The sequence below is a fragment of the Oratosquilla oratoria genome, chromosome 41 (assembly GCF_046742065.1).
Source record: "Oratosquilla oratoria isolate Oo_2021 chromosome 41, ASM4674206v1, whole genome shotgun sequence".
NCBI lineage: Eukaryota > Metazoa > Arthropoda > Malacostraca > Stomatopoda > Squillidae > Oratosquilla > Oratosquilla oratoria.
The window spans coordinates 34,626,640-34,698,728 of NC_134817.1; the positions used below are offsets into that span (position 1 = coordinate 34,626,640).

The 72,089-nt window shown below is 39.3% G+C and overlaps 2 protein-coding genes across 6 annotated transcripts; both read left to right on the plus strand.

The window, feature by feature from the left end:
- The first annotated feature begins 3,051 nt into the window (after nucleotides 1-3,051).
- Ctps (CTP synthase) lies at nucleotides 3,052-47,890 on the plus strand. 4 transcript variants are annotated; one of them, XM_076178573.1, is made up of 12 exons: nucleotides 13,951-14,035; nucleotides 16,730-16,822; nucleotides 25,822-26,009; nucleotides 26,282-26,451; nucleotides 26,632-26,808; nucleotides 27,166-27,527; nucleotides 27,927-28,148; nucleotides 28,942-29,079; nucleotides 30,231-30,440; nucleotides 39,574-39,726; nucleotides 41,062-41,177; nucleotides 41,980-47,890. In XM_076178573.1, the coding sequence occupies exons 2-12, from the start codon at nucleotides 16,812-16,814 to the stop codon at nucleotides 42,129-42,131; spliced, it is 1,899 nt and encodes a 632-aa protein (XP_076034688.1). In that variant the 5' UTR covers nucleotides 13,951-14,035; nucleotides 16,730-16,811; the 3' UTR covers nucleotides 42,132-47,890. The 4 variants fall into 4 exon arrangements, with proteins under 4 accessions (XP_076034690.1, XP_076034689.1, XP_076034688.1 ...); XM_076178572.1 differs by having other exon boundaries at nucleotides 13,962-14,035; nucleotides 16,727-16,822; XM_076178575.1 differs by lacking the exons at nucleotides 13,951-14,035; nucleotides 16,730-16,822 and adding an exon at nucleotides 3,052-3,124.
- A 12,743-nt stretch (nucleotides 47,891-60,633) lies between these two features.
- Xxylt (Xyloside xylosyltransferase) lies at nucleotides 60,634-71,983 on the plus strand. Of its 2 annotated transcripts, XR_012965976.1 has the most exons (5): nucleotides 60,634-61,146; nucleotides 62,095-62,277; nucleotides 62,453-62,684; nucleotides 67,655-67,853; nucleotides 69,615-69,805. XR_012965976.1 is itself a non-coding variant. In XM_076178576.1 (4 exons), exons 1-4 carry the CDS (start codon nucleotides 60,724-60,726, stop codon nucleotides 69,881-69,883), a joined length of 1,107 nt encoding a protein of 368 aa, XP_076034691.1. In that variant the 5' UTR covers nucleotides 60,634-60,723; the 3' UTR covers nucleotides 69,884-71,983. The 2 variants fall into 2 exon arrangements, 1 of the variants encoding a protein (XP_076034691.1); XM_076178576.1 differs by lacking the exon at nucleotides 67,655-67,853 and having other exon boundaries at nucleotides 69,615-71,983.
- Nucleotides 71,984-72,089: the final 106 nt, after the last annotated feature.

The following is a 72,089-nucleotide window of genomic DNA, read 5'->3' on the forward strand; positions in this document are numbered from 1 at the left end:
GGCTAGATAGAGTGAGAAATGAGGAGGTGAGGAGGAGAACAGGGGTGAAAAAGGATTTGGGAGATAGGGTTGATGAAAGAATATTAGGATGGTTTGGACACATGGAAAGAATGAGTGAAGAAAGACTAGTAAAAGAGGTATGGAAGGCAGATGTGGAGGGAGTGAACATGAGGGGACGTCCTAGGATGAGGTGGATGGATGGGGTGAAGGGGGCTTTGGGGAAGAGGGGAATGTCTGTTGAGGAAGGAAGGGAGAGGACGGAAGACAGAGGTGAGTGGAGAATGGTTGTATATGGATGATGTTGTGACTGCATGAGGAGGAATGGGGGGGGGAAGTGGGGGGTGGGGTAGTATGTGTGAGTAAATTTTGACGCAGCCCGAAGGGATTTCTCCTCGTCCTCGCCTTATATGCAAAGGGGGACGGAGAGGGGGGTCGCCGATTAAATGAAGCGGCCTCGCTGTGGATGTACTGTGTCTTGCGACACTGCTTCTGACCCAGGGCGGTGGGCAGGGTGCAGGGATGACCCGTCATCCAGGAGGTGCTCAGATGAGAGGAAGGGTGGGAGGGGTGTGGAGTGTATTTAGGGATGAAATGGGTGGGAGTGTTTTTTATGCCTTTCCCTTTTTGGCTACCTCCCTTGGAAGGGGGAAAAAGCCTTGGTATATGTATGTACTTATGTCCTTAACTCGTCTACATGTTTTATGCGTCGTCTTCTTCTTGCCCTCTTTCCTTCTATTTTTCCCGTTAGGCACGTATGTTTTAATTGTTGTTTTCTCACGACGTATCTTAAAAAGTGTAACTGCCTTTTCCTGATAGTTGCTATCATTTCCCTCGTGTTCCTATTTGCTGCAGTATTTCTTCGTTTGTTTTAAATTCTGTCCATGAAATTTTCAGCATCTTTCTCCAAATCCACATTTCTACTGTTTTCATCCTGTCCTGCATTTGTTTACTAATTGTCCAAGTTTCACAGAAACGAGAAATGCATGTGTGCTGAAGATCGGTCGAGTTATAAATTTTGGGGATCAAATCTGTCGCTGTACTCATAGACCTTCTGTCGTGCGAGGCCTCTTGACAATAATGTCAGTCATTAGCAAACTCACCCTATCAGGAGGCTAGGACGGTCCCCCTTACAGAGGATTTTGTAGCGTGGAATTTCATGAACTTAATACAAATCGCTAGTGGCAGGGTTCGAACTGTCGTCGTCTCGACCTCCGCCGCAATTAGTGACGCTCTAAACCGTTTGGCCAGCGAGCATCTTAGTATCAACATATGAATATATATATATATATATATATATATATATATATGTATATATACATATATACATATATATATATGTATATATATATATGTATATATACATATATATATATACATATATATATATATATATATATATATTATTCATTCATATATAATATTAATACTAGGATTAAATGGCCTTCTGTTCATAAAAAATTGAGATTAACTGTTTGATAACTGAACAGGGTCACCAATGTGCCACTTGTTCACGTGACTCGTTCCAGTGGATACTGACGCGACTGGGATGGTGGGGAGGGGGAGAGCGGGGAGAGCGGGGAGAGCGGGGAGAGCGGGGAGCTTAGTTGCATTAATCAGTATCCTGGTCGGGTTTGGCCGCGATTTCGAAATATTCGCTGGAGATGAAAAAAGGAAGAAGAAAGGAAGAAAAAATTGACTTAAGGACAAACAGGACACGAACGAAAAAAAAGAAGATGGGGGAAGAGAAATAACAAAAACACGAAAAACTGAATTGAAGATGGAGAAGAAGAGGAAGAGGGAGAGAGAGAAAGAAAATTTAGAAGAAAAAGAAGAAGAGGAACATGGGGAATCACAAGAACAAGACCACAAGGAACAGAGTTAAAGATGATGAAGAAAAATTAAGGAGGAGAATAACGAGAGAAACAAAGAAAATATAAAAGAAGATGAAGAAAAAAAAGAAGAGGAGGAAGAGGACGATTGAGAAAAAGAACAACAAGAACACGAAAAATAAAATGAAAACAAAAATTAATAAAAATCATAAGAGGAAAGGAAGAGAAGGATAGGGAAGAGCAAAATAAAATGAGAAAAATGAAATGAAAAAAATGAAGAAGAAAAAAGAGAAGGAAGAAGAGAAAGAAGGAAATAAAGAAGAACAGGAAGAAGAAGAGAAAGAATAAGATAGAGATGAAGAAAAAGAGAAAGTAGACGAGAGAAAAATAAGAGAAAAGAAATGAAGAGAAAGAAGGTGAAGAGAAAGAAGGAAAAGAAGAAACAACAATAACAACAACGTCAACAAAAATAAGAGGGAGAAAAGGGAGAAGAAGAAGAAGAAGAAGAAGAAGAAGAAGAAGAAGAAGAGGAAGAAGAAGAAGAAAACAGCAACAACAATAACATCAACAAAAAGAAAAAGAAAAGAAAAAAAAGAAGAAAATGAAGAAAAGGTAGAAGAAGAAGAAAAGAAGAAGACCAAGAAAAAAAAAAGAATATAGAGGAGGTGGAGGAAGAGATGGAGGAGGAGAGGTGGAGGAGGAGGAGGCGGACGAGGAGGAGGAGAAAGACGACAAGGACGATGGGGAGAATTAAGAGGAGGAGGACGAGGACATCGAGGAGGAGAAGGAAGAGAAAGAGGAGGAGGAGGAGGAGGAGGAGGAGGACATCGAAGGGAAGGAGGAAGAGGAGGAGGAGGAGGAGGACGAGGACATCGAAGGGAAGGAGGAAGAGGAGGAGGAGGAGGAGGAGGAGGAGGAGGCGCTCCAATGCTTTTCCTGGGGAACTCCGCTTGTTTTGCGATTTATTCCTCGAAGTCTGTTCGAACCACCCAGCTTTGCAACTTGTGAACAATACAAATGTCACAACATGAAGTGTCGTCACGACTTTCCAAAAATGTTCACTCGCGAGTACCTATTTCTCGTATGCCTCGAACGAAACACTTTGAAACAGTGTGACCATAATTTTTGGGTGACTGTGCCCTTCGTTCAAAGTAATCTACTTTTTTCCACTCTCCACCTCCAGTTCCACCTCCACCTCCTTCCTGATCCGCTGTTGTGGATGAATGTATCGGCCGGCATTGAGTCTTCTAGTGGAGGCCAAGAGATCAACTTCATCACAACGCTCTGAAACTAAGGTAACGTGCGTGCACGCCTGTATACACACTTCATCGTGTATACTTGTAATTATAGTTATGTTTATATTTATTTACATGCATGCGCTCCCGCGCGCGCGCGCGCGCACACACACACACACACACACACACACACACACACACACACACACACACACACACACACACACACACACACACACACACACATACACACACACATACACACACACACACACATGCCCGCGCGGCTCGACTATACAGTGGTATTGTTCTCGACCGCTAATTCAGCGATCCGAGTTCGAGTCTTCCCCAGCCCCAGGGCTGAGGGAATTTAACATCGTTCCACTGCGAACCGGCACTCCAACTCTAGTGGGCAAGGAACTAGGGGTGCATGGGTGTAAGGTCACAGCATTACCCATAGATTGGGCTATAGATGAGCTCTGAGCTCTCACCCAGGAGGATAATAGCTGTCGATCGCAAGCCCAGCACGTGATCAAAGTCCATGGTGAATATAACACACACACACACGTATATATACACATACACACACATATGCGCGCGCATGGAGGAGTGACCCTTTTGGAATGTTTCCATTTTTTCTCATGGGCTCAAAGTTGACCACTGTCTTCAGGCGTCTTGTACAATCTGTTTCTTCCACCTGTGTGTTGGATATTTGCCAACATCACAACCCTTCTCAAGGGCTCTCCATCTCCCGATTTGGTTAACTACCGACCCGATATCTATCACTCCGATAACTTCGATGGTTTCCGATCACGAGGTGTCGCCTCGCTCGCCACGCTCGAGTCGCGGAACGCTCGCGCAACTGCCGTCAGTCATTCGAATTGTTTATCTCCAAGGTCTTGTCACCACTGACACTCTCTTGACTACATCTTAATATAGTCGGTAAGGGTTTGATCGTAGTCTGCAGCTTTTGAACGCCTCAACTACGAGGGTCTTGGGTGCAAATTGAAAAAACGTACGTCGATTTTTTGACGCAGTTATTGCTCTGACGCACTCACTATATACGAGTGTCGAGGATTGTTTCAGTGACTAGTAGTTGGACCGCACGGACCTTCTTCAGGGATGCAGTGGCGGATCCAGGATCAAAATATGGGGGTGTGAGGCTATCCTGAATTTTGTAGATGTAGATGAAGCTTAGGTGTGGCTAACCTGAATTTTGTAAATATAGATGACACTTTTAAAGAGATATAGCCTACTCTGTAACACGAATGCAATGACTCTGAATAAAAATTGAAGTATATGTTCTCATTTTAGTTTCTTTCAAAATATTGGGCAAAAGTAATACTTAATCCTATATCTTAAAAAATTTACCCTCAATAACGTGTTGAAAATACTTCCAATTATTCTCAGTGAAGTGTTTTATTAAATGCTGGGAAATTTTCTGTTACTGTATTACTGCTTTCTGTCATGATCCGGTGCACACGAGGCAGGTTTCTCGAACTCCGCAATGAGGCAATGAAAGAACAAATTGTGTGTGTGGGGGGGGGGGGGGGGGGGGGGGGGCGGGGGGGCTTCAGCCTTACCCCCCCCCACCCGAGATCCGCCGCTGCAGGGAAGCGTATAAGAATCGTTGTTGTTCTAAATTTACATGAAAAAAATGTTACAGATGACGAGAGTGTTGACACGGACTGGTGGTGTCGTTTTGATTGCAGTAAGAAATTCTTCCCCGTTGCGTAAGTGGTCCGCGTGTCCGTAAATGGTGATAGTGAGAGTTGGAACTTATCGAAGTGCCTGCCTCAAAGTTTCGAATTCCTTTATTCTTTTTTATTACTTTATAAGTATCATTGTTACTATTATTATTATAATTCATCATTATTATTATTATTATTATTATTATTATTATTATTATTATTATTATTATTATTATTATTATTATTATTATTATTATTATTATTATTATTATTATTATTATTATTATTATTATTATTATTATTATTATTATTATTATTATCATTATTATTATTATTATTATCATTATCATTATCATCATTATCACTATTATCATCATTATCATTATTATTATTATTACTAATTATTATCATTATCATTATCATTATTAACGTTGTCATAATCATTATTAGTAGTAGTATTGTCATTGTTGTTTATTTTATCTATTATTATTTTATTATTACTATTATCATTTTAGGGTCTGCCCTTACAAAAAGTAACGAATTAATTATTCTGACACAAATCTCACCTTGGAACGTCATATTCGTTTATTGATAAATTCGGCCAACTTATGATACCCATAGATCAGTGGTTCTTAACCTTTGGTACCTCAGGTACCCCCAAGGGGTATGAAACCTTGAACCTGGGGGTACGAGACATGATACCCAGTGCAACGGTACTGTATATTTACAATGAGAAAGCAAAGCAAGGTTTGTATCACTAATCATTTTCGTGTGTTTGCATTGTATTTGTATTAGATGGGGGTACGAGGAAATTTTTCTGAGATATCAAGGGTACGGGCACTGAAAAAGGTTGAGAACCACTGCCGTAGAGGCTTGCGCAAGCTCACATGATGCGTCAATCCAGGAGCGTTGCTTGAGCTATTTTCAAAGTCCCACAACTCGGGTTGCTTGATTTTCTTCTGGTGCAGCATCCAATCTATCTTTCCTTAGAAAGCCGTGCAACACGTTTCATTCACAGCTTATCTAAAGCTCAGTTCATGGGACTACGTCAGGAGCTTCAGCTTACAGATTGGGAGGGAAAATTAAGCGAAAGACCTGTAGATCAGATGTGGGAAATATATCAAAATACGCTCACTAAGATGATTCATACTTACATTCCTTTTAAGGACAGACGTCCCCCAAATCAGGCTCGCCCAAAGGGGTTCGACAAAGAAACTGAAAAAAGTATTGCTAAAAAGAGACAGGCTTATAAGAAATATAAGTGCTCGGGTGCATCTAATGACCATCAAAGTTATGCATCAATACAGAGAGATTTAAAAAAGACAATAAAAAAAGAAAACGACAATACGAAATGAATATCGCTGATAAACCCAAAGAAAATCCCAAAGAATTCTATAGTTACATTAGAGATAAAAAGGTTGTTAGGAATCACATTGGTCCACTATTATCTGCTGACGGTCAACTTGAATATTCAAATGAAGGAATGTGTAATATTTTAAACAATTATTTTAGCTCGGTATTCGTAAACGAAACACCTCAAAGTGAACTCCAAATTGAAACCTGTGAAAAGTCTAGGGTAAACTTACTCACTACGGTAAATATAACAAAAGAAAAATTAAAAGGTGTATAGAGAAACTCAAAGTTAATAAAACACCAGGGCCTGACGGTTGGCATCCAAGAATCTTAAAGGAAATGAAAAATGAGATTGTTGTTCCATTAGAAATTATTAAAAAAAAAAAATCCATCATATCCGGAGATGTCCCAAGAGAATGGAAGCTAACTAACGTTACTCCCATATTCAAAAAAGGTGACAAAAAGAAACCAAATAACTATAGGCCTATAAGTTTGAATTCAGTCATAGGAAAAATAATGGAAACTATCATCAGATATGCTATCGAAAATCATTTAGAAAGTAACAGTTTGATAAATGATAGCCAGCATGGTTTCAGACGGAAACGTTCTTGTGCGGAATGGCAAATCATCACTTAGACCAATTAGATATTCAAGAAGATTTAGATAAATTACAGCAATGGTCTGAAAAATGGCTAATGAAATTTAACACAAGTAAATGCAAGATAATGCACATAGGTAAAAATAACAGTAAGTACGATTACAACTTATTTGGAAATTCATTAACAAAAGTGAATAGTAAAAAAGATCTCGGCGTAATTATCAGTAACGATCTCAAATCATCCAAGCAGTGTATTTCAGCCTCTGAGAAAGCAAACAAGATTCTAGGACTGATTGCGCGATCTTTTGACTTCAAAAGTCCATCACTCATTAACAAGCTATATAAATCGTTAGTTCTTCCACATTTGGAATATGCTGTTTCCGTATGGTCACCGAATCTCATTAAAGGTATTAACAGACTGGAAAAGGTACAACGGCGAGCCAGAAAACTGATTCCAAATAACAAAAGTAAATCATACGAAAATCGACTAAAACATATGAATCTATTTTCCCTAAAAAAGCGTAGACTCAGAGGTGACTTGATATAGGTCTTTAAAATTCTAAAGGGAATTGACAACATCAAAAATTACCAAATTTTCACATTGAATGAGAATCAGACAAGAAACAATGGTCTCAAACTGTCCAGAAATAGATTCATTTTGGAAGTGGGTAGAAATAACTTTGCCAACCGTGTAGTTAATGAATGGAATAAACTTCCTGCAGAGGCAGTGCAATGTAGTTTAGTTCGAAGCTTTAAGAATCATTTAGATAAACACCTAAGCAAGATGCTGTAATGATTATAATTTATTTTATATCATTTGTTTTTGTTTTGTTATCATTTGTCTGTTTGATTCTCTTTTATTATTAGTTATATGTCAATTCATTATTATTTACTATTTACCTGTTTGTTTATTATTTAACTATACCTATGCATTTATTTATGTATTTTATTTGTTATTTACATTATTATAGTTTTTATTTATTCATTTATCATTATTATGATTTTTTCGCATCCGACCTAGATGTGGACCAAAAGGTCTCAGGTCGGCATGCTCCGCCTTTGTAATCTTTTGTAATCCTTTAGCGTCTGTACGTGCAGTCCAGAAGTCGCTCGTTTTCTTTTGATCCATTCTTCACTCTGCAACCGAATAGGTGCCGTACCGGTCTGTTCAAACGATGAGAAGATTATAAAAAAACATAATCTATAGAAATGTGGCCCCCAAAAACGAAAGTGAAAAATTGTCCCTCACAATCTTCTACAAAAGTAGAAAGACCTCCTCTCTACTTTTAAGGAACAACCCCGCTCCAGAACCTCAGGAGGTTCGTCAATCCCACGTAGTATATAAATACACATGCCCAGAGGAGGACTGCACGCCCCTTTTAGTCTACGTGGGAAGGACGACCACCACATTATCCAGAAGAATCGCCATGCACTTGCAACACGGAGGACCTAAGCAACACCACTGGACCCAGCATCGACGCCACCTCGATAGGGAGACTATGGTCAACAACACCGATGTTGTGGCAAAAGAAGAGGACCCACAGCGCTTGGCTATCTTGGAAGCCATCTGGATAAAGGAGCTGCAACCTGACATTAATAGGCAAGTAAATGATTTCGGAGAAGCCAGATGGACAACCTCAAGAAATCGGAGTCTCCTCCACAGAGGCTTCCCATTTCCCGCCAAAGGGAAGAACGTCCTACCATAAGTCGTTCTCAAAGACTGAGAAACAGGTTGGCGCCGAACCCGGGAGTGATCTCTCCAAGTACCGTTTCCGCCACTCCGTGATCTCTCCCAGTGTTCTGTGTAATACGTGTTACCTCCCCTAGTTACAACACGGTGACTTCTCCCCGTGCTTTTCATTTATTTAAAATATGCTCTCTTTTCTTTTATTTCTTCACTTCAACTGAGGATGCAGAAGGATCTGCGACACTACTTGATATTTAATTTGTTCTGCTTGTATTTTGTTTTTCCTGTATTTTTTGTACTCATTTCTTGTATTTTGTTTACGGTGTGCTGTATTTTGTGTTCATTATAACTTTTGTGCTTCCTATGAGTTTTGGAAATTTGATTTACTCCCTCTCCCCCTACCAGAAATACACTTTTCGCAAGCTTAAGAGCTCACGGAAAAAGTTATTCAATAACTCTTTTGCTATCGTTTTTAACAGAATATGGCTTAGAGAGAATCTCCTGCCACGCTTCACCAATATATATATATATATATATATATATATATATGTGTGTGTGTGTATTGCGTGGAGATACACATGGTGTATATCAGAAATGCAAGCAAATTATATATCAAAGCGTCCTAATGAGCTTATTCTGATAACGCATTAGTCTATTAACGCAACGAGAAGTGACAGCTAAGGAGGGGTTAGGAGATTTCCCGGTGTTGTCACATCTCCACAGATAACACGGCCCGCACGGCTCACACTGAATGCAGTGTGAGGGGAGCGGGGCCAGAGAATAGATGTAGCGGCATCGTCGCTCTCTCTTGCTCATATGCCATGTCTATGACTCGAGGAAACGAAACCTTTGTATAGAAAACATTGCTTTGATTTTTACCTCAGTGGTGGTGTGTGACAATTTTTTTTATATAATTATATGTGGCAACATTATAAAAATATAAAATAAAATTATAAAATTAAATTAAATTATAAAATAATTATATGTGGCAACACGGGGACTCCCAGTGCTCCGCCCTAACGGCCATTTCTCAATGCAACGAGTATAGTCACAGGTTCGAATCCCGCACCACTCCCCGATCCCTAGCAGTGCCTGTTACCTGCCACAACAGTCCCCAAAGCGCATAATAGGGCAAAGGTGACGGCTTCGGCCGCAGCTACTCAGCGCCTCCTGGCATAGGTTCTGGATAAAGGATTATATTTGGTTTCATTTTTTGCACACATGCACGCACACACAAGTCCAGTCGTTGGCTGTTACTTCCTGTTTGATGCAGGGGTTTAGTAAATCGAATCTTAGGGTTACATGAACGTAATACCAGGAACAATTGCAGCCTGGAGCTGTTCTTCTTTACGAATAATATTATCTGGTGCCGGCTTAGAAGGATCTGGTGCATGCATGACATCCAAGCGTGACTGGGGTTCGAACTACATCCGGAACAGATAATAATAATGATAATAAATTAATAATAACAACGGATGTTATTCATTCTCGCGAACACGGCACACGCTGCCCATGTGAACGTCACTTGCATGTACATGTGCACCTCACTTGTGCGTACATGTGCACCTCGCTTGTACGTGCACGTGCATGTGCACATTGCTTGCATGTGCACATCGCTTGCATGTGCACATTGCTTGCATGTGCACATCGCTTGCACGTGTATGTGCACATCGCTTGTATGTATATGTGCACCTCAGTTGCATCTCTATCTCGCACGTACACGTACACTCCATTACATGTACACGTGACCTCACTTGCGCACGTGAATGTGCACCTCACTTTCACGTACATATCCCCCTGCACGTGCACGCCATTGTATGTACACGTGACCTCACTTGCACGTACATGTACACCTTATATATACACACAGTGCATTACACTCACATGTACTCATACATGCAACTGTATCCGTGTAGAAAGGTCCATGGGGTTTAATGTGCAATGTGTACATAATGTACAAATGTACAAAGTTCATATATTCTACATTTATACTAAAAGGACCTTGAGGTCTTAGATTAGTGGACACACGCCTCAGTCTTAGTGAGGAGTTTCAGCGATTACATTATATAATCAGCAACGTCCACCGCTTACACTGTGTATTACTACATTTACGCGAGGCTTCTTTCGTCACATCCTGTCCGAGCGTGGAACGGACCATCACGAACCTCATGATGGGATTGTAAGACACATGGATACACCACGTGACCATCACCTACACGTGCACGTCATTTACACTTGCCCAAGGACGTGCATCCCACCCAAGTCCTCCTCTTAATTATCTTATCGTGTCCAAGTAAGACGAGCGCCCCCCCCCACCCTCACCCGGCTCCCCGCCCCACTTGCGGGGCGAGAGAGGCGGGGCGGGGCTGTCCTCTGACCCCCACGTGTGTTCAACATGTGAGCCTGTGCCACAGCCGCCGCCGCAGGACGGGAAGGACCTCCGTGCGGCTACGGTACGTCTCTGACAGACAAGACAGAGAAGACAGTCAAGGCACAGACATACAAAATAGAGGGAACTTTGCCTCTTTCCCCAGCAAGGAATTAATCTTCTAGCAATTAAGTCTTTATATGCAAAAACCTAGTAAAAGGATGCTAAGAATAGACAGTTAAAGGAAGCGAACTAAACAATTGGCAAACTTTACAGCAAATTACTTAGGTGTTTATCTAAATAAATCTTAAATCTTCGAGATGTACTACATTGCACTGCTTCTGTAGGAAGTTTATTCCATTCATTAACTACACGGTTGGCAAAATTGATCAATCCTATACCGTGGAACCAGGAAAGAGACTTGGAAATCAGGATCTACCAAAATGAGAATAATAGGCAATACGCCTATCATATTCTTTATTTATATAGCCAGGACACAATCATTATCATTATTATCATTATTATTATTATTATTATTATTATTATTATTATTATTATTATTATTATTATTATTATTATTATTATTATTATTATCAATATTATTATTATTAACTGGAGGAGCATCATGGGGACATGATACAAGTTTAGAAAAACAACGAGTATGAAGAATGGGAAGAAATAAAATTTCCATGCATGCATACAAACATATATACATACATCACGCATACATACATGCGTACATACATACATGCATATATACATACATGCATATATACATACAGTATATGTATGCATACATACATATACATGCATACATACATATATAATATTCTAACTGGATAAGGCATAAAACACCAGGAAACTGTAGAACATCCCATCAGCTGTATAAAATCGTTCAGCATTTTGACCATAATCAAATATGTGAAGTGTGCCCACAGTCGACGACCAAACAAGCCGCGGGTTTTCTTGGGGCAGCCGTCAGGCGATTTTATTAAACAGTTAAGTAATTGCCGGCCCCCGAATTGGACGGGGTCGGGGTCTCGGCCGATGTAACCGTCGTTCCGGACTGGGTCCACCCAAAACATCACCAGACTGAACGAGTTGTTAACTGAAGAATGGAGAGGACTGCAAGAGTCCATAAGGCCCGCACTATGTAGTTCCATGTCCATTACTGCCTATCCATAAGGTTATTTGATCTCGTATTAAAACAACCAATAGTTTCATCGCTTACTACATGGTCACGAAATCTATCACAACCAGCTGATATTTAGCACAGGTAATCTATACAATGCGGAACTGCATTTTGGGTTTTAATCGTGCACGTTTTTCTTGAGGGCCGCCAGACGATTTTATTCAGCTGAGGAGCAGCCCCCCCCCCCTTAGAAGGACAGGGGCTCACTTCAGGCGGTTGGGGGTGGGGGAGTTAGAGTTCAGTAGACTTCAAACCGGCTTCAGTCATGCCTGTCTGTCTGTCTGTGTCTGGCGGCTGGGTCGGGCCAGACAGCCCCCGCCTCCCTCTCCCCCACCTCCCTCCCCCCCCCCCATCATGTCTCTCCCTTTGTCTAGAATCATAGTCCCCCTTCTCCCCCTCCCCTTCTTTCTTATTATTTTCTTGTCCTTCCTCTCTTTTTCTCTTCATTTCTCTTTTTGTCTCTTTACCTCATTCCCTACTCTCCTTCCCTCTCATTCCTCTTTGCCAGTTTTTCCTTCACGTTCATATATACATACACACACACACACACACACACACACACACACATATATATATATATATATATATATATATATGTGTGTGTGTGTGTGTGTGTGTGTGTGTGTGTGTGTGTGTGTGCGCGTGCGTGCACGTGTGTGTGTGTGTGCGCGTGCGTGCACGTGTGTGTGTGTGTGCGCGCGCGCGGTCTTGTGTGTGTGTGTGTGTGTGTGTGTGTGTGTGTGTGTATTCACCTTGAATCTGCTGCAGCCTCTGTTCGAGACAGCCAGACACCACTACCACTACGGCAGTGAGCTCAGAGCTCAATATTTGCCGATCTCTGGGTAGGTCTGAGACCACTCACACACCACACACCGGGACAGCAAGGTCACAACTCCTTGACTAACATCCCGTACCTACTCACTGCTAGGTGAACAGGGGCTACACGTGATAGGAGACAAACCCAACTTATCTCCGCCCGGCCGGGGAATCGAACCCCGGTTCTCCGGCTTGTGAGGCCAGTGCCTTACCAATCCGTGTGTGTGTGTGTATGTGTGTGTGCGCGCGCGCGTGTGTGAGGGTGTAATGTAGTATATTATGCAATACATTATGATAAATATAACAGTAATGTAATATGACATATATGTAAAATTGTAAAATATAGAAAATGCAGAATGTTACATCATGTGATATGATGGAATGATATCAATTTGAAACCCGTAGCCCCACAGTGGCCGCCAACGGTTCTTTGGCCTTCCTATACATCTCATTAAGAAGAAACATTTGAGTTCGGTCCAGAGAACGAGTGCCAACCCCTCGGGGTTGCACCTCCAGATAGAGGAGAGGGTGTTGATGGGTTTTGAGGACGGGCGGCAGGGAGATAATGCTCTTCGACGTCCAGATAATTTCCTATATGTTGTTTACATGTTCAACGGTTTTTCTCTGTATTGGTCACAATTCACTGTCTTATTCCACAATTTACATTTTTCTTTCCCAAGTTTCAGTTCAAAGTCACAGTTTCTCTCAAACAGGAATATTTGCAGTATTATTCCTTTTTTTTAATTAATTTTTTTGTAGTATCGTCATTGGTCGTAATTGATAAAATACAATGTAATATAACACAATTATAATACAAATCGCTGTAAATGTAGTATATTAATATATATATATATATATATATATATATATATATATATATATACATATATATATAATTATGTAATATGATATACCTGTAATAGGATATTTTCATATGGTAGAATAGATACAAAACATAATAATATTATATTATTATGTTTTGTATCTATTATATATTATTAATATATAATACAATATATCATAATATGATATAATACAATATAATATATTATATTATATTCTATCATATAATGCAAAAATATAACAATTATTAATTATTTTTTGAAAGACGGGAAACTCAATTGAAATCGGAAATCTTGACTAACTTTAGATGTATGTAAGCGCATGAGCGAAGAGAATTCGTCTGCAGTTTTGCAGAAGCGCGGGCCAGGAATGAGTTGGTTGTAAAAGTGTTACCAAAATTGTAAAGAACGAAGGCTAAGCGAGGTATGTAAGGGTAATTACTTTGATTTTACTGCATGTGCTGTATCCACTAAACACACAGTATTAATATATATTTAAACTGACATACAGACACACTGTATGGTTCTACATATGGTTATGAGAGGATGTGTCGTTTTCTATAAAACATTTAAAATTACTTGTAGTTGGAATATGCTGGTTAATGGTTTTTAGATACACGTTTCAGAATAATGTAAGCAGTTATGGTGTATTTTAATGTTTAGTAAGAATTACTGTATTACGGAAATAAGCATGGTTAAGACCGGTATCAGTCGAGCCTTCGCACAACAAAGATAACCATTTATATTACACAGAAAATGTAGAGTTCTTGACGAACCAACGCTAGCTTTTGCTTTAGATATTAATTATATTTCCATTCAGGTTGTACTTTGGTATGAAAAGAGTCGTCGTGGGAATCTGGAAAAGAACCCCACTACCTGTATAGTGTATGTCATTGTTGTTTACACCTGACCGAAGTTGAATTCTAGTCTAGTGTGATCTCTTTCTAATTATTGAGCAACCTGCTTGGTTATTACCAAAAACTGTAAGGAGACTTGAGAAAAGTTCTTAGAATTTACTGATTGTAAATATTTTGTGGTCAATAAATCTCTTTATTATATACTATCATATGCTGTTATGCAAGAAATTTCAATTTATGCCACTTTCACTTTGTTTTCTTTTTAACTGAAGTCCACATAGTTGAGCTGAACAATTAGTCTGCAGTAAATGTCCTTTATTTTTCCTGAATTATAAGATTTATATAATTAAATTTCATACCATATTTGCAGTTTGTGAGATAAACATTGATGTCCAGGAGCTTTTCTCATCTAACTCGATTTCTTCCTTCCCCCCTCTAATGCTAAATGTGCCAAAATATTTTTTTTGCCATGACCATATTAAAGAGGACCCCCCTGGCCACATGCACTTATTTCATCCAAACAACTTTAGAAAAATGCATTTGCACATACATACCCATGACTTTTTCCCCCTTTAAAAGGGAGGTAGCCAAAGTCGAAGTCATAAATCCATTCCTACCCTTTTCATCCCCACATACTCCACTCCCATTCACCACCCCTCCCTCCATCTTTTTATTTATTTATTTATTGGCTCCTCTTGGATGACTTGTCATTCTGCCATCTTGCCGACTGCCATGGGTCAATGTAGCAAGATATAGAACATCCGCAGCAAGGCCGCTTCTTTCTATTCAGTTGAGGAGCAGCCCTCCCCCCCTTAGGTGTAAGATCACACCTAATCTAATTTAAATGGTAATTTTTAGTTTTCAGCCCAAATGGTTTGCTGCTATTTTTACTATTTTAACAATTCCTATAATGTGAGCAAATCTAAGATATAAAGACAAAGAACAAGTGAAACTACATACCATCCAAAATGTATATGTGTGTGTGACTTTTATTCATAATTTAACATCTCGCTTAAAATTTGTGACAATATTTCTTTACTTGTAATTATGCCATTAAATTTTGTGACAATATTTCTTTACTTGTAATTATTCTCAGAGCCCCACTCCACCCAAAGTCTCACAGAGAATCTCCCAAGTAGATCTCGACAACTATATGGATACTTCATTGTCATGTCAATGAAGTTGTAGGAAAAAGATTAAAATAGTGGTAGACCATTTGGGGGGTATAAAATGGAGGAATGTTAGAAATTATGATATTGATTTGTGTACTTCATGCAGATAGGTAGAATAGTTCTAGAATGTTCTGCCCTATGCTTATGGTAAAGTATGTTTGTTTGATTGTCATGGTGTTCAAAGAAAATGGAGTGGATCTGTTCTATACTATAGTATTTGTCAAATGCAAGGTTACTTTATATTAGCAAAAGCTATTACTGCAATGATATTTTAGATGTGGTTTTCGGGGTTTGCTCCAGAGCTGCATATAGAATGGAATTGACAAATTAGTATCTAGATTTAAATTTTCCAAGAAAAGAATTGGAAGAAGAAACAAATGAGGTTGAATGTTTTGTTAAAGGCATATCAGCAAGACAACTTAGATTCACCCTTAAAGTTCAATGCATTGTAGTTATGAAAACTCCTAATGCGCTCTTAATATTCCAAAATTGGCATATAGATTTATTGCATATTTTGAACTGTTTGTAGTATACCTTCCACCTGAGATAGCAAAATTCTGACCATGTTCCTAAGTAAAAGTTAAAAATCATAAGTGATAGGATAGCCACCTAGATTAGCTTTTGCACATGAAAAATAAAAGATGGCAGTCTATGAGTTATTAGGATCTTTACCTTGAGTTCTAAATTTTGACCTTAAATTTTGTTTTAAAATGTTATGATTCTGCTTTGTGAGCTTTTCAGTAAATCCCTGCAAGAGACAAACACTACATATATTGGACCCAATTATTTGCCACATGAATATATGATGGGAGTCATACTGTAGTTATAGCTGCAGCAGTGATTTACTTTAAACACAGAAGATTGATTAATATTTTTATTTTTTAGGAATCATGAGAACCTTGCATAGATATTTTATATATTGTAGTCTCAAGTTTTCATGAAGATTTGGCTGAATTAAAGGCTGTTGAAATGGAATATTTAGTCATGATGAAGTATTTCTGTTAGCAATAGGCTGATGCTTTTTCCCTCATTATTATTATTATTTTTTACAATGTTTTTCTTGATTTATTTTATTTCCTGTTTCAGCAGTTGATGCTAAGGTCTTCAGCACCTGTTTCTCATCTATTTTCTTGTGATTTGCATGTGCAGAAATTAATATACATTATAAAAGATGATCCAAAGGTAATGATGTTTAGTGATTTTCTATGCTTTTAAATGTGGATTTGTTGCCATTGCAAGTATGATGAGGTATGGCGTGCTATGATATGGTCTGTAATTTTCTTGCTTCCCAGATTTGTATATTGGCTATTGTTACTTTGCTTGGTGGGTGCTCGGATAAAGTTGTATGTGCAACTTTTATGCTCTGTTATGGTAATGTTAAATTTTTTAATGCAGTCACTTTTCAAGGTAGATTATTTATACAGCAATGACTGAAGTTAATGGGAAAAAAATCAAGTTACAATATTGTTGTGTTGGGGTCTGTTGGTATTGAGTAAGGCCTGTTGACCTTGGTTCTGGAACAACTTTTTCAATAGCAAGCAAGCAGTAGATAAAGTATATTACAAGTACCTGAGGGGCACCGGACACATGTAGTAGGTAGTAGACATCTTGTAACAGTTAATAGGTATTGGCTAGAGGCAGTTAAAGTAGAAATGTTCCACCCACAGCTTGTAAAGTGATGTATGGACTGTTGCTAAGCTCCATTGTGCTACCAAACACTAAATAGTTGCCAGTCATAACCAGGCCTTTAAATATTAAACTAAGTGTGCATTGAAAAAATAAATGATAAATTTACTTATTTAAACATTAAGACCGTTGAATATATAAACAAACCACTGTACTGATTAGTAAGGGAATCACAAGCCTTAAGGTGCTTGAGGGTAAAGTAATAGATGCATAGGTGGGTCCCCTCAAAGTTGGAAGAAGGTTAGGGTTAGGTGGTAGTTGGTCATAGAGGCAGGTGGCCTTTCATTGCCTCAGGCTTGTCTGCATCTCAGGGGAGAGTGGTCATTCTTCCTTTACCTCCTCCTTGGTACTTCCTCCACCTCATACCAGCCTCCTTCATCTCAACCTGTCCAGTTCTTCCCCAAGTTTGTTTCCAGGCAGATTTAAGTGTGGTAGGGCTGACTGAATGTTCTTTTATCCTTTACACTATTTGCTTGCTCTTAGGTTGGTGAAAAGATACTTTGCTCTTGATATCACAGAATGTGAAGGTTATTTAACTGTGAAATGGGGCTCTTGATTTGTACAATGATATTGGCCAATTAGAAAACGCATTTATAAGGCTGGCCTCTGCGCTCATCTTCATGGAGGGTACAAAAAAAGTTATGTTTGTTAGATTTCTTTGAGTTATAGATTAATTTTTATGTATACATATATGCAAGCACTTGCTTGGATATTTGTATGCAAGTACATGCTTTCATATTTGCATGCATGTACATGCATGCATATTTGTGTGTATACATTTGTACTTATATACATTTTGTGTATATATGTACTGGGGCATTGATTGTATAGTGATATGCTTATGTAGTAACTTCAGGTACCACATGAACAATAGCCACACAACATTAATCTAAGAGACAGAACTCCATTCATAAAGAACTACTAAGCTGCTTCACTTTTGCTCTCTTTCCTTTTTGCTGACTACTTGAATCTCTCCAATACCACTCCTAAGCCTATGCTTCTGTGGTGGGGGGATAAGAATGCTGCTACTATAATCCCATGTGGATCATCAAAGGCAATTAAATGAAAGAGTGAGGGGGGGAGGTTAGGTATCTTCCTGTCTGTTTTTCCTCTGAAGACTATCAATGTTGGTGAGAATTAGCATCTCTATCCATGGGGACAGAATTGTGCAAAAGATATGGGGTCACAGAGGAGGTAGAGATGTAAAGAAGACCTGGGAAATTGCAGCACTGCAGTGGCTGGCAAAAGTCCAGATCTTCCCGTATATCTCGTGAGAAGAAACGTTGTATTCAGGTGTGGTTGGTTCTGTTACCCTCTTAAAGATAGGGAGCAGTCGGTTGTGAGCTCTGCCTGTGTGAAATGGTGGATAGAATTGACAAGAAATCTTGGGTACGGTCCGGAGATGGAGTGTCAGCCCCTCGGGGCTGCACTTTCACATAGATGTGGATCAAATATCGATGACGTCATACATTAACTGGTCTCTCGTGTTCCTTCCGTTAGCCTGTTCAACCCTTCTTTCAGGAATTTCAGAATGTTACCTAATCTGATAAATGAATATTTACTATAACTGTCACTATATTTTACTGGGCGTTTTGTTTGCTATTTATTTCCTGTAAACGACAACCGTCCGTTAGTCGGATCGATACGTCGCTTGCTGATTGTGGAAGGTTCCACGTGTTTTAGCATTCTCTTTTGACTAAAGTGGTTGGTGAAAATGTTGATATTTAATATATGAATATAAAAAATCGAGTGTAACGTTATATGCGGTAAAAGGAAAGATGAAAACATTCTTTATATTTTTACGTTCGTGAGATTATACATTAATCTGAATAGTTGCTATGAAGTCGTAACTCTTCATTGGAAGTTACAACCAACTCTAATCAGCTAAATGAAGTGTAGCCATGGCTGAATAAAATCACCTGGGGATAACCGGATAATCGGTTCTTGCATTTCTTGACCTGTAGTACCGGAATGCTTTCTTATGGTACTATTGTACTACATGTTTTGACTGTCGACATTTATTTTTAGAAGAATATTATTTTGGCAATAGCGACGAGAATTGGTGGTACGGATATTAAGATTCTTGATTTATATTTTTCCACCCCGAAACCGAACTATACTCTCGCCACCTTTCCTTACTGCGAGACAGCGGAAATCGACGTCATGCTTATTTCTCAAAGCCCGTTTCAGTCAGCGTCTAACACTAAATACAAATTATCTATTTTCGACTAATGCTTTGCCTTGCCTCCTCATACCCATCCGCGTTTCCTGGCTGGCGACAAAATATTTTTTAATTTCCTTTGGAACCCATCTCGCTAGAGCCATTTAGAATTGAAGCTCGAAATTAAAAAACTCGAGTTACAAGTAGAGTTCGTTGTTGTAGTCATATTTACCTAGACTGCAACAAGGGACGGTGGGCACAGAATATTTCACAATTCCCTTACCCAACCTCAACAAGTTGTGGTCTTAAAAAGGGATGATCGGGTGTTTGCTTTTTTAATATCCACAATTTGGTGTAGTAATTGTTGTTTGATTAGGTAGATGAGAAAGTAGATGGTTGTTGTGGGTATTCTAGTAGTACTACCTGGTGGGTTCCGCAGTGACGGGAAATACAAAAAGGCATCATGGGTAATGTTAAATTAATAGTTTCGTGCAACAACTGTATTTCATTCATTTATCTACTGAAAATGAAAATAAAAAAGTCCCTAGAATTCAGCTGTTTGTTCATAGCCGTCCTGTTTTCTTGTTTAATAGAAGATAAAGAGAGGTAGAGAGATCGAACCAAACGGAGAAACTTTGCTAGGCACCACAACTGACAAGGGCAACTGCCCTACCTGGAGTATGGTGAGAAGTAAATCAAAAGTTAAATGTGAGCAGTAGGCTGCTATTGGAGAGGGGACATCAGGTTGACTAGGAGTTGAACTCTGGGGGTATCTGGGCTGAGGAACTTTAAGAACCACTGGTCTAATGTCTTGTCACGTGTTATCCGAGAACGTCCTGACCTTGGCGTACACATGCTGTTTAACGTAGAATACCAAAGGGAGTATGGGTTTTAATTTATCAGTAATCCTAACCAAACCAAATACCCCATGAAATAAATTTGAAACAGGACATCCACACAGCCACCATCAAGGAAAGTCGTACTTCCCCTTGGCTAACTAGACCAATACGTGAAATGTGACATGTAACGTCGGCGTAATATCGTCAGCCTCTGCCGTGTCAGGTTGCATGTTATGGGCCTCTCATTTTTTTCGTCAGTCGTTCAATTGTGTGGGTTCCATCTCTGGATTTATAAACCATATGCTAATTCAAAATGAGGTATGATAATGGTAGAAGGAGAGAGCACCTTAAGAATGTAGATAGTTTACTGGATATTCCAATTATGCAAATAACTGGGAGGGGATCCACAATATACCAAGCCCGGTGAGGGGAGGTGAGGCTCACCGGGAAAGAATTTGTATTTGAGCTTTGGCGTGGAAACTGCAGCAAGATCGGGCTCTCGTCAAACCGACAGTTTGACGTCGAGACGCTAATTTCGGTAGGCTACATCGAGAGCGGAATGTATCATGTGCTATCATTGGCCAAATGACTGCAATCCTGAGTGATTAACCAATCAAATTAAAACTCGTAAAAGCTATAGAATCTGTAAACTTGGGTGGTCTCGGTAAAAATGGGTGCGGAATCACCTTAGGAAAATGCATGATATTTCAAATTAAGCAGATGTTTGAAATATAGAAATGGTTAGTATGCAGTGTATTTATGACTTCATTTTTGGGTGAGTGGGTTTTTGTTTGTGTATGATGAGGCCGCGTGCTTTTGACTCCCCCATCTTTTTGGTATACAGGGATCCTTCATCTACGAGGAGCTAATATGAATAGGAAACTAGTGGATGCTGTATGGTACGGTGACAAGGTAGTTGGGGGAAACGTATTAGTTGGGTAGTACGTAAATAACGTCTGAATTCCCCATAGAGTGGAAATGACGAATGAGAGCGTGGAGGGGGCGGAGCTCTCACAGACAACTACGAAAATCGGCCAATCATGTTCATTTCCACTGTTTTCGTCACTTACCGGGGAAACGAGACTTGAATATCACTGCAAATTCCCACTCAGTTGAAACCGGTAAAAGGGCAAAGCATTTCGCGCCCACTTCATGTAGACACGAGAAAGGTAAGCGGCCTTCTGAGAATAATACGCATTATCAGATTATGCGCTCCGGTAGATTTCAAATAATGAATTTCGAAAAATATTTAGGGTGATTTGTGACTTCCACTCATGGTGGCCAGACGTCCTCCTTAAGGCCGGACAGTCCTCCTTTTGAGCACTTTGACCTCCATCCGGCGCAACCTCACTCCGGACGTGCATTTGTCCTCGTTTCTTGGGGTGTGACAAAAATAAATGAATAAGCAAATAAATAAATAAAGAATATATAAATAAATAACCCTAGGTATACAATAATGCCGTACAATTAAATTATGTGGGAGTACCCAGGCCGAGGTCAACTTCGGAACTCGGCAGCCGAAGTAGACAGGAACTGCACAGAACCAATGTTGAGAACGTGTGATTGCATGATTCACATCTCATACATTGGGCTGCAGTCCTGAGGTGGCCACGATGCAATGTGGTTTGGCAGTTAATTAATGAGGTTAAGGAGTGAAAATGCCAAAAAGAAAGACTTTGTTTAACTCTGACTGGGCCAAAGAGTTTGGCAATCAAGGTGAGGATACAACTAGGTTTTGTGTTGTAACTGAAAAAAATACAGGTATTTGTTTTTTGTCGGTTTCATTAGGAATAAACAATGTTATTCCCTTTCAGTTTCTTCTTCATATATATATATATATATATATATATATATATATATATATATATATATATATATATATAATATTATGTATATTATAATCATCGATATGCGATGTCCTTTTTGGAAATGGCCACCCTACTTCCACTGTTAAATCAAAGTTCTATGCCAGTTATTTTTGTACCATTTAATGATTGTATAGCTGTTTTGGGATCAATAAACTAAATCTGAACTTGGGAATTTAATAATTTATTAGATTACATATTCGACGTTGTGCCCAATTTTAATAGAAATGAGGTTTCTATTTTTTTCATTGCATCCCTACACCACTACTCACTATTTCTACAATCGTTCCTATTTTCCCTCCATATTTTTGGTGTAATATTATCCTCAGAGATGTAAGTACTGGATACACATATCTGATGAAATATACACTCCAGGCATCAAATAGGCATAACATATCTTCATTAGTGACTGAATTCGTATCCGTGGCTCGCTTTTGGTGATTTACCTAATTGTATAGTATACAGGAAATTCACAATTTGATCATACCAAGCCAAGCCTCAAATTCTTGCACGATTCCAACTTAATTGTGTATTGTTTGAACAAGGACTGTATCACTTCCTAAGCTGTTCCAAGTATTTATGCATCTATTTGGAAAACTTTTTTCATGTCCTGTAGTCTTTCATAATTTGCTCCCATGACCTTTTAAGATCTCTTCTGTCAGTGTAATCAAACCTTTGGTGACCTGAATAATTTAATCATATCACATATTCTCTTTTATCTTACAAAGTTTGCAGAGCCAATGCTATTATTCTTTCCTCATGGTTGATCTGTCTGGCTAGGGACAGGTTTGGTTGCTGATCTGTGTGTTCTTTGTCTTGCTCCTTCACTCTGTGTGGGGACCATACTACTGACACGTATTATATTGTTGGATAGATCATGGTTTCAGTGAGTATTTTCATCATCTTCATGTATATAGTGAAATGCAGCCTTGATTATCTGCAGTATTCTGTGTCTCATAATCCTGCTGATATGGCTGTCAGGTGATTGAATGTCTTTTATGAATGAATGCTCCCAAATCTTTCTACTCTTGCTTTTGTAATGGGTTCACATCCTAAGGAATAGTTTAAGGATGGTCTTTTGCCACTATCGCCCGTTTTCAATACTTTTCATTTTTTTGTAATTGAACTTTACCATTCTTGACCCCATGCAAAAATAATGTCTAAATGTTTTTGCAGTAGTCTACTCTCCTCATTTTTCACTGTTCTTGTGATTTTTGAGTTATCAACAAATATGTTGGCATAGCTTATTGTTTCTTCCATCATGTCATTGATATAGGCAAGAAATATTGGTGCAAGCACTGAACAGTGTGGAACTGCTTGTTCCTGCTCTCCATCTTTCTTTTACTTTTGTCCTCTAGTATCTTTACTTCAAAAAATCTTTCATCTATTTAAGTTTGCTTCTCAGTCCTCCAACATGCCCCAATTTCCATACAAGTCGACTATGAAGTACTTTATTGTCTTCTCTAGGTTGAGGTACACACCCACCCTATTCTCTTGCAATGCATCAATCACTCAAATAAAGGCTTAGAAGGTTTGACACACATGGCCTTCCAGATCTGAAGCCAAACTCTGTCAGAATGTTGGTTTTTTCAAGATGTTTGCAGAACTGGGCATATTTCTTGGTGCGTCCCTCAGTGTCCTGACTGACACATAAGACACGGAAGAACACACCCAGCTCTGGGTATTTTGTCCATCCATCTTTCACAATCCTTTCCCATAATTTCACTAATATGCTGGTCAGTGATACAGATTCGTAATTTAGTGGTGTCTCCTTATTTCCACCTTTGTGAATTGATACCACATCTGCCCTTTCCCAGTGAAGTGGCACAATGCCTTCTTTCAATAAACATGTACATGTAATAAGACTGAATTGTGCCTGCTAGTTGTTCCCTACATTCTTTAAGAATTGTTTGAGGTCCCATAAAGTCCTGAAGGTTTTGTCACATCCAATGATCCCAAGATATTGAGCACTCCCCACACTTCTGCATTTATATCTTCTAATTTTTTTTTTTCTTCTCTTTTTCTTATCTCTCTCCCTTCACTTTCCTCCAAAAATAAATATTGGGTGTGTGTGTATTTACCTAGTTGTATTATACGGGAAGGGAGCTATGCTCATGGTGACCCATCTTTGTACCTTTCAGCATCAATTATTTTTCTTAAAATCTTGAATAGTGTTTGCACACACTGTTTCTTTATCTAAATTATTCCAGGTATCCAGTACTCTTATGTGGGAAGTTTTTTTTCTCTCCAGATCTCTTCTATAGTTATCCTTTTTGAGTCTTTTTGTGTCCTTGTTTTACTATTGCCCCATTTTAATAAGTCATTCCTATCTAGGATTTCCATTCCTTTCATGAATCCATAAATAGTCAGCAGATCTCTTTCTTCTTTGTTCCAGAGTTGATAATTCCAATTTGGACAATCTTTGTTTGTATGTTAATTTGGAGAGAGTTGGTGCCAACTTTGTCGTTGCTCTTTGTATTCTTTCTAATTTCTTTATATTCTTTTTAGTACTGGGTGTCCATATTGTTGCTGCATACTCCAGTCTTGGTCTTATTTGTGTGACTAATATTTTTTTAATCCTTTCATGTGTGTGTTTACATAGTTGTATTTTATGGGAAGGGGAGCTATGCTCGTGGTGTCCCACCTTTGTATCTCGCAGTGTCTAGTTTGCTCTTAAATTCATGAATGGTTTTTTGCACACATAATATTTTTGTCCAGTTTGTTCCAAGTGTCCACCACTCTGTGGAAAACTGTTCCTCAGATCTCTTTTATAACTATGTTTGAATTTCTTTGAATGTCCTCTTGTATTTCTCTTGTCCCAATTTAACAAGTCCTCTCTATTGAGTATTTCTGTGCCCTTCATGATTCTATAGATGGTCATTGTGTGTGAGAGAGAGAGATAGAGAGAGAATTACCTATGGGAGAGAGAACTGGGGCAACAGATCAATTGTTACTATTTACTGTAATCTGAGGTTAATTGAATGGAGTGGTTTATTTGAAAGTATTTTTAATGGAAAGAATGAGTGAAGAAAGACTAGTAAAAGAGGTATGGAGGGCAGATGTGGAGGGAGTGAACATGAAGGGACGTCCTAGGATGAGGTTGATGAATGGGGTGAAGGGGGCTTTGGGTAAGAGGGGAATGTCTGTTGAGGAAGGATGGGAGAGGACAGAAGACGGGTGAATGGAGAATGGTTGTATATGGATGTTGTTGTGATGCATGAGGTGGAATGGGCGGGGGGATGGGGGGAGGTAGTATGTGTGAGCAAAATTTGACGCAGCCCGAATGGATTTCTCCCCGTTTTCTCCTTTTATGCATGGGGGGACGGAGAGGGGGGGTTGCCGATTTAATGAAGCTGCCTTGCTGTGGATGTGCTGTGTCTTGCGACACTGCTTCTGACCCAGGGCAGTGGACAAGGTGCAGGGATGACCCGTCATCTAGGAGGTGCTAAGATAAGAGGGAGGGTGGAGGGGTGTGGAGTGTATTCAGGGATGGAATGGGTGGGAATGATTTTATGCCTTTTCCTTTTTGGCTACCTCCCTTGTAAAGGGGAAAAAGCCTTGGTATATGTATGTATGTATTTGTTAATGTGAGATGCCCTTTATTTACTTTGTTTTATTTTTCTTCTTTAGGCTTGAATTCAAAAGCAAAACCATGAAGTACATCCTGGTCACTGGTGGTGTGATATCCGGTATAGGGAAAGGTGTCATAGCATCTAGTATTGGTACAATACTGAAGCACTGTGGGCTGCATGTCACCTCCATCAAGATTGATCCTTACATCAATATTGATGCTGGAACATTCTCCCCATATGAGCATGGTAAGGACTTTTCTCATTTGTTATGTAAATATACTCTGAATTAATTATATTGATAAATCCTGTGTCCTAGTTAATGTTTATGAATGTAGTATGTGTAAGATTGATCTAGAAGTTGCGTCTTGGTCACTGGTGGTGTGATCGAGTATCTCTGAAGTGTATACACTTGATGGGCGTATGATTTTTTTTATTGCATTGTCAGAAAGTAAAGAAAATTATTTATAACAAAACTTTATTTGAATATCATTGTAATGAAACCATCTTTTATTTTCCAGGTGAAGTTTTTGTTCTTGATGATGGTGGAGAAGTTGATTTAGATTTGGGGAACTATGAAAGGTTCCTTGATGTGACCCTACACAGGGACAACAACATCACTACTGGCAAAGTCTATCAATCTGTTATAAACAAAGAAAGAAGAGGAGATTATTTAGGAAAAACTGTACAGGTACCTTCTCGATAATTTTTGTAGTTGTATGAGTTTAGTTACCATTTGTAAAAGGATACTCCATGACTGATCTGCCAGCCTATAGAATTTAGTAACCATACAGGGATTAGATGTAAATGCCTACACCTAATTCAGTAAGTTATAGATTAGAATAACAAGTACAACTGTTGTGCGTTGCAGGTTGTGCCCCACATAACAGATGCTATTCAAGAGTGGGTGGAAACTGTCGCCAAGAGACCTGTGGATGGTGATGATGCTGAGCCTGAGGTTTGCATCATTGAGTTGGGAGGAACCATTGGTGACATCGAGGGCATGCCCTTTGTGGAAGCTTTCAGGCAGTTCCAATTTCGTGTGAAAGTAAGTGAAGGGGATTGGTTTTATGTATACATTTATTCTAGGGCAGTTAAACAGAGGGACAGTAGAAGTAGATAAGTCATTAGTCATAAAAAAATGTTGTGTAACTGGTCTGTAGGGATGTTACTGAAGTTCATGGGTTTTTGGAAACTAGATGTACACTTAGGCTGTATGAAGGATTTATGCACTTAATCATGTCTCCATTTATACAGAAATTGAACATACAAAAATATACTTTGTATTGCTTTGTTCTCTTCAAATTTCAATCGCTGGTTCCAGGTATGCATAGGATCATAAAGATTTTACTCTTTATATGTCTTACTAAGTATTCCCATGTATACCTTTTTCCATTTGTTGTAGCGTGAAAACATCTGTGTTGTACACGTGTCTCTAGTGCCTCAGCCATCCTCAACTGGTGAGCACAAGACTAAACCAACACAAGCAAGTGTGAGAGAACTACGAGGACTGGGACTTTCTCCTGACTTCATTGTTTGTCGATCAGAGAAACCCATTGATGAAATGGTCAAGTACAAGATCTCCAACTTCTGCCATGTTTCCCCAGAGCAAGTAATTTGCCTTCACGATGCCTCCAGTATTTATGCAGTTCCTCTAATGTTGCAAGAACAAAAGGCCTCACAGCTCCTCAGTGATCGCTTAGATCTAGGTATTACATTACAAAGACCAAAGAACTTCATGAAGAAATGGAGGGACTTGGCAGAAAAGTAAGATTTTTGTGGTCTTGTTCATTCAATATTGTGATGCTTATTTTTCTTATAAAGAATGACAAACATGAGAAATAATGTCATAGTTCAAAATTCTTTTGTAACCATGTTTTCTGCTAAAATTCCCATGTGGATTATGTTATAATGACTAAAATGTAGTGACTACCCTCCCATAAAATGCAAATAACTTAAAACCATTACTGAGTAAAATCATGTTGCATTGGCTAGAAAAGCTTCACGCCACAGAAGTGAAGAGGCATTCTAGACAGTTTAAATTTTTTTTATAATCACTTGGATACCTAGTGCACCATTAAAATAAACAAAGTTGATCATTTATGCCACTGTGATGAAAATGTTCTCATTAAGTCAAGTTTTAACATTGCTCTTCACTTGATACAGGCATGACTATTTACGACACAGTGTAACTATTGCCCTGGTGGGGAAGTACACTCAACTGGAGGATTCCTATGCTTCAGTCATCAAGGCATTACATCATGCTGCACTGGCATGTAATCGCAAGCTAGATGTTAAATATATAGAGGCAGATGACTTGGAGGAGAGCTCAAAGGAATCCAAACCTGTTAAGTTCTTTGAGGCTTGGCAGAATGTCTGCAAATGCAAGTATGTTGGTTTGCCAATTTTAAAGTAATAATTTTTTAGATAGATGAGGTGGATAGGTCACAATGTATTAAGAGTTGAGGTAAATATACTTCATCTGTTGGGCCCTGCTCGGAGGTGCTGTAATGCTTCAGACCTGAATGCTGGACATGTGACAGGGATGATCTTTCATCCATAAGGAGCTAAGATAGAATGAACAGTAAATGGGTTTCTGGATGAGTGTAGGTGTGGGTGTATGCTGTGCCCATTCCCCTGCCGCATATAAGGGTGGGGAGGTAGCAAAGTTGTTTAGCACAAATCATATAATAACATAGTCACATCTTCTCTCCCTTGTCTCCATTGCTGACAACCCATCTACCACACTCCCAGACTTTCCTTTCCTTCTCACTTTAATTCCTCTTTGCTAAAACATCCAAGTTTCTTCTCGAAAACAGTACCAGTCTCTTCTGTTCTTCTCATCCATTACATATTCAAAGACCCAGTCACAAGGGTTTGGGTTGGATTCCTTCTCCCACACTCTTTTTCAGGAGAAACTAGAATGGAGGATTCGTATTCCCCTCACACTGTTCCATTTACCTGTAAATGGGTTCACAGTTTATTACTATTGCAGTAAGAGCAGTATAATTGAATTTTATAGTAGTTTTATGATTATGTTGCATTACTATGGCCTTTTGATACAAGAATTTTTTCATATGCCCTCAAACTTCTGATAAGTAATAATTTTTTTTATTTGTAATCAGGTGAAAAGGCCAGTGGTATGTTCTCACCTACATCTTGTTTGTACTTTTCTGTACAGTGGCATTATTGTTCCTGGTGGTTTTGGTCAACGTGGGATGGAAGGTAAAATTGCTGTTTGCAAATGGGCAAGAACAATGAGGAAACCTTTGCTTGGTGTGTGTCTTGGGCTGCAGGCTGCAGTAATTGAGTTTGCAAGGTAAGGTATTCGTTAGCTTTGAAGTAACATTTTGGAAGGGCATCTTTCACTTCATATGTGATGTAGTCACACACACACACATCAGCATTGTCAATTAACAGGAATTCAAAGTGCAAAATATTAATACAATCTAGAAAATATTGTTCATATGAACTGTATATTAACTATGTAGCCACAACATGGTATCCAATAGATAAAACAAAAACATCATACAAACAGCTCAAAGTAAAACATTAAGAATAATAACCAGGTGCATTAATATAGCATCAGTAGAACATCTAGACTCAGAAACTTCAATCTTATAGTTAGAGCAGCATACATACACACATACATATACCAAAGGCTTTTTCCCCCATACACGGGGAGTAGCCAAAAAGAAAAAGGCATAGAAATCACTCCCACCCATTTCATTTCCCATATATTTCACTCCCCTCCTCCCTCCTATCTTGGCACCTCCTGCTGCTCTAACTTAAAAAAAAATAAGAGCAGCAATTGAGAATAATGGGTACTTGTACACGGGGGCCATCAGATCCTCTTGTCCCTCACATTATATCACACAAACACAGCCCATTGAATATAACATAAGAATATACACCAAAGACTTCATCACCCTTATAAGGGAAGTAGATAGTCAATGCTACAAAGCATAAAAGTGATCTCAATAATACTCTACTCAGATATCTGTAATAACTGATCCCCAATACCCCATAATGTCTATATACACACTCAGATCTGAAAACTAGTACTCTACAATAGACTACCATATTCTTTACCTCACCAAAGTACCCTGTTATCAACCCTATAGAGAAATTATTCGCAGACAGTTGCACTGCATTTAAAAATCTTGTCCAAAGGGTTACCTTGTAAGGGGCATAGCAACAGGCTTATTGCCCCAGATATAATCACCACACAGAAAAGACTGAACACATCATACTATGCTGCCTTATCCCCTTCTAGACAACAGTGCAAAATCTCTTCACCAGGTAATTTATGAGCTGAAATGGAGGTGTGCTAAGGATACTAGATGGCACCAGATGAACCAATTCAATGTACCACAATCACATGACTGACATACTGAAAATAATTGTACACATCTTCATGTATTTTGGTGATCATTGGCAATATATTTAATCTTTCATTTTGCTTTCTAGACATATATTAGGTTGGAAGGAAGCAAACAGTCAAGAGATGGCACCAGAAGGAACCTGTCATGTTGTGGTGGAGATGCCAGAGCACAATCCTGGACAACTAGGTGGTACTATGAGACTTGGAAAGAGACAGACCATATTCAAGACTGGAAACACCAAACTTCGTCAACTTTATGGGAATGTTGACTTTGTAGAAGAAAGACATAGACATAGGTATTTATCAAAATATAATGAATAGGATAAAGTAAAAATTGTTTCTTCCATTGTTTTGAACTTTTGAATGATGAATATAGATTACCTTTCCAATGTCCCCGTCTGGGGTATTGGCTGCTTGTTATTGTGGCAAAGTAGTATGCAGTTGATACTTTAGGGTCTATAAGGGGCGCCCCAACGGACCAGAGCCACACAACATTTTGTCTATGACAGAGGAAAACTCTTCATAGAGAAATGATGACACTTTTATACTACAACTGTCCCTCCGTTATGCTGTCTCCCAAGACCTTGCTGCTGTCCTATACCATTTTCTGCTGTGGTGGAATTCCCTGTGGTGGGGGAAAAGAATACTGCCACCAAGTATTTCCACTTGGATCGTAAGAGGCGAGAAGAAAGGGACGGGGAGTGGGACTAGGCATCCATCTCCTTGTAGCCCCACAGGGGACATTCCTAAACGAAAAAGTAAAGGCATAAGAGGGTCTGGGAGTTTTCCGACCAGCACCCTAAGGTTTGGGTCTTTTAATGTGCGTGGATGTGGTACAGATGAGAGTAAAAGGGAAGAGATAGGTAGTATGTTTGTGAGAAGAAAGATGGATGTGTTGGCTTGAGTGAAACTAAGTTGAAAGGAAAGGGTGAGTGTAAGTGGGAGGTTATGAGGAGTGAAGAGAGGGCGAGGGAGGGAAGGGGTGGCTATTCTAGTAAGTGAAGAGATAGGTAAATGTGTAGTGGAGTGGAAGGAGGTTTCCTGAAGGATAATGTGGATGAAGGTGAAACTGGGAAAGGAGATGTGGGTCTTTGTAAGTGCATATGGGCCTGGCAGTGAGAAGAGTGTAGAAGAAAGGGAGGCCTTTTGGATAGATTTAAATGAGTGCATAGAGGATTTAGGGAGAAATGTCAATGTAATAGTACTGGGAGACCTTAATGCTAGGGTAGGAAATGGTCCAATTGATGGAGTGGTTGGGAAATGTGGAGTTCCAGGAAAGAATCGTAATGGAGAGTTGATGGTGGAAATGTGTCTAGAGTGTTGATGATAGCAAATACAGTGTTTCGGAAGAAAAGTCAAGCATAAGTACACATGGGAGAGGGTGGTGGATGGAAGGGTGGTAGATAGAGCATTGATGAATTATGTAATGGTAAATAGGACTATGATAGGAAGAGTTAAGGATATACATGTGCTAAGGTGGGAGGGTGGGGGAATATCAGATAATTTTTTGGTGGAAGTTAAGTTGAGAGTGGAGGATAGATGGAGAAAGAGTAAAGGGACAAAAGGTAGGGAGGTGCTTAGAGTAAACTCTTTAAATGAAAAGGAGAAGGAGTACAAGAAGCTGAAGGAGGAGTGGAAGGGAGTGAAGGATAGAGTAGAGCTTGGTGTGGAGGAAGAATGGGGATGGTTCAAGAAGGGAGTCAAAGTGTGCAAGGATGGTGTGTGGAACAAGAAGGACAGGAGGAAATAGAAGGAAGGGTAGTGAATGGTGGGATGAGGAAACAAAGAAGGTTGTAAAAGACAAGAAGTGAGCTTTCACAGATTGGTTACAAAATAGGACGAGGGAGTCATAAGAGAGGTACAAAGAAAAGAAAAAGGTAAAGGAGGCAAAGAGGAGAGCAGATTTGAAGTGGGGTAAGAGTATGACAGAAAATTTTGAAAGTAATAAAAAGATGTTTCGGAAAGAAATTGAGAGAGGAAGAGGAGGCGAATCAAGTAGAGAAAAAAAAGGTAAAAGGTGCAGATGGAGAGATGATAATGGAAGAGAAGGCAGTAAGGGGAAGATGGGCAGAATATTTTATGGAGTTGCTAAATGTGAAGGAGGATAGGGAGGGAAAGATAGTTGCAGTGGGAAATGGTAAGAAAATGAGAGTGATGAGTGAGGAAAATGGAGGAGAAATAAGGAAGGATGAAGTGAAGGCAGTTGTTAAGACGATGAAAGCAGGTAAGGCACCTGGGTTGGATGGATGCCATGCAGAATGTCTGAAGAAAGGAGGTACAGTGATGGTGGACTGGCTGGTGAGGTTATTTAATGTTTGCTGGAGAGAGGGTAGAGTGCCAGAGGACTGGAAGAGTGCCTGTATAGTTCCATTTTACAAGGGAAAAGGGGACAAGTGTGAATGTAGTAGTTTCAGAGGGATTAGCTTGTTAAGTGTAGTTGGGAAGGCTTATGGGAGGATCTTGATTGAGAGAATTAGGAGAGGAACAGAGGGAGTAATTAGTGAGGAACCGTGTGGATTTAGGACGGGTAGAGGTTGTGTAGATCAGATCTTTGTGGTAAGACAAATATGTGAGAAAGCTATAGGAAAGGGGAAGGATGTTTTTTTGGGCTTTTATGGATCTGGAAAAGGCTTACGATAGGGTAGACAGAAAGGCACTGTGGGAGGTACTGCAGATATATGGGATAAGAGGAAAGCTTCTAGGAGCTGTCAAGAGTTTTTACGAGAATAGTAGAGCTTGTGTCAGGATTAGAAATGGAGAGAGTGAGTGGTTCGAGGTAAAGGTGGGACTTCGTCAAGGATGCGTTATGTCGCCCTGGCTGTTCAACTTATACATGGATGGGGTAGTGCGAGAGGTGAATGCAAGGGTAGTGGGTCAGGGATTGGAGATGGTTAAAGAAAATAAGAGAAAAGTGGGAGGTGAGCCAGCTGCTGTTTGCTGACGACACTGCGCTTGTGGCAGGATCAGAGGAGGGACTGAGGAAGTTGGTGACAGAGTTTGGGAGAGTATGTGATAGAAGAAAGCTTAAGATATATGTGGGTAAAAATAAGGTGATGAGATGTACAAGGGGTGAAAGTGGCAGTAGACTGGAAGTGAGCATTAAGGGAGAGCGAGTGGAGGAAGTGGATAGTTTTAGATACTTGGGTGCAAATGTGGCAGGAAAAAGGAGTGAAGGTGGAGGTAGAATGTAGATTGAGAGAAGCGAGTAAATGCCTTGGTGAATTAAAGAGTGTAATGAGGAATAGACATTTGGGAATGGATGCTAAGAGGAGACTATATGAGGGAGTGATTGTGCCAACAGCACTGTATGGGGCAGAAACATGGAACATAAGAGAAGAAGAGAGAAGGAGTTTGAATGTGTTTGAGAAGTCTGAGAAGTATGATGGGGGTAACTAGGCTAGAGTGAGAAATGAGGAGGTGAGGAGAAGAACTGGGGTGGAAAGGGAGTTGGGAGATAGGGTTGATGAAAGAGTATTAGGATGGTTTGGACACATGGAAAGAATGAGTGAAGAAAGACTAGTAAAAGAGGTATGGAAGGCAGATGTGGAGGGAGTGAACATGAGGGGACGTCCTAGGATGAGGTGGATGGATGGGGTGAAGGGGGCTTTGGGGAAGAGGAGAATGTCTGTTGAGGAAGGACGGGAGAGAACAGAAGACGGGTGAATGGAGAATGGTTGTATATGGATGATGTTGTGATGCATGAGGTGGAATGGGTGGGGGGTGAGGTAGTATGTGTGAGCAAAATTTGACAAAGCCCAAAGGGATTTCTCCCCATCTTCTCCATTTATGCATGGGGGGACGGAGAGGGGGGGGGTCGCCGATTTGATGAAGCAGCCTTGCTGTGGATGTGCTGTGTCTTGCAACACTGCTTCTGACCCAGGGCATTGGAATAGGTGCAGGGATGACCCGTCATCCAGGAGGTGCTAAGATAAGAGGGAGGGTGGAGGGGTGTGGAGTGTATTTAGGGATGGAATGGGTGGGAATGATTTTATGCCTTTTCCTTTTTGGCTACCTCCCTCGTAAGGGGGAAAAAGCCTTGGTATATGTATGTATTTCCAGTGGCTATATGGGCAGTGGGTATTGTGTACATTATAATATTAGTAGGCAGTAGAGGTAATAAAATCTTGTTTAATTTTTTACACCCTCAAATGTTACACATGCCCACACTAACCCAGTTACATGAGCATGAAATATTTCTTGGCAATGATGCAGTATTGTTACTAGGGCCAAAAGTGATGGTGAATTGTTGACAATCTATATACCAAGGGTCCCATCCCCCCCTTACCAGAGAGGTAGCCAAGTCAAGAGGCATACTTGTATACTTGCTCCCATCCACCACTCTTTCCACCCACTCCTCTTAGGTCCTCATGGATGACAGGTCATCCCTGTATCTCACCTGCCCTGGGTTGGAAGCAGTGCAGCAAGACAGCAGATCCACAGCAAGGCACTTGTGAGGTGCCCCCCCCCCCCCTTTCCATTCCCTCATACAGAGGGGACAATACAAATACAAAGTAGCATGCAGTTGATACTTTAGGGTCTATATGGGGTGCCCCAACAGACCAGAGCCACACATCATTTTGTCTGTGATAGAGGAAAACTCTGTACATAGAGAAATAATGACACTTTTATACTACGACTGCCCCTCCGTTATGCTGTCCCCCAACCCCTTGTTACTATTCTATACCATTTCTCTGAATATTCATTTCCGTTTTCGCCTACCTACCCTGTGGTGAGTGCAAAAGAATACTGCCACCAAGTATTTCCACTTGAGTCATAAAAGGCAACAAAAAGGGGACGGGGGAAGGGATTAGGAGTCCTGCTACCTGTAGCCCCGAAAGGGGACATTCCTAAAAACGAAAGTAAAGGCATAAGAGGGTCTGGGAGCTTTCCAACCAGTACCCTAAGGTTTGGGTCTTTTAATGTGCATGGATGTGATACAGATGAGAGTAAAAGGGAAGAGATAGGCAGTATGCTTGTGAGAAGAAAGATGGATGTACTGGTTTTGAGTGAAACTAAATTGAAAGGAAAGGGCAACTGTGAGTTTGGGAGTGTAGCTGGGAGGTACTCAGGAGTGAAGAGGGGATGAGGGAGAGAAGGGGTGGCTATACTAGTAAGTGAAGAGATAAGTAATCGGGTAGTGGAATGGAAGGAGGTGTCATCAAGGTTGATGTGGATGAAGGTGAATCTGGGAAAATATATGTGGATTTTTCCAAGTGCGTATGGGCCTGGTAGTGAGAAGAGCGTAGAGGAAAGGGAGGCTTTTTGGGGAAGATATAGATGAGTGCATAGAGGGATTAGGGAGAAATGTCAATGTAGTTGTATTGGGAGACCTAAATGCTAGGGTAGGAAATGAACCAATTGACGGAGTGATTGGGAAGTATGGAGTTCCAGGTAAAAATCGTTGTGGAGAATTGATGGTGGAGATGTGTCTTGAAAGAGAGTTGATGATAGCAAATACAGTGTTTAAGAAGAAAGTCAAGCATAAGTACACATGGGAGAGGGTGGTGGATGGAAGGGTGGCAGATAGAGCGTTAATGGACCATATAGTACCAGGAGTATGGTAGGAAAAGTTAAGGATGTACATGTTCTAAGGGGAGAGAAAGGGGGAATATCAGATCATTTCCTGGTGGAAGGTAAATTAAGAGTGGAGAATAGGTGGAGAAAGAGGAAAAAGGCAGAAGGTAGGGAGATACTTAGAGTGAACTGCTTAAATGAGGAAAAAAAGGAGAAGGAGTATAAGAAGTTGAGAGAGGAGTGGAAGAGAGTAAAGGATAGAGTAGAACTAGGAGTGGAGGAGGAATGGGGATGGTTCAAGGAGGGAGTCTTAAGGTGTGCAAAGATGGTGTGTGGAACAAGGAAGGCGGGAGGAAATAGAAGGAAGGGTAGTGAGTGGTGGGATGAGGAAGCAAAGAAGGGTGTAGAAAAGAAGAAGCAGGCATTCATAGATTGGCTACAAATTAGGACGAGGGAATCGTATGAGAGGTACAAAGTAAAGAGAAAGGAAGTTAAGCATAAGTTAAAGGAAGCAAAGAGGAGAGCAGATGTAAAATGGGGAAAGAGTATGACAGAAAATTTTGAAAGTAATAAAAAGATGTTTTGGAAGGAAATTAAAAGAGGAAGAGGAGGCGAATCAAGTAGAGAAGAAAAGGTAAAAGGTGCAGATGGAGAGATGATAATGGAAGAGAAGGCAGTGAGAGGAAGGTGGGCAGAGTATTTTATGGAGTTGCTAAATGTGAAGGAGGATAGGGAGGGAAAGGCAGTTGCAGTGGGAAGCGCTAAGAAAATGAGTGATGAGTGAGGAAAATGGAGGAGAAATAGGGAAGGATGAAGTAAAAGGAGCTGTTAAGATGATGAGAGGAGGTAAGGCACCTGGGTTGGATGGATGCCATGCAGAATGTATGAAGAAAGGAGGTACAGTTATGGTGGACTGGCTGGTGAGGTTATTTAATGATTATTTAAGAGAGGGGAGAGTGCCGGAGGACTGGAGGAGTGCCTGTATAGTTCTGCTTTACAAAGGAAAAGGGGACAAGTGTGAGTGTAGTTGGGAAGGCTTATGGGATGGTCTTGATTGAGAGGATTAGGAGAGGAACAGAGGGAGTAATTGGTGAGGAACAGTGTGGTTTTAGGACAGATAGGGGATGTGTAGATCAGATCTTTGTGGTAAGACAGATATGTGAGAAAGCTATAGGAAAAGGTAAGGATGTTTTTTGGGCTTTTATGGATCTGGAAAAGGCTTATGACAGGGTAGACAGGAAGGCACTGTGGGAGGTACTGCAGATATATGGGATAGGAGGAAAGCTGTTAAGAGCAGTCAAGAGTTTTTATGAGAGTAGTAGAGCTTGCGTTAGGATTAGAAATAGAGAGTGAATGGTTTGAGGTAAAGGTGGGACTTCGTCAGGGGTGTGTTATGTCGCCCTGGCTGTTCAACTTATACATGGTTGGGGTGGTGAGAGAGGTGAATGCAAGGGTAGTGGGTTAGGGTTGGAGATGATTAAAGAAAATGGAGAAAAGTGGGAGGTGAGCCAGCTGTTGTTTGCTGACAACACTGCGCTTGTGGGAGGATCAGAGGAGGGATTGAGGAAGTTAGTGACAGAGTTTGAGAAGGTTGAAAGAGGGAAGCTGAAGATAAATGTGGGCAAAAGTAAGGTGATGAGATGTACAAGGGGAGAGAGTGACAGTCCAGTAGGCTGGAAGTGAGCATTAAGGATGAGAAACTGGAGGAAGTGGATAGTTTCAGATACTTGGGTGCGAATGTGACAGGAAAGGGAGGAGTGGGGGTGGAGGTAGAATGTAGATTGAGAGAAGCGAGTAAATGCCTTGGTGGATTAAAAAGTGTAATGAGGAATAGACATCTGGGAATGGATGCTAAGAGGAGGTTATATGAAGGAGTGATTGTGCCAACAGCACTGTACGGGAGTTTCAATGTGTTTGAGATGAAATGTCTGAGAATTATGATAGGGGTTACCAGGCTAGATAGAGTGAGAAATGAGGAGGTGAGGAGAACAGGGGTGGAAAGGGAACTGGGAGATAGGGTTGATGAAAGAGTATTAGGATGGTTTGGACACGTGGAAAGAATGAGTGAAGAAAGATTAGTAAAAGAAGTGTGGAAGGCGAAGGTGGAAGGAGTGAATATGAGGGGGCGTCCTAGGATGAGGTGGATGGGTGGGGTGAAAGGGGCTTTACAAAAGAGAGAAATGTCTGTAGAGGACAGAAGATAGGGGTGAATGGAAAAGGGTTGTGTATAGATGAGGCTGTGATGCATGAGGGGGAGTGGGTGGGGGATTGGGGGTGAGGAAGTATATATGAGAAAAAATTTGACGCAGCCTGAAGGGATTACTCCCCGTCTTCTCCTTTCCTGCATGAGGGGACGTAGAGGGGGGGGGTCGATGAATTTATGAAGCGGCCTTGCTGCGGATGTGCTGTGTCTTGCGACACTGCTTCTGACCCAGGGCAGTGGACAGGATGCAGGAATGACTCGTCATCCAGGAGGTGCCAAGATAGGAAGGAGGGTGGAGGGAGTGGAATATATGGGAAATGAAATGGGTGGGAGTGATTTCTGTCTTTTTCTTTTTGGCTACCCCCAGTGTAAGGGGGAACAAGCCTATGTGAAATATGATATAGTTAATACAATACAAATTTTTCCCTATTTCCTAATTAGTTCCAATCCCTGACCCATTGGAGATGGTTAAAGAAAATGGAGAAAAGTGGTAGGCCAGCTGTTGTTTGCGGATGACACTGCGATTGTGGCAGGATCGGAGGAGGTATTGAGGAAGTTGGTGACAGAGTTTGGGAGTGTGTGTGTGAAAGAAGAAAGCTGAAGATAAATGTGGGTAAAAGTAAAGTGATGAGATGTACAAGGGGTGAAAGTGGCAGCAGACTGGAAGTGAGCATTAAGGGAGAGCGAGTGGAGGAAGTGGATAGTTTTAGATACTTGGGTGCAAATGTGACAGGAAAAGCTGGAGTGGAGGTGGAGGTAGAATGTAGATTGAGAGAAGCGAGTAAATGCCTCGGTGGATTGAAGAGTGTAATGAGGAATAGACATTTGGGAATGGATGCTAAAAGGAGACTATGAAGGAGTGATTGTGCCAACAGCACTGTATGGGGTAGAAACATGGAACATAAGAGTGGAAGAGAGAAGGAGTTTGAATGTGTTTGAGATGAGATGTCTGAGAAGTATGATGGGTGTTACTAGGCTAGATAGAGTGAGAAATGAGGAGGTGAGGAGGAGAATAGGGGTGGAAAGGGAGTTGGGAGATAGGGTTGATGAAAGAGTATTAGGATGGTTTGGACACATGGAAAGAATGAGTGAAAAAAGACTAGTAAAAGAGGTATGGAAGGCAGATGTGGAGGAAGTGAGTATGAGGGGACGTCCTAGGATGAGATGGATGGATGGGGCGAAGGGGGCTTTGGGGAAGAGGGGAATGTCTGTTGAGGAAGGACAGGAGAGGAGAGAAGACAGGGGTGAATGGAGAATGGTTGTATATGGATGATGTTGTAATGCATGAGGTGGAATGGGCGGGGGTGATGGAGGGCGAGGTAATATGTGTGAGCAAAATTTGACGCAGCCCGAAGGGATTTCTCCCCTTCTTCTCCTTTTATGCATGGGGGGATGGAGAGTGGGGGTCGCCGATTTAATGAAGCAGCCTTGCTGTGGATGAGCTGTGCCTTGCGACACAGCCTCTGACCCAGGGCATTGGACAAGGTGCAGGGATGACCTGTCATCCAGGAGGTGCTAAGATGGGAGGGAGGGTGGTGGGGAGTGGAGTGTATTTAGGGATGGAATGGGTGGAAATGGTTTTATGCCTTTTTCTTTTTGGCTACCTCCCTTGTAAGGGGGAAAAAGCCTTGGTATAATATGTATGTACCTAATTAGTTTAGTAATCTATGATGGACTATGATATAGTTAATGGTTCAGGTACTTTTTCACAGGTATGAAGTGAACCCGAAGTATGTTTCCGACTTTGAGAGTGCAGGAATGAAGTTTGTGGGTCAGGACGTTGAAGGAGAGCGCATGGAAATCATGGAATTGGATGGTCACCCCTACTATGTGGCCTGCCAATACCATCCAGAGTACATAACGAGGTGAGTACAATACCTTTGTTTAGAACACAAGATGCATAGGTTTGTAACATCTTTCAGGAGAGTTAGGAATTTGTAAGGGGGAGAAAGCCTTTGGTATATGTATTATAAAAGATGTTTATAATCAATATTTTTATAGTTATACAGAAAATCTGGCAGGAAAGGGATGAGTGGAGGTGGAGCAAGGGTGTAGATTGAGAGAAGCAAGTAAAGTCTTGGGTGATTAAAAAGTGTAATGAGAAATAGATATTTGGGAATGCATGATAAAAGGAGATTGTATGAAGGGGTGATTGTGCCAACAGCATTGTATGGGGCAGAAACATGGAACATAAGAGAGGAATTTAAATGTGTTTGAGATGAAATGCCTGAGAAGTATGGTAGGGGTTACTAAGCTGGATAGAGTGAGAAGTGAGGAGGAGAGCAGGGCTGGAAAGGGAGTTGGGAGATAGGATTGACGAAAAAATGTTGGGATGGTTTGGACACATGGAAAGAATGAGTGTAGAAAGATTAATAAAGAGCTGTAGAAGGCAGAGGTGGAGGGAGTGATTATGAGGGGACAACCAAGGGCAAGATGGATGGATGGCATAAAAGGGGCATTGGGAAAGAAGGGGATAGTTGTTGAGGAAGGAAGGGAGAATACAGAAGACGGGTGTGTTGAGAATAGCTGTGTATAGATGAATAGGGTGGCGAGGAAGTAAGTGTGAATGATATTTTTATGCTGCCTGAAGGATTTCTCTCAGTATCTTTTCTTCATGAGGAGACTGACAAGGGGGATTGCCGATTAAATGAAGTGGCTTTGCTATAGATGTGCTGTGTCATGCTACAAGCTTCTGACCCAGGGCAGTGGGCAAGAGGATGACCCGTCATCCAGGAGGAACAAAGATAAGAGGGAGGGAGGAGAGTGAATGTGAGTGGAGTATGTGGGGATGGAATGGGTGGGTGTGGAATTTATGACTTTGTTTTTGACTACATCCCATGTAAGGGGGGAAAAAGCTGTTGGTATGTATGACAGGGTGTAAGTACCTCCCATATGAGGAAGAAAATGCCCTTGGTATATAAATTGATGAAAAATGCTTTGGAGTTGGATTTTTAGCAGAAATTATTAGATATAAGTACTACATCCTCAATACTAAGAGCAGGGAGAAATGTGAAACCATAAAAATGAATTTATAATAAAAGTGCTTTGAATAGTAAGCTTTTCCTTTGAAAAACTTTGTACAACACAGATAAACTATATATTCCCAAGGGTTGTAAACTACATTTATGTATTATCACTATTGGTAAGATGTAGCCAGCTTTTCATTTTAATTAAATTCATATTTTTATATTCCTTTACAGACCCTTGAAACCATCCCCTCCATACCTTGGATTAATCTTGGCGTCCATTGGCAAATTGGATCAGTACTTAGCCAGGGGTTGCCGCATGACCCCTACAGACTCCCCAGAATCTTCAGGTATGACCAATTTTAATTAGTGGTGTGTAATTTTGGCAAATTCAGCCTTACCATGTGTACAAGGTTCTGTTTGAAGGATGTACAAGTCTAGAAATATAACAATCCAAAGTCCTGTTGACATGGGGCTAGTTTAGTAGCTGCTAGTGCTATCTACAAGTTATCTTACCCAGTAAGTGTTGACACTAGGATAATTTAGTGGCAATTTTACTAACTTTTAGTTGACATTAGGCAAATAAAGGGATAGTTTACAAGTTGCTAGCACAAGTGGCTACTAAACTAGCCCTATGTCAACAAGATGTAAGAAGTGATAGGATTCATAAAGATACTGGTGTGATTGGACTGGGAGAAAGATTACAGGCCTATCTGAGGTGGTACAGTCATATAATGAGAATGGATGGGAGCAGATATCCTTGAAATATGCATGGATTTGTGGTGCCAGGAATGAAAGCAAGTTGTGAACCAAGGAAAAGATGAGTAGATGCAGTTATGAAACCACAAGAGTATGTGATCAGGATGTTGAACAAATAGAAATGTGTAAGAGTTACAGTTAAGAATGTATTGACTAGAATGACAATCTGTTCCATAGGATGTGTGGTTCAAATCAGTAGAAGTGCCCCAAAACAGTCTCTAATATTGACTGAATGTAAACATGCAGTATACTGTTGGTATGAAAATTGTTCTTGTAAGGGGGAAAAAGATATTGGTATATGTATGTATGAATATGGTTAAACGTCAGTAGTCTCGGTTCTCTGTTACATGGTGTATTCACGCTTTGAGTGATTTCTGCTTTTCTATTTTGCAGATGATGAGCTGCCAATGCCACCTCATTTGTTAGTCAAAGAGACGGATAAACCAAGTATGCCAAGACACTCAAAACCTTCGAAGATGCAACAGACTGATGATGACATGGCTTCAGCTGATACTTCCGACTCCTTGCTCGATAAAAGTTCATGAACGCAGGAAATTAGAAGTACAGAATATGATCTGCTAATGTAGTCTCAAACTTTTTTTGTGTTGTACGGTGGACAGTTTCACTTTTATGTTAAACTTATGCCCCACTGTTATATCATTTGTTTCTTATTGGCAAAAGAGAACTAGCCTGGTTACTGATCTTGTGATGAGTGAACATTTTCATTAAACCATTCTTTCACAAAGGAGCAATGCACCAAGAACAAAGAACAGAAGGATTGGGGTTATTTGTAGCATAACTAGTAAGAAAAGTAGCTGTTGGCTCAAGTTTCACCGAGTGGAAATGTGTAGCCTCACAGTAACATGCTACAGTCCTTGAGCCTTCCCTTATATATAGGAAGAAATGTTACTATTTGTGTTGTATTAGTGTTTTTCCCAGCTAGTAGGAAGAGGGAAGATGATGCTGAAAAGTTAAAGAAAGATAGTCAAAACTGATAAAGTTCTTGGGCCCTGTTCAGACTCTGTCCTTGGGAATGTACCTCAAGCTGGAGGCAAGGGTGTTTGTGAGACATGAAGTCATATGGCAGGAAGAGGATTCTCTTTGACATCCATAAGCAAGTCCCCATCATTGGTCCAAGCTAATAAGGAAATAACCTAGAATGAAGGAATGATCATGGTCATATTCAGTTAGCCTTGGTTTCTCTTGCAGGAGATCCACAGTAACTGGCCACCAGGTTGCCCCATATCCTCTCGGAAAAGAATCTGAATTGTGGGGAGTAAATCTTGTGCTTGTGATGTCCATAACTAAATATTTTGTGTTGAGACTAGTGGCATGGCTAATATGAAAGTTGAAGACTGAACTACTACTTAATTCTACAGACTACTTAAAATATCAATTCTTGATTAAATGGACTCAAAATTAATGGGGATCTAGTTCTTAATTTGAAACAATTGTTTAATAATTTTCCCTGAAATTTCACCTGATGATCCTTGAAACTGAGCAGGATCAGACTCAAGGTATAGGAACCAGTAACATAATAGTGAACTAATTTTCACACTAAATGCTAACCAGATGAGATATAATGATCTCAAATTGTCAGCCTATAGATTTGACAAAGAAGTAGATAGAAACAATTGTCATTGAATGGAATGTTTCCAGGTGAAGTAATTGAATATAACACGGTTCAAAGTTGGAATAACACCTGAACCGTTGTTATCCAACCTTGTCATGGACTGAGAGGTCTTTTGTCAGCATGTTTCATCATTGTAACTCCATGAAACATAATTTGGAACGGGCTTTATGAAACTTCATTGGGATCAAGTTCTCAAAGTTCCTTGTAACATTCTGAATTTTTATCAGAATGACTTGTCAGTATAGTTCAGCATCCAAGCCCTGACTCAGCTGCATTTCAGTATTCAGGTCATTGTTTTGACAGTATTGTTTACAGTGCTGGTGTATAGGTGTTCATCACCCAAAGTCTGCCCAACTGTGCCCACCCACTTGTCCTTGCCCAGTAAGTTTTGATAATTTTATAAGAGTTACATTAGATTATAATTAAAGCCTTTCAGATTTTTTTTTTCCCAACTTTATCACTTGGTGGTTGTCTTTATTACTAAGGTTTTGTTATTTTAGTTGGATAAAGAATTTTCAGGATACCCAGAATTCATGACTAGGTTTTATCACCCTAGATCAAGTTTGCCTAGCATTTGTGCCAAACCTGATGTAAATAGAAGCTAAAGTATTGTATTGCTACAGAAGACTAATCTCTTCAATCCTCTAAGGTCTGAATATTTGCAATGGGTGCAGGGTCTTCTACTGGAAGGGTAATTTTTTTTAAGAACTAAAACTAACAGAACTTTGACCAAATGGTAACCAAGTATTCTGTTGAAATATTTGTAAAGACTGCATGCCTTGGATCTGGTATTTCACATACTTTAGCAAGTGGTAGCTTGGAACAGTTATACAGAAACATTGGTCTAGTACTTCATACTCCAGTCAAGCCCATATATGCAAGTTTAAAAAAAATGTTTCAGTGGAATGTGTGAGCATTGTCACTCATGCATTATTGCTGCAAAATTATGCATGCGAGGATTGCTCTCTTATTTTCTTAACAGCAAATCCCTTTACTTAGGGAAGTAGTTAAGAGATTGAGTCAGTCTGTTAACCCCACAATGTTCATTTCAGGCATCTGCTGTCGCTAGATGGCTTAATTTAGTTTAAGGAAGGGGTTAAGCTGTTGCTCCTGGTCTCTTGTAGAAAACCTGTGGCCTCCAGGAAACCAGCAACAGGAGGGAAGCATCACCACATTAACAGTTTGTAAATTAATGGTGAAAAAAATCCAGCCTGTGTTCAAATAAAGGCAGTATGCCAATACATAAAACTGGGGTGTTCAAATTTAAGCGTCATATTAAAGCAAAATTTATTTAGGATCGCAGCCAAAAGTTTGGAAACCACTGCCATATAATAGAGGTAATGTAAACATTAGGTTGCATTTGAAACATAATTATCAAAGTAATATGGGTCCTAGTGTTCAGATAAGAAATAAGGTAATTTAGTAATACGAGTTTTTAGTGTCAGTTGCTATTTCATGAAGAAATGTATATTACAGGTAAAAGGAAATTTAACTAAATGTTTGTTACTCTACTCGGTAGCTTAGGGTCCCTCAGAAAACCTGTACTCCAAAGATACATGAGGCTGCAGAGCAACTAGATTATATCAGCAATTTAACATTGCTATAGAGATTTTTTATTGTTATATATACCAGTAACCTTCTAGGTGGCCAATTCAAAGCACATCCTCACCAAAAGACCCACTTCGTGGGTCAAATGAAGTTGAACAGCTCCTCCACAGCGGAATCTAACAGACAAAGCTGTTTTACTCCCCCCTTTTACATCTGCCTCCATCTCTATCTCTTCATAGTTGTATCTTTTACATTCTCCTTTCTCTACCTCATGATCACTACCAGTGTAAGTTCTTTTTGCCCGATCCATCCATTTTCTAAATTTTCCTCCTAGGCTCGCACCAGCTCAATCTTGTATCGTACAGCTTTCCTCCAACACCCATTTTCTATCGTATATCCACCTTTCTCGCTTGATTGATTCATGAAACGAGTATCTGCTTCAAACTTTACATCCCAAAAATGGTCAGTCTCTTGTATAATTTTCAGCCTCACTTACATTCCAAGTCTCTTCCATACAGCACTATGGGCACAATCACTCTACATTATACCCAAATACTTATTACATGGATGTGCTGTGTCTTGCGACACTGCTTCTGACCCAGGGCAGTGGACAAGGTGCAGGGATGACCCATCGTCCAGGAGGTGCTAAGATAAGAGGGAGGGTGGAGGGGTGTGGAGTGTATTCAGGGATGGAATGGGTGGGAATGATTTTATGCCTTTTCCTTTTTGGCTACCTCCCTTGTAAGGGGGAAAAAGCCTTGGTATATGTATGTATGTACATATCACACGCTTAATTCTACCCAGACATATAATTGCTTCCTTTATGCTTTAACTTCCTTCTGTATCCAGTCCTCCATTCACTGCTACATGTCACTTCAGATAATAAAAATCCTCCATTTCTTTGATCATCTGTACATATACAAGTGAAGAGTAGCCAAAGGGTAGTTGATCCAAAAGTTCGAAGCTCGGCAATGAGATAAAACTAGGGTTTTGTACTATTTATAATTTTGGTTATCATTATTTCAACACCTAGGTGTGACTGGAACAGTTGGGTGTATTCTAGATGGTAGCAAGCATAATTTATGTGGACATGAATATAGACTATAGGGCAGGGTGGCCACGCGAAGCCAATTTTTGCCTGTAATTTTCATGGAGGAAAAATATCTGATCCACTCACTCTGCCCCCATTTACTTGTCTTTTATGCCACATGGGAAACACTGGCAGTAATCTTGTTTCATTTACAAGGTGCTGAGGGAAAAGGAGGAGAAATCAGGGATGGTAAAGGAGGGATAGTAGTTGTGACCAAGCATTCCTCTGTAGGTGGAGGTTAGTCACAAATCAAAAGAATGCTGGATTGGCCTGTAGGGGTGTCGCAAAAATCCCAATAGTATAAACTGCATACTGCACAAGTTTTATGCAGTCGGTACTTCTGACAGGGAAATTTATCTGGGAGGTATGGATGTGCAGGATTTGTGCTAGCAAGTTATTTATTCTTGGAAAAATTTAACATTCCACAATTGACATCTATGGTCTATTTATCGTGTAAGAATGTTTTAAATAGTACTTTAGTCTTAGTTATGATTTATTTGTCCATCTTGCATCGTTGATCCCTTGGCACCATAACATTTTTAGTTGTGATAGTTGTTTTATTCAGCCAGGAAATGGGTACTACAGTAAAAAATGGGGTCTTGGTTAATTTAGGTACTGAAGGTTGGGTCAGTTTATTTCTAGGATGCACAAAATTATCTGGCATTTATGAAGGAAACTGTACAAGGACACGACAATATCGAAAAATTTATATATTCATGCAGGGTTGACATTCTGTGCATAATTTTGTATGATTAACCTATTAATGCTAAATATAAACTGCACATACAAGATTTTATGCAGACATTGAAAGTGGGTTTGTTTAGCAACATATTACCTATCCTTAATTAGATAGGTACTATGTATGTATGTAGTCATGTGATATGGATGTCTGAGAAAATAATACCCCTGGCTGTCTTTATAACCTGTCAACATTACTCCATCTGGAGTTGCAACCTTGGGGGGCTGACACTCAGTCTCTAGGCCAGACCCAAAATTTCTTTTCCTCCAATTTTTCACATGATTGCTGACAATTAGCAACTGCTCTTCTGGTACTACTACAAGCCAGCGACAAAAAAATGTTTCTCATTAATACAATACAGGCAGCAATCTAATCCCCACCTGAGGAGATCTACAAATTAGGACCACAAATTTCCAGTGAAACTTGAGGTAACTTGTTATTAACCAGACCAGTGTTGGTTAAATATGTGAAGAGTATAAAAGGTTAATTTCTCTCCCATGGAAAATTACTAAATAAGCAAATATTAAACAACAGGTGCCATACTGTTATATACTTCCAAAGGCTTTTTCCCCCTTACAAGGGAGGTAGCCATATTGTTAATTTTAGGATTTGTTAATGATAGCTTGAGTGAAAAAAAGTTACAATTTTTCCCCTTAATTGGCTTTTGAATGGGTTTTATTTTGGTATGATGAGTGTGGTTTCATAAGGCCACCCACCTTACAAGGGGAAAGGGCCTTTTGGAGAGAGAGACATGTATACATTTCAGTCCCTCACAAGATAACAAGTTCTACCTGAGAGGGGGATTTCCATGATGTAACTGAATCTTGAATACAACTGCCTTGTTTGTGTATGTACCAAAATGCCAGAAGCACAATAGTGCTTTCTCTTGCTTGAAAGCTTTTGTAGAAGAAAATCTTCTGTACAAGAATCTCAGGTTTTTAACTAGAGGCAAAATTGAGGGATTGCTGTGAATAGGGAGAGCTAAAAATTACTCATGTGTACAGTGGTGAGAACAAATGACAATCATCTAGTGGTGCAGGAATGAAAGGTCTTCAAAATATTGTTTTGTTAAGTTTTTACCCACCTGTTATGTTTTGTTTTTCAGGGAGAGCAATACCAATAACTGGGCTGTTGGCATTACTATATTCCAATTTGTTTTGGTGTACAAGAGAAGAATGCCTTTGTCACACCAGAATTCACATTTTGTTCCCATTATCCTTGCTTTATCATTTGGTAGTTTAATTTTTTCATCTGTGTACTGTATAGTGGGAGAAAAATAAAATGTTATTCTTGCTTTTTTGCCTATTGCTATCCTAATATCCTACAAGTGTTTGAGTTTGAATTGTTGGGATGGTCAAGTTGCAATGTGCTCTCTCCCCATTCAACTTGTATTTACCTAGTTGTAATATACAGGAGGGGAGCTATATTGTGGTGACCTATCTTTGTATCTCTCTGCATCAAGTTTTATCTTAAAATCTTGTATAGTGTTTGCACATACAGATGCTCCTCTACTCACGTTCATTCGTTTTATGTTTTTTCGATTTTACGTTTAACATACATACATATACCAAGGCTTTTTCCCCCTTCCAAGGGAGGTAGCCAAAAAGGGAAAGGCATAAAAACACTCCCACCCATTTCATCCCTAAATACACTCCACACCCCTCCCACCCTCCCTCTCATCTGAGCACCTCCTGGATGACGGGTCATCCCTGCACCCTGCCCACCGCCCTGGGTCAGAAGCAGTGTCGCAAGACACAGCACATCCACAGCAAGGCCGCTTCATTTAATCGGCGACCCCCCCTCTCCGTCCCCCCTTGCATATAAGGAGAGGACGGGGAGAAATCCCTTCGGGCTGCGTCAAAATTTACTCACACATACTACCTTTAAACTAACTGTAAAAAAAAATTGAAAAAAAAAAAAAGAAATCGGTGAATTTTTTAGTTTGGCATGCTCTCCGTAGTTCAAACGATACTTACGCATGATGCTGCGTCCATTGTTTACATAGCACAAACAACAGACTGAACGTGCATTGCCTCCTCCTCCTCCTCCACCATCTCAATTTATGTTGCTTGAATTTAATTTATTTGAAATTAATGTTATTATTTTACAATGTTATGTGTATAATTAATGATTTAGGGGTGTTTTATAAGATACGGTAATAGAATTTACGGATGTATAGTACAGTAACAACTTACGTTCATTTTCAACTTACGTTCGGCCGTTTGGAACGTAACTAAAACGTAAGTTGAGGAGCGTCTACTGTTTTGTTGTCTAATTTGTTCCGTGTATTTATCGCTCTGTGTGGGAAACTTCCTTTTCAAGTTTTTTCTATAACTATCCTTTTTCAGTTTTTTTCCGTGTCCTCTTGTTTTACCGTTGGCCCACACTAACAAGTCGTTCCTGTCTAAAACTTCCGTTCCTTTCATTATTTTGTAGATAGTCAGCAAATCTCCTCTTTCTCTTCATTGTTCCAGAGTTGGTAGATTCAATTTGTGTATAAACCATTATGGTACAAGGGGCTGGTTAGGCTCTCAGAAAATGGCTGACTACTGTCCCACCACATCATGGCCCAAAGGATCAACTCCTACCAAGTAGTCCACATTAAATATGAGGTAGTGACTGACAAAATCATACTGTTGTAACTTCCTACTCTGCAAGAATAACTCTGTTCTTCCTGTTACTGACGAAACTCGTGGTGTTGGATAAAAGGAGGCTCTGTAAGCCATGAGTTATATCTTGCATGGGGCCAGTGCAGGACCAGTGTTTTAGTACTGAGATTATTGGGATCTGGGCAGCTGCCTGCATATCAAAGAAACCTGATTTAGAATCCACTCTGCTTGTCCTGTTGGGGGAAGGAGCTAGAAAAGGTGCCCTAAAATAGCTTATCCTCTCAGCTGACGACAATAAGATGACAGATGAAAGGAAGGAGAAGCATTTTGCCCAGTCCCAAGGAAGCCCCTTGCTGGTCTCACTTTGCCATGTAATATACCCTAGTGCCTCATAGGAAAGAGTGATTATGCAGTGCCAGTATTCCAGTTAGAGTTGATAATTTATACACAAATCTTACAGACAAGGCAGAAACAATTTTGGGAAGATGAGTTTTCCAGATCAAGGAAACATTTTGAAGTAAGGTTGTGATGAATTCATGACTAATGAAACTACAAAGAAATAAAAAATCTTTTAAGATTCTATGATTGAAGAACTGGTTAAAGTGTGAGTTTATGAAAATGTGAAGCAGCTAAGAAACAAAGTATATGGCATGGAGGGAAAAAAATGGGAATGATAGGACAAAGGAAACAACAAGCAAGATTCAGGCTACAGACTTTTCAGTCCTCCCACACCTCTTGTACAAGGTGGCATTCAGTAATCTGCTGAGTCGGGCAGATCACTATGATGACACTAGCCTACCACTTAATAACAACTGTGCAAGAAGCCTATGACTGCCTTCTCACTCCAACAAGGCATGCATTGTATTCATATGGGACCTAAAATAGTATAGATATGCTAGAAATTATTACACGATTCTCTAGAGAGGAGCTTTGAAAAAAGTAAATGCCTTGGGTGATTAAAATGTGTAATGAGAAATAAACATTTGGGAATGGATGCTAAGAGGAGATTGTATGAAGGAGTGATTGTGCCAACAGCACTATATGGGGCAGAAATATGGAACATAAGAAAAGAAGAGAGGAGTTTGAATGTGTTTAAGATGAAATGTCTGAGAAGTATGGTAGGGATTACTAGGTTGGATACAGTGAGGAACAAGGAGAGTGGGGGGTGGAAAGGGAGTTGGGAGATAGGGCTGATGAGTATTGGAATGGTTTGGACACATGGAAAGAATGAGTGAATAAAGATTAATAAAAGAGGTGGAGTCAACATGAGGGGGTGACCAAGGATGAGATGGATGGATGGGGTAAAGGGGGCATTGGGAAAGAAGGGAATGTCTGTTGAGGAAGGAAGGAGGAAGACGGGTGAGTGGAGAATGGTTGTGTATGGATGATGCTGTGATGCATGAAAGGGAGTGGGTGGGGGATGTGGAGGGAGGAAGTGTGAATTACATTATGATGCAGCCCAAAGGGATTTCTCCCCATCTTCTCTTTTTCTATATGAGGGGATGAAGAGGGAGAGTCACTGATTAAATGAAGTGGTCTTGCTGTGGATATGCTGTGACTTGCTACATTACTTCTGACCCAGTGCAGTGGGCGAGATGCAGGGATGACCTGTCATCCAGGAGCCAATTAAGATAAGAGAAAGGGAGGTGGGTGAATGGGTGTGGAGTATGTGGGGATGGAATGGATGGGAGTGGATTTTATGCCTTTGTTTTTGGCTACCTCCCTTGTAAGGGGGAAAAGCCATTGGTATATGTTTGTATGTATTATTGATAATTGCAAGAGTAAATCTGAGCTGTTCTTCAGTGGTGAATTGAAAGAAGAAGCCTAAGCTAATAATGGTCTCAACTGCCAGTGCTTTGGCTATGCTAACCAATGATGTCACCATTCAGAGGGACCATGGGCACATAGTTTGGCCCTGACATGTGGTATTCTATGCCCAAACCAGTGGCGTTTCTACAGGAGAAACCATGCCTCCCCCATATATTATGCTGACTCTTGGGTTTGTCCCAACTTTTGTTAGCATACTTTAAATAGTTTGCACTGAACCTAAAGATCATTACAAGTAAAGACTAAACAAGTGATAAAGATATATGTTTATTTGTCAACTATATACATACATACATATATATATATATATATATATATATATATATATATATACAGTCGAACCTCTAAAGCCCGGACTAATTGGGGGGAAGGGCAGTCCGGTAATCGAAAATGTCGCCCTAACACCCGTAGATTTTCGTAGCGGTATACGTATAGGTAATGTATATGGCATAGAAACACATAGGAATAATACTCTAGCACTGTAATAACAATGCATAGAAACCAGGGATCAATTTTCCAGCATTTCACTGAAACACACAACATGAAGCCTCCTCTACAGAAGCTGCTAGACCAAACGGACATTCTTCACAAGGAGTCTGCCTTCAGGAAGCTGCAGATTGCAGAAGCAGTATCCATTACTTGCCAGCGCCCTACCATCAACATACAGCAAGCTGCCGATTTTATTCTCCCTTCCGCGCGCCCTGTAAAGAATAACCCCCTCCAGGAACAACAAGCCTTTAGACAGCAGCAGCCCCGCGAACAAATGAAACATGTCCAGCTAGTTAATCAGCGCCTAGGACCAGTAACCAGAGCAGCAGCAAATCAGGCCAGAGCTTCTAGACAAAATACCACCCTCTTGGCTCCCGGACACAATCCCACCCTCTTGGCTCCTAGACAAAATCCCACCCCCTTGGCTCCCAGACAAAATCCCACCCCCTTGGCTCCCAGACAAAATCCCACTCCCTTGGCTCCCGGACAAAATCCCACCCCCTTGGCTTCCAGACAAAATCCCACCCCCTTGGCTCCCAGACAAAATCCCACTCCCTTGGCTCCCAGACAAAATCCCATACTGCACCTCTCAGCCAATGAGAGGCCAGTATTCCGTCTGAGCTAGGCAGGCTGAGCCTTATAAGCCCGCCCATCCAACTAGCGGTCATTATTCGTTGGAAGACCTTCAATATAGCAGAGCATCCTACAAAGCAGTCCTCACCCTGAAGACGCCTCACGACGAGGCGAAAAACTATAGTTTCGGTGGAGTCAATAGTTGTTCAATACTATTACTATGCAAAAATATATCAGTTGGCATACACTGTGTATATTCTTTTGAGAGTCATGAATGACTACTTCCAGTCCCTCTCAGTTGCTAATAGGAAAGTATTCTCCAGATTAAAGAATACAGTCTTGAAGATTGTTAAAGCAACTAGTGCAGTTGATTTCAACCAGAATTGTCTTAGAGAAAACCTGTGCCCCAGAAGTATTGATAGCCGACACACAGGTAATCGCAATAGTACCACCATTACCCTTAAGAAGAGACTGCAAGATGCCCAAGACCGCCTCCAAAAAGCCAATGAAGAAAAAGCCGCCTTGTGGGCCACTTTTGCCACAGACCAAGAGCATATAAGACAAGCAGCCACTGGGCACCTTGTTGAATACGAACATCACCAACAATGGATTGCTAACACCAGAACCCAGAAGAAGCTCACCACACTACACCGAGGACCTGTAAGAAACGAGAGGCCTGCTCAAGGTTTCATCAACCTCTCTACCACCACCCTATCCAGTCAGCAAGAGACACTCCTAAACTTAGGGCTTAACTGCCATTTCATTCGCCGGCCTCATCCTGAAAGTAAGAGAATCGAAATTGAGTGCCTGATAGATCGGCTCCTCACCCTGCAGAATGAGAGAAAGGTAACCCTTTCTCCTACCATCAGAGAGGACCTTATTGGAGAATCTGGACGCAACAGAGGAAATTACAGAAGCCAGATCCTCACTAGAGAATTAAAAGAAGCCGCCAAGGAGTTACGCCAGAGAGATGACATCATTATCCGCAAAGGAGATAAGTCAGCAGTCTACGTCATCATGGATAAAGCTGACTATAATAACAAGATGGACTCCATCCTTCATAATCCTGCAAAATTCCAGCGACTCCAGAAGGATCCTACTGAGAATGCGAAGAGGATTAATCATCTCATCCAGAGAGCTAACTCTTCGACGAAGTATTTTAATCCAGTGATAGGTGACTATGGTCCCGGTTATAGTTATGGCACTGTAAAAACCCACAAACCAGGTAACCCCCTGAGACCTATTATTTCACAAATCACCACTCCCACCTACCAAGTTGCCAAGAAGCTAAACTCTCTCCTCGCTCCATACGTCCCCATGGGACGTTCAGTTTCTTCAGCTTCTGAATTCATAGACCTGCTTCGCACAGCTCCACCGTGCCACGACATCGCTTCCTTAGACGTAGAATCACCCTTTACGAACGTTCCTGTAAATGAGACTATCGATATCATCATGGACCGCGTCTATAGAAGTGACCTACCCGTATTTGACATCTCAGAAGACGTCCTGCGAGACATGCTAGTGATGTGTACCAAGGAGGCCCCTTTCCTCTCCCATAAAGGGGAATTATTCAGACAAGTTGATGGAGTGGCGATGGGATCCCCACTTGGGGTACTTTTTGCTAATATGTATATGGCCCAGGTGGAAGAAAGAACTTTTAACAATAACCCCCCTCCAGGAATATACGCGAGATACATCGATGACATCTTCATCACCACTACTACCGACGAAGAGGTTCCTCTCATGATTACTGCTCTTGAAGGTAATTCCAGCCTGACCTTCACCTGTGAACGCAGTGTAGAGGGGTGCCTCCCCTTCCTAGATGTGGACATCTCTAAACAAGAACAGGGCTTCAAGACTAAGGTTTACACTAAAGCCACCAACGTGGGCCGCTGCCTCAATGCCAAGGGAGAATGCCCTGTTTCATACAAGATATCCGTGATATCTTCCTATGTGAAGAGGGCCCTTACCCACTGTAGTAGCTGGACTGAGATCCACAGAGAACTCGACCGTATCCGCCAGCTCCTCACCAATAACGGCTATGCAGACCATCTCATCGAGAAAGTCATACAGAAAAAACTGGACCAGTTTGCAGACTCGACCCAGTTGCCCACCCCTCCCAAGGAGAAAATCACCGTTTACCACCATAATTCTTTTCATGGTCGGTACCGCGAAGAGTGTGATGCCCTTAGGAATATCATCAAGAGAGGAGTCACCCCAACCAACAGAAATGCCATCATAGACTTGAGAATACTCTGCAAACCTAACCTCATTAGTTCCCTGATTATGAGGAATAGCACGGCGCCCAGGGCCCCGAGTGAGGCTACCACCAATGTTGTATACAAATTTTCATGTCAGGAGGGCCGCTGCGACGGCTCCAGCACATACATTGGCAGGACCTCCTCTACACTGCGGCGTCGCCTACAATCCCATAGAAACCAGGGATCAATTTTCCAGCATTTCACTGAAACACACAACATGAAGCCTCCTCTACAGAAGCTGCTAGACCAAACGGACATTCTTCACAAGGAGTCTGCCTTCAGGAAGCTGCAGATTGCAGAAGCAGTATCCATTACTTGCCAGCGCCCTACCATCAACATACAGCAAGCTGCCGATTTTATTCTCCCTTCCGCGCGCCCTGTAAAGAATAACCCCCTCCAGGAACAACAAGCCTTTAGACAGCAGCAGCCCCGCGAACAAATGAAACATGTCCAGCTAGTTAATCAGCGCCTAGGACCAGTAACCAGAGCAGCAGCAAATCAGGCCAGAGCTTCTAGACAAAATACCACCCTCTTGGCTCCCGGACAAAATCCCACCCTCTTAGCTCCCAGACAAAATCCCACCCTCTTGACTCCCAGACAAAATCCCACCCTCTTGAACCCCAGACAAAATCCCACCCTCTTGGCTCCTAGACAAAATCCCACCCCCTTGGCTTCCAGACAAAATCCCACCCCCTTGGCTTCCAGACAAAATCCCACCCCCTTGGCTCCCAGACAAAATCCCACTCCCTTGGCTCCCGGACAAAATCCCATACTGCACCTCTCAGCCAATGAGAGGCCAGTATTCCGTCTGAGCTAGGCAGGCTGAGCCTTATAAGCCCGCCCATCCAACTAGCGGTCATTATTCGTTGGAAGACCTTCAATATAGCAGAGCATCCTACAAAGCAGTCCTCACCCTGAAGACGCCTCACGACGAGGCGAAAAACTATAGTTTCGGTGGAGTCAATAGTTGTTCAATACTATTACTATGCAAAAATATATCAGTTGGCATACACTGTGTATATTCTTTTGAGAGTCATGAATGACTACTTCCAGTCCCTCTCAGTTGCTAATAGGAAAGTATTCTCCAGATTAAAGAATACAGTCTTGAAGATTGTTAAAGCAACTAGTGCAGTTGATTTCAACCAGAATATATATATATATATATATATATATATATATATATGTATATATACATATATATGCAGAGTAACCACTTTAGAAAATAAACGGAGCAGAGCGCTTTCGTACATTACATCATATATTTACACTGAAGATGTATTATACGAAAGCGCTCTGCTCCATTTGTTTATTTTCTAAGGTGGTTACCTTGCATTTATAAAACACACGTTTCTAGTGTTTTTAATTGCATATATATATATATATATATACATATATATATACACACACACACACATATATATATATATATATATATATATACATATATATATATACACACACACATATATATATATATATATACATATATATATATATATACATACATATATATATACATATATATGTATATATATATATATCTGTATATATATGTATATATATATACATATATATATATATATATATATATATATATATATATATATATCTGGTGGAAAAAGAAGTCAAGGGTCTAGTTCCGAGTTTCTGATTTTATTCCTGACCGGTTTCGCTCTATGCTTCTTCAGAGCGAAACCGGTCAGGAATAAACTCGGAAACTCGGAACTAAACCCGTGACTTCTTTTTCCACCTTCATCAACTTGTCACAATGTACCAGCATATATATATATATCTGTATATATATATATATATATATATATATATATATATGTGTGTGTGTGTGTGTGTGTGTATATATATATATATATATATATATATATATATATATATATATATATATATATATAAATAAAATTGCCAACCCTGGTGTCCACTAACCTCATACAATAATACCTGTTCAGTCCGGCTAAAATTGGCATTTCAAAGCATAACAATGCCTTAAAAAAGTTTCTTATTTCACTATAAAATGTTATATTAACTTATACTGCATTGAATAAGTCAATAGTTGATATATTTATCCTATATACAATGTTAGGTTTCTAGTTTTGATATATTTGTCCAATATATAATGATAGGTTACAAAGAAAGCAATGGCCTCCGCTAGCGGACTCAGGGATCTGGGTGCGCACGTCCTGTGTAATAGTATTCCTTGAAAGAATGTATAATTATATTAGGAATGGAAGAGAAGTATAACCTAAATAGAACCACAATAATCAAAGAGGAAAAAGTAAAAGTAAGCAGTTTACTAGAATTAGTTCAGGAAGATGAACCTGAAATCATGAAACAAATTGAAGAGATGTATAGACTCGAAAAGTATAGTACAGATAAGACCAGATCAGTTAAGATTAAATTCAGGTCACAAACGATAGCAGAGAATATCTTAGCAAAAACAGGGAAACTAGCAGACAGTGAACAATATAAAAAGGTATGGATAAAAAGAGAAATGAATAGAGAGGAAAGAGAGGAGGAAAAAATGAAAAGGCAAGAAGCTAAGGGAAAAAACGAGAACAGAACAGTCAGAAAAAGAGAAATTCTATTGGAGAGTAGTAAATATGAAAGTGAGGAGATGGGTCATACCGGAGAAAAACAAAGGGGAAACAGAAAATATAATGGAAGTAGCAGAAAATTAAGAGTGTCTTACACAAATATAGATGGATTAATAACAGGACTGAATGAACTGAATGATTATCTGAAGGAAAAAGAACCGGACATAATGGGAATTGTAGAGACAAAATTAAAAGGTCCACTACCACCCAACAGTGTAGGACATGATGCATATAATTATTGGATTAGAAACAGAAAGACAAAACAAGGGGGTGGAGTTATGTTCCTGACTAAGAAAGATATAAACGTGAAGAGTGTCATATATGGAAAGAATACAGTAGAGATGATTATGATCGAAGTGGAAGACAGATATAAGAAGAACAGAAAGTTTGTAATAAACTATGTGCCTCCATAAACAGCCTCGTGGGAAGAGAGTGAACATAAAAGTATGTTAGAAGACACAAGGATAACATTAAATAAGATAATGGAAGATGGAGGAAGAATAGTTATAAGGGGCGACTTTAATTGCAAAGAAGTCTGCTGGGAAGAGATGACAGTAAAGGGTGGAGAAGACTCATGGGGAAATGTTCTACTCGAGATGATTATTGACCATACAATGACACAATGGATACTAGAGAACACTAGGTATAGAAATGAAGAAGAACCATCGAGACTAGACCTAATAATCACATCTGAACCTAAAATTGTGGAAAAGATTGAATATAAGACACCAATAAGTAAAAGTGACTACATTGATTGAACTGGAACTAAATGAGAAAAATACATGAAAAGAAATTAACAATATAGAAAAGGAAGAATGATGTATGATTTTTTTTTTTATAAAATAAGAGAATTCTTTCAAAAAGAAAACTGGGAAAGAATATACAAAGAAGAAACAACAGTGGAAGAGAAATGGAATATTTTGACAACAATTTATAAAAATGGAAGTGGAAAAGTATGTCCCAAGACAAAAACAAGAAAAAGAATATGTAAAGTGCTGGTACAACAAAAGTTGTAGGGAGTTAAAAGACGAAAGAGATAAAGCTTGGACCAAATTGAAGACAAAAGACCTGAAAAATGGTAAACATATACTTGTTATAGAAATGAATATGTACAAGTGTGCAGAGAGGAAAAGAAAAAATATGAAAAATATGTCATAGAAAACTTATAATTTAATAACAATCAAAGTTGCATTTACATACCTGAATGAAGAAATGGTGAAGAAAATACTAATCACTCTGATAAGACCAAGATTGGAATATGCAGCAACGATGTGGTCACCAACACTCTCAAAACTATCGTATGAAGAGAGACTAGCAAAACTTGAGCTACAGACACTAGAGCAAAGAAGAGAGGGAGGAGATTTGATAGCTATTTACAGAATCATGAAAGGCATAGAAATTACTGATAGAGAGAATTTGATAAAATGGGATGATAGAAATACAAGAGGACACGGAAAGAAAATCAAGAAAGACAGCTATAGAAGAGATCTGAAAAAAGAACAGCTTTCCTCACAGAGTAATAGACATTTGGAACAAGTTAGATGAGAAAGTAGTGTGTGCAAAAACAATACATGAATTTAAAAACCGTTTAGATAAAATGAGATATGAAGACGGGACACCACGAGCATAGCTCCCCTTCCCGTAAAATATAACTAGGTATATACAACTAGGTAAATACACAAACACACACACACACATAGAGAGAGAGAGAGAGAGAGGAAAGAGAGGATGAGAAGACAAAAAGACAAGAAGAGAAGAGATCAGAGTCAGAAAAAGAGGAATTCTATTGGAGAGTAGTGAATATGAAAGTGAGGAAATGGGTCATAACAGAGAAAAACAAAAGGGAAACAGAAAATAAAATGGAAGTAGCAGAAAATATTTAAGAGTGTCTTACACAAATATAGATGGATTATTCATATTGGGCTGGTATTCAATAATAGTGGATTCTACCATTTTTCTCCTGATGTGAGTTCAGGAGAAAAATGGTAGAATCCACTATTATTGAATACCAGCCCAATATGAATATTTCAAAGGGGCAATGGTCCCCGGATATAATTTCCGGACTTTTTATCACCAACCTATTAAAAACACATTTGCCTCCTGACCTCACATACGGAGTGAGCCGAGGGTAGAGACCTCTTCCCATGTTCCCCTTTCTCATGTAAAGGGTGCTACTTAAGTAGCACGCTCTCTCTTAATTGTATCTACTGAAGAGGATTGCAGTTTGCAATCGAAATATATAGATTCCCCGTTTCCAGTCTTTTCTACTCCAACAGTGGTTTTACCGTGATTGACAAATGTGTGATTACATTTTTCACCTGTAGTGTATATATATATATATATATATATATATATATATGTATATATATACATATATATGTATATATACATATATATATACATATGTATATATATATATATATATATATATATATATATATATATATATATATATATATATGCATTAAAAACACTAGGAGCGTGTGTTCACAAATGCGTAAGTAACCACTAGGAAAAGTAAACTAACGAAGCAGAGCACTTTCGTATAACTACATCTTCAGTGCAGATACAAAGAAGGAATTATAGAATAAAGAAAGAAGGTACAGAATATATGACATAGTGAAGAGGGCATTCGGAGAGGTAGTAGAAGAAGTACACGTGACAGACGTTTGAACCGTCCTGGTAACCAACAAGTATGGGACAACTGCTCATAATTTATATTACAATTTAAACAATTAAAAGGTCATCCAAAGGAACTTTCGTAAACAAACTAACAATATCATAACTTACCAATTTAAATTCATAATCTGGTTTTACCTCAGTTTGTTAATGAGGTCTAAACTGTTCTTATATATTACGTAAATTTAACATTAATGTAGTTTTTAACAATAAGAACACTGTAAGACAACTGTTCATAAATAATTCTGTCAATAGTGATAAAGGGTGTGTGTACAAAATACCTTGCAAATCATGTAATCAGTTTTATGTTGGTCAGACTGCTAAAACACTCACAACACGAATCGATCAACACAAGAAATACGTTAGAGAGGGAAACCAATCTAGCGGTATATTCAACCACATGAACCATTTTAACCACCCAGTTGACTGGGATAACGCTAAAGTCATCACATACAACAACAACATAACAGAAAGAAATTTAATTGAATGCAGTTTGATCAAATCTAGTAAGGGGATAAATGTTAATCTTCATCAAGGTTTGTACAAATTAGATAGTTTTATTTCTCATGAAATTTCAAAATTGTTTAAATTGTAATATAAATTATGAGCAGTTGTCCCATACTTGTTAGTTACCAGGACGGTCCAAACGTCCATCACGTGTACTTCTTCCACTACCTCTCCGAATGCCCTCTTCACTATGTCATATATTCTGTACCTTGTTTCTTCATTTTATAATTCCTTCTTTGTATCTGCACTGAAGATGTAATTATACGAAAGCGCTCTGCTTCGTTAGTTTACTTTTCCTAGTGGTTACTTACGCATATATATATATATATATATATATATATATATATATATATATATATATATATATATATATATATATATATATATATATATATGCATAAATAATGTATTATGAATGTATGTATTGTTTACATGTATTCATGATGTATCATAAGAACTGTGATAGAGCAAACGACAGATCTGTGTTTACAAGCGCGATGTGGATGTGGAGCTGTGAGTTTAGGCGATGAAGTGTCATTAGTGAGGATGGCGGAGGTACTTTAATTATTATTAAATATGATGGTCCGGAGCAGGTCCCTGGGCCAGACAGGAATTATAATTATTATTGTATTATGTTTCTTTCTGTTAAGAGGCGGTAGAGTCGGAAAACCTGATGTAAACGATGTAAGAGCAGGTGCAACTACGTCCGCACCTGCTGAAGAAGAAAATGAATTGACAGCTCACGAAGTAGTACCACTATCTGATATTGAAAATGATCTCCTCTTCCGTCCTCCAATTGATATTGCGCTTATATTCACAAAAACTAAGGACAATTTCGGTCTTCAGTATAAGTTTCGGGTGGCTGTGGGGTCTATGCTCAGGCACGTCACAGTTCCTCTTCGTTTACATCTTATAACCGATGATGAAGGATTTTCGACGGCGTCTACGATCATCAGGGAAATCCAAGAGGGCCATCAATACAATACAAACCATGTCAAGGTAATCACTTAATCAGATTTGCAGTAAATTTTCTACTAGGAGGTATTTTTTCTTTGTTTTACACAAGTCTTAAGATCTAGGAAAATATTTACTCTTGGACTTGGACCATAATCTTATATCTTTTTTATGACTCATATAAACTTCATCTTTACAATTTTCCTTGTTAATGAATCCACCATGTGTAATGTGGAGGAATGTAAGAGCAAATTGTGTTTATGGATTGGACTTTCAGGTTTCCTGCACTATCTGTAATGGATATTGTAATTCATATTCAACATAAGATTGCTTCATACAAATAATGGTTCTGTTCTAGTAACAGGAAAATATATTTCTCTTTATTTTTTGCATTTGAATGATCTACTTTTTCTGCAGAATGGGTAGGTTAGGTTAGGAACTATTGGACATAAATTTCATTTTAAATGTTTGTTCCTGTATGTTTCTCGAAAATTTTCCAAATAGTTATAGATTCAATGGTTATGGTAAACTAAAGATAATTTGGTTCAAAGATAGTAGGTTAGAGGTTAGGGCACCAAAATGGAGGGGAAGTAGCTTATGCTTGTCAGAACATTAAAATGAACTTACCACGAATAAAGTAATATGATATCTTTAGTGTTGCACCATGTCTCTAAAGATCAGCTTCACATATTTTTGGCTTTGTAGTAATCTAAAGTATGTGTTTGTGACATAAATATTTACTAGATTAACATTATCTGCAGTATTTCTCTGGATGTAAGAAATATTAGAAGAATGTCATAATACCAGTAAATCTATGAAGAACATGCATGGTAACATTTCAGTAGTTGGAACTTGTTGCAATATACTGTGGCCAGTTCCAGCTTAGGGAAAACCCTGGGGGCTGAGAGAGCATTCTTTTCTGCCACATAGGCATGGCCTACCTATGCATATAGTATTTTAACATGTTGTGAATATATTATGTGTATATTTCAGCTGGTATATGTTTCTGCAGAGGACTTTGCTATGGAAATAAAGTCTTCTGTGAGAGTGCTACAGGACTTCTTCACATCACACCGTGACACATATTACCGTGATGCTCTGTTTTTCTTCTCCATCCATCTTCATAACCTTTTACCAGGTTTAGAAAGAGTTATCCTAATGGACATAGATATCAAAGTAAGATTTTCCAAAGTTTTTGTAGCTATGTTTATGAATCATGTAATAAAGATTCAAAATGCATTGTACACTGTACAATCAAAGCATACCTTAAGATGATATGTTTATGACTTCATGTACATGAACTGATTTTTTTTTCTTTCTTTTTCTCTCTTTTATTATTATTTCTTTGCAGGTGAAAGGTGACATTGCAGAGTTGTATTCCCATTTTGATCACTTTGTATCTACAAATGTGATTGGAATGGCTTTTGAACAGAGCCCAGTCTATAGACATTTGTTAGCAGTGTACCGAAACGAAAACAAAAAAACCCTGTTGGGTAGTCCAAAAAGTGAGGGAGGCTTTCCAGGTTACAATAGTGGAGTTGTTCTTGTTAATATACCTCGCCTGCGGCAGTCAGAAATAATTAGTAAGTAAAGTGGCTTTATTTTGTTATTTTCTCAATCAATCTGTTTTCTAATTATTTTAAAGGAGCAAACTATAGGACATTTTGTTCCATGTGGGGTTGGAATGTGTGTGTGCATATATATATATATATATATATATATATATTTATATATATATATATATATATATATATTTATATATATATATATACAGTATATGTATATATGTGTGTATGTGTACATATATAGTCTTACTCATAAACAGCAATTCAGTTTTAAGAATATTTTAACCCTCCCTTTTTATCAAATTTTTTTTAGTTTAACTCATACTTTTAATAAATTTGGTGTCCAAGTTGTCTTTGAAAATAACAACACTGTTAAAAACAGGTTGATTAAAAATTCACCTGCTTGTAGTGAAGGCTGTGTTTATAGTATCCCTTGCAAAAATTGTAACTTTAATTATATTGGACAAACAGGCAAGGATTTAAAATTGAGAATAAACCAACATAAATATAACATCAGAACAGGGCAAGTTTCAAGTGGGTTGTTTTTGCATTTAAGGGATTTTAATCATTGCATTGATTGGGATAACACAAAGAAAATTGTCTTAAGTAAGGATATTAAGGAGAGGAATATCATAGAATCATGTTATATAAAAGCTTCATTTGAGAACAACATGAATATGAGTATGGGAATGTATAAATTAGATAACTTTATAACATACAAAATTGTTGACAGTAGCCAGCTCAAACATCTGGCAGTGCTGAGAGAATGAGGTCACAATGGACCTGTCCTAATTCCCCCCTAGTGTGCTTCTTTTGTATATATATTGTCACTGTTTCCTTACTCTGTACCTTTGAAAATGTCTTAAATAGACGAAAACGTTCGGTCACCTTTCATTTTATTTTCCAAGTGGTTTTATTACACACACACATATATACATATATATATATATTTTATATATATATATATATATATATATATACACATGTGTATATATATATTATATATATATATATATACACATGTATATATATATACACATATGTATATATATATATTATATATATACACACACATATATATATATATATACATATATATACATATATATATATATATATAAATATATATATATACATTATATAAATATATATACATATATATATATATATATATATATATTTTTATATATATATATATATATATATATATATATATATATATATAAACATACATATACCAATTGCTTTTTTCTCCTTACAAGGGAGGTAGCCAAAAAAACAAAGGCAAAAAATCCACTCCCACCCATTCCATCCCTACACACTCCACTCCCATTCATTCTCCTCCCTCTCTCTTATCTTGGTTGCTTTTGGATGATGGGTCATCCCTGCATCTCACCCACTGCCCTGGGTCAGATGCAATGTAGCAAGACACAGCACATCCACAGCAAAGCCACTTCATTTAATCGGTGACTCAGTTCCCTCATGCAGAAAAAGAGAAGACGGAGATAAATCCCTTTGGGCTGTGTCAAAAAATCATTCAAACATATTCCATTACCCATCCATTCCCATGTATCACAACATCATTCATACACAACCATTCTCTGCTCACCTCTATCTTTTGTCTTCTCCCTTCCTCAACAAACATTCCCCTCTTTCCCAATGTCCCTTTTACTCCATCCATCCATCCATCCATCTCATCCTTGGTCGCCCCCCTCATGTTCACTCCTTCCACCTCTGCCATTCACCTCATTTATTAATATTTTTTTACTCATTCTTTCCATGTGTCCAAACCATCCCAATACTCTTTCATCAACCCTATCTCCCAATTCCCTTTCCACCCCTACTCTTCTCCTCACTTCCTCATTTCTCATTCTATCCAGCCTAGTGACCCATACCATATTTCTCAGGCACTTCTCACATTCAAATTCCTCTCTTCCTCTCTTATGTTCCATGTTTCTCCCCCATATAGTGCTGTCAGCACAATCACCCCTTCATACAATCTCCTCTTATCATCCATTCTCAAATGTCTATTTTGCATTACACTTTTTAATCCCCCAATGCATTTACTTGCTTCTCTCAATCTACATTCTACCTCTACCTCCACTCCTCCCTTTCCCGCCACATTTGTACCAAGTATCTAAAGCTATGCACTTCCTCCAGTCTCTCTCCTATAATACTCACTTCCAGATTGCTGCCACATTCTCTCCTTGTACATCTCATTACCAAACTTTTACCCACATTTAAACTTCCTTCTTTTGCACACCTTCCCAAACTGTCACTATTTCCATTATCTCATGACCCACAAGGTGTTGTGTGCCGTGTTGTCACGTACTGAATCAAAACATTCAGCATATACCAGAAGCTGTCCAATACCCTGAGTATGTTATCATGTAATACTCTAAATGCATATTGATTTTTTCATTAAATGGTAGGTGATATGAGTAATTGTTATACATGTAAAAAAAAAAGACTTCTTAAACGATGTGGCATCTCAGGACAGGCAACGTTGCCCCGGCTCCCAACCTAGGAATTTCCGTTGGGGGGGGGGGGGGGGGTCACTGAGTCACAGGTGCGTGGGTTACTCATTCATCCTTTGTTAGTCATACCAGTCATACATGGAAATATAAAGAAAATCGTGTCTACCCCGTTTTCTTTGGAGATGGTTTAGACATGGCAACGCTGCTGGTTTTGCCAGCCACACCCTATGGGTCACTAGATAATGGAAGAAATATAATTTCCTTAATCCCTACTCTGATCCTGCCATGAGCGCAGTTTTGTCAGCAAGCAACAACTGGCTTATCTTCCATTTTTCTCCATTTTCTCCATCTCTAATTCCTGCCCCATTACCCTAGTGTTTACCTCTCACACCACCACATCCATGTATAAATTGAACAGCCAAGGCAACATAATGCATCCCTGGGGAAGTCACAACTTCACCTCAAACCACTCATTCTCTCCATTTCTCATTCTAATACAGGCTCTACTACTCTCATAAAAACTGTTGACTGCTCTTAATAGCTTTCCTCCTATCCCATGTGACTGCAATACCTCCCACAGTGCTTTCCTGTCTACCCTGTCATAATCCTTTTCCAAATCCATAAAGCTTACCACAAAAAATTGATCTATGCCACCCCTACCTGACCTGAACCCACATTGTTCCTCGCCAATTACTCTCTCTGTTCCTCTCATAATCCTCTCAATCAAAACCCTCCCATGAATCTTCCCAACTGCACTCAACAAACTGATTTCTCTGAAACTACTACACTCACACTTGTTCCCTTTTCCCTTGTAAAGTAGGACTATACAGGCACTCCTCTAGTCCTCCAGCACTCTACCCTCTTTTAGAGAAACATAAACAACCACACCAGCCAGTCTATCATCACTGTACCTCCCTTTTTAGAGACTCCACATGACACCTATCCAACCCAGGTGCCTTACCTGCTCTCATCATATTAATAACTGCTTTCACCTAATCTTTCCTTATTTCTCCTCCATTTTACTCATCACTGTCATTTTCTTAGTGCTTCCCACTGCAACTACCTTTCCCCCCTTCACATTTAGCAACTCCTCGTACTGCTGTCTCTTCCGTTATCATCTCTCCATCTGCACCTTGTATCTTGTCTTCTCTACTTGATTTGCCTCCTCTTCCTCTCTTAATTTTCTTCCAAAACATCTCTTTATTACTTTCAAAATTTCTGTTATACTCTTACCCCTTTTCACATCCACTCTCCTCTTTGCCTCCTTTGTACCTCTCATATGATATTCTTGTCCTATTTTGTAACCAATCTGTGAATACTCGCTTCTTCTCTTCTACAACTGTCTTTGCTTCATCATCCCACCACTCACTGCCCTTCCTTCTATTTCCTTCCATCCTCCTTGTTTCACACACCATCTTTGCACACCTTGCGACTCCCTCCTTGAACCATCCCCAACACTCCTCCACCTCTAGTTCTACTGTATCCTTCACTCCCTCCCACTTCTCTCTCAGCTTCTTCTTGTACTCCTCCTTTTCTTTCTCATTTAAGCAGTTTACTGTAAGCACCTCCCTACCTTCTGTCCATTTCCTCTTTTTCCATCTAGCCTCTACTCTCAACTTACCTTCCACCAAAAAATGATCTGATATTCCCCCACTCTCTCCCCTTAGAACATGTACATCCAAAACTCTTTGTACTCCTCTCCTAGTTACCACTATGTAGTCCATTAGAGCCCTATCTACTACCCTTCCATCCACAACCCTTTCTCATGTGTACTTATGCTTGACTTTCTTCCTAAACACTGTATTTGCTATCATCAACTGTCTTTCTAGACACCTCTCCACCATCAACTCCATATTTTTTTTTCTGGAACTCCACACTTCCCAACTAATCTGTCAGTTGTTCATTTCTTACCCCAGCATTAAGATCTAATACCGTTAGATTGATATTTCTCCCTAAACCCTCTATGCACTCATTTAAATCTATCCAAAAAGCCTCCCTTTCTTTTACATTCTTCTTACTACCAGGCCCATATGCACTAACAAAAACCCACATCTCCTTTCCCAGTTTCACCTTCACCACATTAACCTTGAAGAAACCTTCCACTCCACCACAAGTTTACCTATCTCTTCACTTACTAGTATAGCCACCCCTTCTCTCCCTCATCCTCTCTTCACTCCTGAGACCCTCCCAACTACACTCCCAAACTCAAACTTGCCCCTCCCTTTCAACTTAGTTTCACTCAATGCCAACATATCCATCTTTCTTCTCACAAACATACTGCCTATCTCTTCCCTTTTACTCTCATCTGTACCACATCCACACACATTAAAAGACCCAAACCTTAGGGTTCTGGTTGGAAAACTCCTCCCAGACCCTCTTATGCCTTTGCTTATTTTAGGAATGTCCCCTTTGGGGCTATAGGATGTCTAATCGTATCCCCATCCCGTTTTTGTTGCCTTTTACAACTCGAAGTGGGAACACTCAATGACAGTATTCTTCTCCCCACCACAGGGTTTGATGAAAAAATAAATGAAGATAAGAGAAGTGGTACAGGACAGTATCAAGAGTTGGGGAACAGCATAATGAAGGGACAGTTGCAGTATAATAAAGTATCATAAATTCTCTATGAATAGAGATTTCCTCTATCACAGACAAAATGATGTGTGGCTCTGGTCCATAGGGGTGCCCCATATAGACCCTAAAGTATCAGGTGCATTCATCTGAGCAGCTTTTAACCCCACAATAACATGTCAGGTATTATTTATATATATATATATATATATATATATATATATATATATATATATATATATATATATATATATATATATATATATATACACACATAGCTTAGATAACACACTTTTAGAGAAAACTGAGTGCGAGAGAGACTTGGGAGTTCTAGTGAGTCCAGACCTTAAAACCAGGAAACAGTGCATTAGCACCAGGAATAAAGCTAACAGAGCATTAGGTTTCATTGCTAGGATGGTAACAAATAGAAGTGCAGAGGTAATTATCAAACTCTATCTAGCAATAGTTAGACCCATCCTTGACTATGCAGTACAGTTTTGGTCTCCATCCTATAGAATGGACATCAATTCACTAGAATCAGTACAGAGAAGAATGACCAAAATGATACATGGACTCAGAAATTTGCCTTACAAAGAGAGGCTTAGGCACCTTAACTTACACTCTCTGGAAAGACGCAGAGTGCGGGGTGATCTAATGGAGGGGTTCAAGTGGATCATGCAAACAAGGTCATCATATTAAAACAACAGGGCAGGACTCGTAGTAATGGATTTAAACTGGACAAATTTAAATTTAAGAAGGAAATAGGCAAAAATTGGTTTACTAATAGGGTGGTCGACGAATGGAATGGACTTGGTCACCATGTAGTGAGCGCTGAAACTATCAATTGTTTTGAGAAACGGTTAGACAACTTTATGGATGGGAGTGACAGGTGGTGATGGATATGGAGCTGCCTAGTGTAGGCCTTATGGTCTCTTGCAGTCTCCTTCATTCTTATGTTCTTGTATCAATCTTAGCTGCAGAGTCTCTCTAATGTAAATTTCATTAAATTTGATGGCAAGTAAAGCATTGTCATTCTTTTTGCTTGTATTCTTGATGTTTCTTATCAATTTCTTTTGGGAATCGGGTTGAACATGGAGTAATTCACAGTTCATCTGGGAATAAGAAAAGTGGAGTTCAATTTTCAGATTATATTTCATGACATTTAGAGTCTCATTTTCAGGAATTAAATTATGAAAAAAATTGGATATGGGTTTGAATACAAATAGAATGGTATTACAGGAGAGGTTACAAGTGTTATATTCTACAGATGTCAAGTAGGGTACAGTTAGGACTGTGGTGATGGTGAAATTATATTAGATGGGATTGAGGTAGGGTGGGATTATGGTATAGTGGTATAGTGCTAGGTGGTACTAGGAGGTTGTGTGTCTGTTGGTTGATTGTAGGGTTACTTCCTTTAATGTAGAAATTAACCCTTTGATCAACCACTTGGTAGTTGTCCACCAATTGGTTGACCAAAGAGTAGATGGATGGATGATACGAAGGCTGTAGCAAAGAGTAAGGTTGCTGTGATTGAGGAGATAGAAATGTGTCAAGAATGAGTGTAATGTAGAAGGTTTATTGATGTTTGTGACTGACGGGATATGCCCTAACTGGCATTTGGTGAGAGAGAGAAAAAAACGAAGAGACAGACAATCTCCTGGTACTACCTAGTGCAAAAAGAATCTCTACTACCATAATCCCACCCCAGCCACAAACCCACTCTACCATAAAGTCTTACTCATTTCATTACTCTCAAGATTTATTTCAGGACTAGGCTAATATATATTTGAGAATACTGCAAATTTTTATGGTAAAATTTGTACACAAAAACAAATCTTGTAAAATTTTATGTAAAAGGGTTCATAGAAAATTATTTTTTATCGCTCATATGATTTTTCAGGGAACTACTTGGAAAGGTCAAAGCTTGAAATTGCAACAAAGAAATATGGCTTTCAAGGACACCTTGGAGATCAGGACCTGTACACACTCATTGCTTTTGACCATCCAGAGTTGTTCTACACACTTCCTTGCGGCTGGAACCGGCAGTTGTGTGAATGGTGGAGGAAGCATGGTTATAGCAATGTATTTGACCAATATTTCAATTGTACAGATACCATAAACATAATCCATGGCAACTGCAAAACAGAAATCCCAGATGGTGATGATTGATTCAATTATACAAGAGCACATTGATTGGTTAGGTGTGTGTGCAAAGTGCAATTACTAATGTATGTGCCATGAAATTTAGTCATTTCTATGTTGACGCAAGATATAGTGCAATACTAGGAACATTTTAGTTTGCTTTATTATAAAAAAAAAAATTGAAGGGTTTAATAGGTTACTTTTTTTCTTGTGCCATAAACTATTCAGTTAATGCCATTCACTCGTACATTGTTCATGTATGGTTGCTCATACATGATATTGTAAATGACCAATCATCTCATACTCTTAGGTAGCATAAAGATCTCCACTGGTAGTAACTGACCTTTTGAATATTTTGTAAATAAAGTGATATTGCTGTAATATGTAAAACACCATGACTCATAGGTACAATGATTATATTCATGTGAATTTGTGTTTCATACCATGTGGATATTATTTTCATTCCTGTGTCATTTGGTAGGTTTCATACCCATGTCAGAGTGAGTGGGATATAATAGTTTTGTTTTGCATACAGTAAATTCCTGGTACCCAAGTCTGATTGAAGAGATGATCAATCCAGACATTGCAAATTTCTAAATTTTGTGCAGTTCTAGGAATCATACAAGAAAACATCATTTTACTCATTTGAGGTCTCAGTGGTGCAGATTACACCATTCTAAAAAGTATTAAAAAGAATATATATTAACTACTGTGCATGAGTCATGTGAAGAAAGTGTTATCTTTCTCAGAGGGAGCTTATGGCTGAAGGGCACATTGAACTGTGTCATTCCAAACCTTTCCCCAACTCCCCGCCCTACTTTGCTGCTAGTCTTTAACATCAATGCTCACTGCTAAGAAAAGGAATCATGTTTAACATGTTCAAGCATAAGAATGAAATTGTTATTGTGGAAAAGAAAATATTTATGATTAGAAAAATATTGAATATTTTGTATATAAAACATTCAGTTGCATGTCATGATTTTCCTAAATTGAAAAAAGTGAAGATATTTTGATGTTTGCTCAACTTAAACTCCTTAGAAGTATTACTTTTAGTGCTTGTTGAAACTTTAGTTTAGTATGGGTGAAAGTCATCTCTTTCATCATTAAAAAACATATGCATATTTCTAGCTTCATAAATAATGGCACTAATGTATAAGAAAGTTATGTGTTTAGACCTCTCGTGATTCAGAGATGGATGAATTTTTTTAGGATCTGGAATATTCAATTTTAATTCAGTTGTTGTCTTGAGTTTTGTTGACTGGAAACCCAGTCTCATAACAATTGTTAATGGTCATTAGGTCCTCTTATAGATTTCCCTTGGAAGGAACTGTGAACTGTGTTGTATTAGCATGTGACTTTTTAGGTCACCAGCTGAAAGTGGTAGAAAGAGGGGAGCATTCATGGGTCATCAGCTCTCCTTGTGTTGAAAGGTGGAAGAAATACCCAGTTAACAGATATCTTGGCCCAAAATGAGTATCAGCCCCTCACCAAGGACCAAAGAGATTTTTAAGAGGACCCACAGACTGTTGCCAGCCACTGGCTGCAAGTTTTTAGCCAAGAAAACTTAGAATAATTGTTATTATCAAGTAGGAAGGGGCCTTTGGTGTGTGTGTGTGTGTGTGTGCATATATATATATAATCATCACCAAAATTTGAGCAAAGATTATTAGTGTATTCTCTTGATCTAAGGACCAACAATGAGAGTCTGTACATCATGGTCATCTTGAAACCAGCATAGACTATCTTTCCTCCACTTTTACATTAGGAGAGCTGACAATCTTCAACTGTTCCCATATATTTCCTCTTACCAGTCAGTGATATCGAAAAAGACACACACTAATCTAACACAAAACAACAGCCCAGTATTTCTTTCCAGATCTATTCAAGTGCCCAAGGACCATTAGTGTGTTTTCAATCAGTGAAACATAGGGGCTATAGTTCGTGATGAACTGTACCTATTAGCAGAAATGGAAGATTGGTCACTTATTACACAACAAAGGGAAGAGAAGCCAGAAAAATGTTGGTCTTGGTTGAGCAATAGTTCATGTTTCTTCATCAAGGAAAACTTTATGTGCCTCAACCGTATACAGGAGTAAGTTGATTGGTGTTGTACAGGTTTACATACTGTATCATTCATATTTGTTGCATCAAATTTATGAAAACTATTGTCTTGGAATCCTCATTAGGATCCAAGGTTATCAGCAGTTAATTTCTCTTCAATGGGATCTATTTA

What these genes read in the sequence shown, in the direction of transcription:
- Xxylt (XM_076178576.1), top strand. Translation starts at nt 60,724, where the DNA reads ATGATGGTCCGGAGCAGGTCCCTGGGCCAGACAGGAATTATAATTATT. An exon ending in ACAATACAAACCATGTCAAG is followed by an intron (nt 61,147 to 62,094) that starts GTAATCACTTAA and finishes TGTATATTTCAG; the next exon opens with CTGGTATATGTTTCTGCAGA. An exon ending in GCGGCAGTCAGAAATAATTA is followed by an intron (nt 62,685 to 69,614) that starts GTAAGTAAAGTG and finishes ATGATTTTTCAG; the next exon opens with GGAACTACTTGGAAAGGTCA.
- Ctps (XM_076178573.1), top strand. An exon ending in GAAGAAAGACATAGACATAG is followed by an intron (nt 30,441 to 39,573) that starts GTATTTATCAAA and finishes ACTTTTTCACAG; the next exon opens with GTATGAAGTGAACCCGAAGT. An exon ending in CATCCAGAGTACATAACGAG is followed by an intron (nt 39,727 to 41,061) that starts GTGAGTACAATA and finishes ATTCCTTTACAG; the next exon opens with ACCCTTGAAACCATCCCCTC.